This window comes from Eurypyga helias, unplaced genomic scaffold, assembly GCF_000690775.1.
Source record: "Eurypyga helias isolate BGI_N326 unplaced genomic scaffold, ASM69077v1 scaffold11505, whole genome shotgun sequence".
In the NCBI taxonomy this organism is placed as follows: Eukaryota; Metazoa; Chordata; class Aves; order Eurypygiformes; family Eurypygidae; genus Eurypyga; species Eurypyga helias.
In genome coordinates this window covers 11,091-79,237 of record NW_010249545.1, presented here as the reverse complement: position 1 = coordinate 79,237, position 68,147 = coordinate 11,091, and the positions used below count along the sequence as shown (strand labels likewise).

Here is a 68,147-nt window from a genome sequence, read left to right as displayed (position 1 = left end):
GGGGGGGCGGGCAGGGGAGTGTGCAGAAAGGAAGGAAGGAAAAATAGAAAACATTCCTAGACACTGAGCAGAGTTACACGATACACTAGTCTGATGTCCATCAGCACATACCACAACACACATTTTGGTGCAAAAACATGAAGGCCCAAAGCTAGAAGGCCCACGCACACAACTGTCTTGAATTATGTTTATTTAAAAAAAAAAAAAAAAAATCAACTGTTGTGTTCAGTAAAAGCCATGTAGTTAATACAGAATATGTGCATTAAAAACACACCACTGTATGGGGAGATTTTAATTTCTATGGTCTAATATTTATCATGGTATTTTCCAACAATGGAAGTTAATTAACAAATATAATAGTAAAAACTACCAAAGCTTTTTATCCTTCAGAAAATTTCTCCTACTGTTACACAATGCAAAGTAGAACACCATTCTATGGCAGTAGTTCCTACTCAGGCTGCACAACTCAAAATATACTTTGGATCATAGTTTGACACTACCATAGTTGTAGGCTTTAATTTTTTGCCGTCTGATTCCAGAACGTGTATTAAATATTTAGCGACAAACCTAAATGGGCTGCATACTACATCTGGGAGCTTCCTGAAACAAGGCAAAAGGAAATGTACGGCAGAATGGTGCACATGTCAAGGATGCAGAAGACGTACCCTTCTATTCAGAACACTCTTCCACATGTATCTTACTTCTGGTGCTGTTTTAAGAAAGTGCAGGGGGATGCAGGAAGATTAGTAGTTACAATAAAGATACCCTACCTGCCATTACGCAATTATTTCAAGAACTGGCAGGTAGAGGTTCATGGTTTCTTGAGATGACAAAGGAATTGAATTGGAGGTAGCACTTACTCAGTGAATGCTCTAGCTACTAAGGCATTACAAAAAAGATCATTTCAGAGCAACATATACAGAGATTCAGAGTCTGATGCTTTTTGACAAGGCCTATCAGACCGACCACTTAGAAAAAAACCCATTCTTGACTCCAAGTGGCAGCACTTGTTTAAGCAACACCATCAGGTGGTTTCACAGATGGACAACTTCACGACACCTTATAGCTATATTCAGGCTTCCTTCATTGTTCCTTGCCCTACCTGCTTTCACAGCCTCATGGGCTTCAGAAACAAAGGTACCAGAACATGTAACCTCAAGACTCCTTTATATTATAAACCATTAGTATAAAACTAGTTAATCTGCCTTTAAAAATAGTTTCATCATGCTTTGAGACTATATGCAAAGTAGGCCATTTATATTAGCTGACACTAAGAGAGATCTAAAGAGTTTCCTTCATAGGAAATTACTAAAATAATCAGATGTAAGCAACATGAATAAGTGTAATGAAGAGGTAGAATAAAGAGATTAATTCCACAAATAATTTATTGGAAATATAATTAACTCTCACTAAAAAAAACCCACACATCAGGTAAGAGAGGACCAAATATAGGTCACACAGAGGACAAAGACTCCTGTCAGTTCTTTCTTCAATGCAGTTCCAAGCAGAAGAGAGAATATTGTTACTTCAGTGATATATTTACAGTCAATTTGGAAAAAAGAATCTGGTTTTAAACTTTGAAGTCTAACACTTGTTGAATGCAATACTTAAAAGTATGTCTGAAAGATGTGATGGCAGCTTTCTGGAAATCTTTAAAATTTCTGATGGTCCGTAATCAACACTCAAATGTTTAATAATCTTTCAATCAGAATAGCAAGTGACTAAAATTATTGCTGAGTTGCATGTTTATCTTTTCAACGGCAATATAGGAGTGCCTCAGCCAAATATATTAATTGAAACACCTGAGGAAAAAAAATATGAAAGTAAAAGCATAGCAGGAAATGTCTCCAGTATTTTCCTGTTCTTCTTTCATTAATCTTAGCATCATTAATAAATATTACCCATAAAAATATTGCTATAAGTTCTTAATTGTCCTTCTTAGGTCATGTACCCTAATTTTAAATGCTGTTTCATTAAAGACTACACCTAATAGTCATCACAGTTCATATTCAGTCATTACAAGGCCATTACTATGATAGAGAAATTTGAAAAAGAATTAGAACCTGTTAAAATTTTAACAAGTCTGTCTAAACTGGGAATACCATACCCTGGAGTCCATGACCACATGTCATAGGGGACACCACAGGTCCCTGAACTGAAATTTTTCATACCATATTCTGAAAATGAAAAATATTAATTCCTTAAATAGATTCTAATTTTAATACATAATTTACCATCATCTGTAAGTATATTCTTTGACTCATCCCAGCTGACCTTCAGACTGTTGATTATAATGCAAATGTTGCTTCTAATTCCATGTTAATGTTTCCCAACCTATACCCCATGGACTACTATTGGTCTGGGACTGCAGTCCATAGAAGAAATAAATACCCAAAGATGCATTCATTAGCTATTCAGCTCTATGCAGTTACTCATGACAAAAAATACTTACGAAAACACTAAAAAAAAAAATATCAAAAGAAACAGAGGACTTCAACCCAAACTCATGTTTGAAAAACATGAAACAAAGTTTCATGGGCTTTTTTAGTGTATCTATATGTAGCGAGTATATGCCACACTTCAGAACAGCCTGCCTTTGTTTTCACAGTACCTACTCTGTGTATGGCTCTACTTCTCTATGATTACTCAGTTACCCTAAATGATCTGTGTATTTATATAGTCTTAAGGAGTTCTCTACTTTTAATTGTAACAGCTTTTTGAATGTTATTGTATATTTAGCTGCTGGACAGCTCCTAGCTTTCCAAGCTCTTTCATGAACACATTTTTGTAATTATATGTTTAATGAGTTGCAATATAACTGGCTAAGAGGAACAAGGCAAATCCCTTAACAAAACTGAAAATGTTAGAAATACCAGTAGAACTGTTCCTAGCGTGGCTGAAAATAAACAGCATTGAACCTACAATGTTTTTAAAGATACGAAATAGGAAATGAATTCTTTTGTACAACAGAAATCTTTAAGATAGTTTTCTAATCGTAATTTACAACTCTACGTGACTGTTAAAATCACCACCAGGTATTTAGGTAAACTACTCAACCCCACCACCAGTCAAATAATATAAATCCATAAGCCTAATTCTGGTTGCAACTAGTTGTATTAACATGTATTTCATCGTCTACCAATATTACACACTTTCATTACAATTTTATATATTTGGTAAACCTCTCATTGGTATGATAGCTCAGAAATTTACACAGGAACCAGATTTTGTTTGGGATCAATTTCATTGACACTGTTCAAATCAAATATTGACTAAAGTCACTTTGGGAGGAATGTGCGATCCTAATAAACAAAACAAAACTCCTACTGAAATGGAAGAAGCACTTACACCCCTGTTATAATAGCATCTACTGATATCTCACACCTTTGTCAAAAGCTTGAATAGCATCCTGTGCACACACAGATGAAAAACAGTCTACAGAGGATTTCTTACTTAAGACACAAAAGTTTTTGGACTTCGGAATAATCGGAAATCAACTCTGACAGCAGCTATGCTGAGATTGTGGTGGGTTTTTCTTTTTTTCCAACACCATGTATGAAAAATATTCCAAAAAAAGCTGGCAACACCTGTAGAACATTAAGCAACCTCCAGAGGTTTTGCACATTTACCTTCAAGATCCATGACATAAAAATTCAAATATTTTCTTTTAAGCAAAATTTTGGCAATATTTTAATACACAGATAATATGTAGAAATTCCTCCTACTCATCATAAATACACAATATCCTTGTGAAATCTTTATTAGTCATGCTAATAGTACCATTTTAGTTTGTTTTAATCCCATATAAAATAAAGCGGTAAAACAGAACCATAATCTAGTAATTCTCTGCAGGCTACCCATCAATTATTGGTATTGCTATTCTCTAACAATAACTTCACATAGCAAAAGATGGATAAAACCACCTTTAAATAAAACCAGAGAAATTTAATAAGAGACATTCTCTTGGACTAAAATAAGTGAAGATTATTTAGGGTACAGTATACCGAAATATTCACCATACTAAATTTTCCGTCACAGATTTCCCTGACACATCTTTAAGCAAGCTTTTCATTAAATCCAGTAATCTGCAAAAAGACAGGTTATACTGGAATGGCACTTTCTAGTGATAAGAGCTGACACAAAAATATTCAGTGCTGGATATAGGCGAGAGCTTCAGTCATGAAATTGCTAACCAACTAAATGGGAAAACCAATACAACAGGTAATAGCATAAATAGCTCTTACGTAGAATATTGAAATTTTGCTTGATAATATAGTGCATGATAATGCCTTCATTACTATGGGAAAAATAGTAGTGTATGAACTATCCAACAGTCTATGAGAACACAAGAGATTCCAACAGAAAATAATGAGTTGAGTTGAAGAAAAATGTTGTGTATGGCCTCTCAAAACTAACAGTAATATTTTACAGTTATCCAAGAAAACCTTAGAATAATCACTTAGCCACTTAGGAAACTGCATCCCCTATACAAAAGTCACATAAAATATTCAGCATAATGAAAAAAATAAAGACATTACTGATATATGAAGAAAAATAAAACATCAGCTGTATTTACAGAATAAACCAAATAGCTCCCTATTTATTTGCCTGATTCCTAGAGTACCCAGCTACAATCAGAATAAAGATAGCTAGAAAACCTTTTATGAACAGACATGTTTCTCTCTTGCTAGAAGACATTATACCAAAGCCGAAAGATGCAAGCTTTTGCTTTTCCAACAATAACTTTTTTTTCCCCCAATAAGAGTAAATTTCAAAGTGAAGCTGAAAGTGGAAATGTTTTTTTTTCCTAGTAAGGTCTAACAGAAACTGTGTAACAACTTGGAATTAACTCAAAATTTTGCAGGTAATGTGTGCTCCTAAATAGGAGGAAATAATCCTAATAAAATGTTTCAATTTAAAGTAGTAGAAGTTGATTCTTTTCACAATTGATCATAGTTGGTTTTCGGTTTTTTGGGGTTTTTTTTTCCCCATTACAGCAATGAACTTGAAGGGTCTGAGTTTTCCAGCCCGGATTATTAACAAAACAATGCAGCTGCTTGCTTCTATATTAAATATATATGAATCCTCTGCTCCTTCAGTCACACTGTTCCCACACTTCAAATTTACCAGAACAAATGCTCTCGTAATTGAGAGCTAAAAGAAATTTCTAACACATTTACTAAACGGGTACAGTTTTTATGTATGCAATTTGTGAAAAGATAGTTAGTAGTATTTGAAATTCATACACGTTACTAAACTACGTAACATGTCAGCTATTGTTCCTGTTCCTAATGCTTGAAGAGTGAAAAACATCCAGTTGACAACAGGATGTTGAATTACATTATCATTTTTTTAAATCTCTTATGAACACAGATAAGTCTAAGATTGTTGAAAACATGGGTTGAATATTTTTTTCCAACTAAGCAGAGCCCCAGCTCAGGGGCTGAAAAGATCAGTCCCAGAATAAGAGTTTGCTCACATTAATGCCATTGCAAGGCTGGGGTCAAACATACAGCTAGTGGCAAATTTCACATTTACATATTAAATATAAAATTTGCCGTTGGCAAATATGACCTTAACATTTACTTTTCAGGAATAGTCACACTAATCAAGCACCATCATATAAATGCTCATGAAAAATGAATACAGAATGGTCTTAAAGAGTTTGAAATCAAATTTTAATTCTAAATGTGAATAAATATTAATGTACAAGCATACTCCTATTTGTTCAGTTCTAAATGTTACCAACTTCACAATGACATAAAGAATAATTCTTGGACAAATTCATGTCTGAAGTAATGTGGTAGATCAATAAAGGCAGTTAACTTTGCTAAGCTTCTCAGCAGCTCAGGATCTAATCTCTGAAACAAGATATTTTAGTACTTCAGGGAATGTGCTCAGTGGCAAAAGTTTTCAGCTGAAAAAACATCTAAGAACATAACGTTCATACCATTTAATGCAATGGGAGATTTTCTGCTGCAGAATAACTGTACTACAAACAGCTGAATTTGAGAAAATTACTTTGTTCTTCACAAATATTTGTACAGAAAACGTCCACAATTTACTAAAATATTTAATTCAACAGTTATCCTCTAACACGAAGTAAGTACAAATAATATTGACTCAACAATTTTAGCATCAGTTTCATTAGTAACTAAATTTTGGGTCTTGGCAAAACTCAGTTTGGAGATAATCACACTGAATATTAATTAACACAAAGAAATTTACAGATATTTTAGAAAGAAGACACACATTGAATGGTTTGGGTTAGAAGGCACATGAAACATTATCTAGTTCTCATCTCCCTGCCACGGGCAGGGATACCTTCCACTAGACCAGGTTGCTCAACCTACCATCCATCCTGGCCTTGAACACTTCCAGGGATGGGGCATCCTCAGCTTCTCTGGGCAACCTGTTTCAGTACCTCACAAACCTCTCCATGAAGAATTTTTCCTTTGTAACTTGTCTAAACCTCCCCACTTTCAATTTAAACCCATTACCCCTTGTCCTGTCACTACAGGCCCTTGTAAAAAGTCCCCCCCAGCTTCCTTGTAGCCCTTTCAGGTACTGGAAGGTGCTGTAAGGTCTCCCTGGAGCCTTCTCTTCTCCAGGCTGAACAAGCCCAACTCGCTCAACCTGTTCCCATAGCAGAGGTGCTCCAGCCCTCTGAGCATCTTCGTGGCCTCCTCTGGACTCGCTCCAACAGGTCCATGTCCTTCTTATGCGGGGGGCCCCAGAACTGGATGAAGTACTCCAGATGGGATCTCACCAGGGCAGAGTATACAGAGAGAATCTCCTCCCTTGTCTGTTCCTCCCTTATCCATAAATGCTGTAACCGCATTGTACAAGGCTACCAAACTTATCAGGCATGATTTGGCCCTAACGAAGCCACGTTGACCATCACAAATCACCTCATTATTTTCCATGTGCCTTACCATAATTTCCAGGAGGATCTGCTCCATAATCTTGTCAGGCACAGAGGTGAGATTGAGTGGCCTGTAGTTCTACAATTCTTCCTTTCTTCCATCTTTAAAAATGGGTTTATATTTTCCCTTTTTTCAGGGGATCTTCACTGGACTGCCACAACTTCTCAAATATGATGAATAGTGGTTTATCAACTTCATCTGTTGGTTCCCTCAGGACCTGCGTATGCATCTCATCAGGTCCCATGGACTTGTGCACCTTCAGGTTCCTTTGGTGGTCTTGAACCTGGTTTTCTCCTACAGCAGGCAGTTTGTTATTCCCCCAGTCCCTGCCTTTGCCTTTTGCAACTTGGGCAGTGTGGCCTGAACACTTGCAGGTGAAGACTGAGGCAAAAAAGTCGTTGAGTACCACAGCTTTCTGCATATCTTGGGTAGCCAGGTCTTCTGTTTCCTTCTGGATATGGCCTATGCTTTCCCTAGTCTTTCTTTTGTCACTGATGTACCTGTAAGAGCTTTTTCTTGTTGCTCTGGATGCCCCTGGCCAGTGTTAGTTCAATCAGGGTTTTAGCTTTCCTGATCTGATCCCTGGTTGCTCAGACAATTACTCTGTATACCTCCCATGCTACCCGCCCCTGTTTCCACCCACTCTAGGTTTCCTTTTTACATTTGAGTTTGTCGCTCCTTGTTTTGTTCATCCATGCAGGCCTCCTGGTGTTTTTGCCTCACTTTCTTTTCACTGGGATGCATTGCTCCTGAGCTGGAGGAGGTCATCCTCGAATATGAGCCAGCTTTCTTTGATCACTCTTCCCCCCAGGCCTTTGTCCCATGGCACTCTATCAAGCAGACCTCTTAAGATGCCACAGTCTGCTCTCCTGTAGCCCCGTGTAGTGAGCTTGCTGTGTGTTGTCACTGTTGCCCTAAGGATCTTGAACTCCACCATTTCATGGTCACTGCAGCCAAAGCTGCCCTTGACCTCCACATTCCCCACAGGCCCCTCCTTGTTGGTGCAAACAAGGTCCAGCACAGCACCTCTCCTCATTCTGTTCCCTAGCACTTGGAGAAGGTAGCTATCATCAGCACATTCCAGGAACCTCCTGGGTTGCATATGCACTGCTGTGTTCTCTCTCCAATAGATAACAGGGTGGTCGATATCCCCGACGAAGATCAGGGCTTATGAACATGAGGCTGCGCCTACCTGTCTGTAGAGGGCACCATTTACTCAGACTTCCTGGTGGAGTGTCCTGTAGCAGACCCCCACTATAATGTCCCCTTTCCCTGCCCTCCCTTTAAGCTTGACCCATAAGCTCTCGGTCAGCTCCTCATCCATCCCCAGACAGAGCTCTGTGTACTCCAGCTGGTCATTGACCTAGAGAATGACACCCCATCCTTGTCTCCTCTGCCTGTCCCTTCCTAAAGAGCCTGCATCCTTCCATTCCAACACTCCAGTCATAGGAGCCATCCCACCACATCTTCATGATGCCAATAATATCACAGCCCTACAGGTGTGCATACATCTTTAACTCCTTTTGTTTATTCCCCATGCTCTGTGTGTTCGCATAGAGGTATTTAAGTTGGGCCGATGAAGCTGACACTGTCTGGAGTGGGATTCCTTTGTGCTGCTCTTCAGGTGCTCTCCTACTGACCTGTGATCCTTCTCCAGGCTCTGGGTATCTATTGCTGGCACTGGCATCAAAATGGTAGGAGTGGGATGGATTGACGTTCCCTGCCCCTGACAACTTCAATTTAAATCCCTCTTCAACAGCTTGGCATGCCCGTGATTGAAGATGCTCTTCCCAGTCTCTGACAGAAGGACCCCATCAGCCCAGGTTCCTCAAAGTGAGTCCCATGGTTGTAAGTAGCCAAAACCACTGTGGCACCAGTTCCATTGATTCACCATATTCGACTGGCCCTTTCAAACCCCTTCCCTTTGACTGGGAGGATTGGTGAAACAACTACTTGTGCTCCAGAGTCCCTTACCGCCACTCCAAGGGCTCTGCAATCCTTCTTGATGCTCCTCAGGATGCTCCTGGCTGCATCACTGGTGCCCAAGTGAAACAACAGCAGCGGATAATAGTCAGTGGACTGTCCAAGGCTTTGTAGTCTTTTGGTGACACCCCTGATATGAGCCCCCCGTAAGCAGCACACCTCTCTAGAGAGAGCATCAGGTCAAGCGGATGCCTCCATACCTCTCAGAGGAGTTGCCTACTGCCATCACCCATCACCTTTTCTTAGTTGCGTGGGGAGCAGATATGGGGCTGCCTTACTCAGCTCCAGCATTCCTCCTGATGTGACGGGTCTTTGCTTGGAGCACGCGATGCCTTGGCAGAGCTGCTTCACTGTTCTGCAGGCTGAAGAGCAAAGTCCCTTCCTCCTGCCGGTCCTTGCTGTCGCAACTGTCCATTGTCCTGCACTACTGGACCCTCCCTCCTGTGTGTGCCGGTGAGGCAGTTTATGGCTGTTTGGCCGTGGGCTGGGGGCCCAGTGCAGACCGTGCTTGGCACCAGCCGTCTGACTCCCTCTCGGCCTCCCTGACCTTACGCAGCCTTCTCACCCCCTGCTGCAGCTCAGCCCCTGCTGCTGGAGGGCCTCCCCCTGGGCACAGCTTTTGCAGTCAGGGCTGCCTGTCCCTGCCCCAGGAGAAAGGCCTGGGCACGTCCTGCAGCCTGCGGTTGGCACTGCAGCCTCTCCCTTCGGCAGCAGAGGCATCAGCCACGGCTGGGGGAGATGGTGCAGATCCCCTGGCTGCAGCTGCAGCCTTTGCTCTCAGACGAGTTCCCGCCATGCTGCCTCGAGGGTCAGGTAGGATCAGAGCCCTCGGCCTGTGCAGGTGGTCACAGAACGCTGCCCAGTTGCCGCGTTATGTGTACTTCAAGTCTCCCACTCAGCCAGTGGGATGTCCCTCCTTCAAGGAGGTGCCCTCCCTGTGCACCCTCCCACACAAACTGCCACAAGTAAAGAAAGCTTACCTGTATTTCAGCCTAATGACAAAAATGTACTGAAATACAAGTTTAATCAGTTTATAGCATGAGGTCTTCATGGCTTTCACAGGTAAGCATAAATCTGACATGTTAATCCAAAATGATGAGGTTACTTATCCCATTGCAATCCTTCTTCTACCTTTTCTTATTTTCCTAATTAGGCAATAACCCCATGAAAATCCATTCTTGCCAGCAGTTAATTACCATTTGAGTTGCTAAAATCTTATAAAAGCCATAATTTATGGAGTGTTATATAGAGCAGATGTGTTTTCTGAAGCCAAACTTGCAACATCAACAATAAAGAAATCAAAATGCTTTGTAAAGTTGTTACATGGCCGCTAGGTGAATATGTCAGAATATCACAAATGAATGCACAAACTACAGACCCCACTTTTAGAAACTCCAAGCCCCTTCAAACCTTATTAATTCCTGTTTTACAATTTTTTTCTCTGCTGTCAGTTTCTACAAAGATTTGTAAAATAAGCGAAATAATGCTGATGTTACATAGCTCAAAAGGTATCTAAGGAACTTCTATACAGAAAGATGATTCAAAAAAGCAGACTCCCATTTAGATAACACCTTCCTGTTGAGATATAAAGATTTTGGGTAGGATACCTTCTGGGCTATTAAAATCCATAGTTGTAGCAGTAAAAGCAAACATTTAATTTCTTGGTATCGCTGAATTCCAAAGGTCCCAGTGTGTTAATTGCAAAAAAAAAAAAAAAAAAATACTTTCACAGATTTGTTATTGCCATTGTTGCACAGGTGACTCATTCCGCTCTAAAACCTCACTTACTGATTGATGGAAAGATGCTTTATGCAATCTGTAAAGCCTTGCAATCTTTCAGTGTGAAAGATGTTTAAACAAAATATTTTATCTGTTAGCATTCATTACAGTAAATGCTAGCTCTCACTAACACTTCCCTCTGTAATCAGTGATTCAGAAATACTATGTTATGACCTGAAGTACACAGGGGATTTTAAATGTGTTTCCTATTAGATTTTTCATGTAAATATGACTGAATAAAAGATGTTAGAAAAACTCTTAAGACAACTGAGATATGGTGAAGATTTTGTGAAACATGTCTGTCTATTCATTTAATATGTAAATACATTATCCTTAGAATAGTATAAAAAGGGAAGGCATTTCAGTATTTCAGGGAGTCTAGAAATATCCTCAGTACTTTCTACTTGCACACCAACATGTTAAAATATGGGCGTTTTTTGATGTACAGCATTCCCTTGAACTTTCCTTTTAACGGCTCAGCACAATTAGAACCTTTGAAATACTCTGAATCTGTAGTAGCTTGACAAGGGCATGTGAAGTGGAATAGAGCTATGTACATTTGCTAGACCTCATGTAAAGATATATGTCACTATCCTGGTAATGCCCTTTCAGCCTGAGCAGTGACTATTCCCCATTTTGCACAGAACTGTACTAACAGCACAGGGAGGTAACAACTCCTGCAGGTCTCTCCACTAAAATTTAAAGAATGGGTAACCTTTGTTATTTTTAATGAAGAGTTTCTTCCCCCTGTAACTACATCTTCACCTTTGCAAAGGTTTTCTTGTGATCTGTGAACCTTGTACTACTGCCACGGTCTTGCCGAACAGCTAACGGGCAACAAGTAGGACCAAACTGAACTTGTAGAAAGATACCAGTACTACCAGGGTAAAAGAAAGAAAAAAAAAAACCCAAACCCAAAACATCTAGAAATAGGCCCAGTGCTGACAAACAGATACCAAAACACCAGTACCATACTGTACCATACTAGTGGTTGAGAAGTATGGGGTGGGCCATCTGGAAACCTCCATGTATCTGGCTGGAACAGTCCAACACTGGATACTACTGAAAAATATATATTGTCCATTCTCCTTTCCGCTTCCTCCTCCACCGAACAAACTGTCAAAAGACAAAGACCCATTGTAGAGGGAAAAAAGAAAAAAAAAAAGAGGCCTAAAAATATGTACAGGTGTTAGATAATCACTGGGTGAAAAGTTTCTTCCTGCCACCCACCTGATTTTACTATAGCCAGAACCATGACAATTCTGAAGAATTAAATCAGGTAATGTAACTGCTGGAAAAATGTCAGAAGACTCTACGTGTGTGCACATTTGCACTTTCTGAGCACTCCTCTTACTTAAGATGCCTTCTGGCTAGTTAAATCAGTACACATGCTCTAGTCTGTCTAACATGCTCTCTTGGACCCACATCAAGCCATAAGAAATATAGAGGATGCCTTTTAAAGGTGAACATTTGCTTTCAGGCTATACCACATGGTTGTTACCTGTTTAAAAAAACCACAGTTGTTACCAGTGGGACTGTATTTTATAGTCCTTATGGGTAAATGATATTTTTTTAATAGTGACCTGGGAAGATAGTTTTCATGCCTACAGAAGGTTTAATTTTTCCTACATTAAACTGGAGTGTTTTCTGTATGTTTATTTCCTCTGCCTTTTGGAGACTTTGGACGCTCTCTATGCTATTCTTGTCTACTCTCACTAGATTATTATGGAGTAGTTATTCCAAGTGAAACAAAAAAACACCTAGGCAAAGTTGACTATGCCTTTCAAATATAAACCACACAGAAACTGACTTAAAATAATTGTGACTCTGATTCTCTACCACAGAGCCAGCCTCATTTTCTTATTTTTGGATTATTGTACAGTATCACATCTATGCATAGCAAGTCCCTGTTCCAAAGTCAAACCAAGGTATAGCTCCACAACTGGAAGACGTTGTGCAGAATGAAATCTTTCAAAAAGTCTTCTGGAAGGTAAAACACACACATGTACAAACATGAAAATATTTCTATTTGCTTCCTAAGGAAGCAAAGAAGCCCGAGTCTTTACAGTAAAATATCAGCGTAAACAAGGTCACAAGCAAAGTATGTCTGTTGGTACACACTTTAAATCCACTGCTCAACTGTGTCTTTGAAACTCAGGCTTTCAGCATTAATATAGTTGCATGACAAAGGAGGAACCAATGGCAGTTATTTGAAGGACGTTGCACCCTAACTGGTGATGCAATCTTTCACTCTATCCCACTAAACCCTAATGGATTTTTGCTTTGAGGACCATAGCTATGTAATAAATAAATAACACTATTAATCATACAGACTTGGTATTAGTCATGCTGGCATATTCTAATCCCTTCTATTAAAACACTGATGAGTAGTTTTAAAAGATGAAATCTTAATAAAATGACTAATATGTCTACAAGTATCTCAAGAAAAAGAAATGAAAATACAAATTTGGAAGACAAGTAACATAGTAACATATTTTAAAAGTCTTAACATCATAGTGCTTGAATACATTCAAGCCTTCACTGGGTTTGGCATAAAAAATTATTAAACACTAAAAAACCATAGCTAAAACCAGATTAAAAAAGCAGATAAATACATGTTAAGAAGACTGCTCCAAGATATATCCTAATCCAAGGGATTTCCACCACACAGGAAAAAACAGTAGACTATTTACACCTGCTAGACTTTTTCACTTGATGGGTACTTATTTCAAATCAATACTGAAATATTTGACAGCTTATTATTAGCTCCAAATTTCATAAGCAATAAGGACATTGTAAATACATTGTAACAGATGTTTTTATTAATTGCACCAGGGTAGTTAAGGTGACATTAGCACTACTTTTATTACCTAAGTTACAAATAGAAAATAGCAGCTGTATGGAAAGAATAACAACTTGGCCTTTTCTTACAAATGAAATATTGGATTTCCAAAAAGTTTATATTGCATTTTGAATTCAAAAGTTACAAACTGCAAATTGATTATGGTCTTCCCTTCGAAACACTGACTATGTAGCGGCAATGTTTGAAGTCGCCATTCAGTCTAGAGGAGAGTGGATGGGCTATGCTGTCAGTTACACAGTACAGGATCTCTGCCACATAACACGAGAAGGCGGTAATCTGTTTGCAGGTTGCTGTTATCACTTTCACCAAACAGCACAATATTAATGCAAAGATCCTTTTTGTAACATATTCTAAAGTACTTCATAAAATCCAGTGAGCTAAACTGGGTAATTGTCTATGTTTCTGTTTCACAGTTAAGGAAACAAAGATAACATAAAGACATAATTTACTCAAAGATATGTCTGCAAAGTAAATATGGAGTGAGATTCCAGACCATTTGGTTTCCAGTACTGTCTAACAAATACAACATGTTTGTTCTTCTGCCTTAAAACACTTATGAAAAACATTACAGGTTCTAAAAATCAGTTTGAATGAAACCATAGCTTTAAAAGAAAAAGTCAGAGTAAGTTTCATCAGCTGCACACAATTGTGGTTAAGCAAATATAATCCCTATACTATGTATACATACACACACACTATACATTGTCGTGGTTTAACTCTGGCTAGCAATACAGTAGTACAGAGATGCTTGCTCACGTACCCTATCCTCCAGTGGAGGAGGACAATCAAAGAAGATGAGAAAGGTAATGGATTGAGATTAAAGAACTAGTTAATAATTGAATATAAATTAATATTATAGTGATACTAATAATATTAACAATACTACTAAGTAATTAAAATAACAGAAAATGAAACATATGATGCAATTGCTTACCACCTGCTGACCAATACACAGCCAGGTCCCAAGTAGCAAGAGTCAGAGCCAGAGAGCAATCACAGCAGAGTCCAACTGAGCCCCACAAGTGAGAGCACAAGACCAAGAAAGCCAACCATCCCACCAGCTAGCTAACTAATAACGTAATGCACAAGCAAACAAGCTAATGAGCAAGCTAACAAGCTAGCGAGCTATGCACAGATGTCACTTTGACTGGCACATTCAAACTATCATTTTTCATTAGAAACTTTTCCAGAATTTTCCCCAAACACAAGAAATAAGAAATTATTTCATACCCGTATTCATTTAATACTGTTATTTCCTAAGATAAAAACAGATGCTAAGATCCAAAGAAACACCAGTGATACATAACCACAGTTGCTGGTATTACCTGAGATCGTTTATTCACATTAATAACAGAGACATTATCTTAAACATATCCCGTGTTATTTGACTGAAATTCTTCCGTCTCCTTTGGCCCCAGATACTTTGGTGCACTTTAACCCTGGAAAGAGTAACAGCAGTAGATCCAACACAAGATTTTTGGTAGTAGGCAACTGAGTTGACTTGTACTGTCCTACTCTGAGCCAGTCAGTAGTAACTCAAGGAATTAGCTCACAGCAGGGCCTCTCACTCTCTCCCAAAATTTTGTCCCTCATTAGTGATGTAGTGGCTAGACCCAGAACCACAAAAAACATCCACCTGTGCTATAAGAACAGCCTTATGTTGGTGACTGCCTACCTCTCTTTGTTATGTTTGGACAATAAATGGAGGTAAGGGCTACAGATACGTCAGTTTCCAGATCACAAACACATTCGTTTCCAGCCTTATGAATAATCATATCTATTGTGAACCCTTAAAAGACTAGGTGTGTGGATTGATAAATTATCTGTTGTTGGACCAGATAATTAGACGGAAGCCTAAACACATACGTCTGTCTGTGCATAAACCTAATCTTAGCGTTTAAAAAGTCATATTGTAAAATGTAAGGGAGAGTCTACTGGAAAAGGAGTAAGTAATAAATCTAGAGTAGAACGAGGACAAGCTCATGTAAATTAAAAGATAGAATGGACTCTCCTTACCTCTACATTCAAGTTCATACTGCATTTTTGGAGTAAAATTGCCAGTATGATGTTGAGAGATATTAAGAGAATTGCTAGGATGTTTTTTTTTTCCCCCTCAACCTCCTCCTATGCTGATACTTCACCACAGTCACCACATGTTTATTTTACCATACGAGAGCACTAGGACAGAAGCAGTGTCATGTTGTACTCAGATGGGAGTCTTCACAACTCAAGACAAAAAACCAAGCTGACATTCAGCCTGTGATAGAAACTCATAATGTGCTTTCATGATATAAATAATATTGTCACCTTCTACAAGCAGAGAACTAAGCTCAAAATTAAAATTGCTTCACTTAAAGCTAAAAGAAATCAGAAAGGAACTGTGCTGAGGCCTCCAGTAAGGTACACAAAGAACTGACTAGACCTACCTATCCAGTCATTAGAGTCTTTATGTATCTATTAATTATTTATCTGCCTATTTTTCAGATTCAGGCTTCAGATTACAGCATATTTCCCATGTAAAGGGATCTGTGCATCACTGAATAGCGTATCACCAGATCTAACAACTAATGGAAGACAATGAAGACAACAAAGGTGTGCCCACAAGTACCAAACCAACTAAGTTCACTGTACACTGGGGAAAGATTCTCCCCACTATGAAACGTCATGAATTTGATTAAACTACTCAATTTTGAAATTGAACTAATTTTATATGCATAGCATAGTCATCAGTAAGGTATGGTGAAATACCAGGGCCAACTAATCATCAGTGTACAACAATAGGTTGCACTGATAATGCCACAGGTCTTTTCATTGCAGAGATGGGAAGATATGACATACACTTAAAATGCTTCCGCAAGCAGAACGAAGTTTTGGATCTTGTTTATGAGAATAAACACTCATAAGACGCACACCACAGATACAAGACTGAATTTTCTATGGGCATCTTCAGCTTTACACACTAAAAAATATTCCACACTGGGTTACAATTAATATTTTCTGAGACACTAAGACAAGCCAAAACACTAATATATTCTCTCATCACATGTTACCTGCTAAATACTAGTTACGAAAAAAAAAATCATAAAGAAACAAAGCTCTGAGGTCATGTGGCTTGCATAGTCATTTGAAAAGTACCTAAATGCTCTAAGGATTGAAAATTAAGTTTCCATTACTGTTCAGCTCCCTGCTGTGAGCAGCTATTCTCCATACACTTTGTATTTTCTCTATTACCTTGAGATCAGAACTAGAGATCCTGTATTTGATAAAGACCCTGCAAGAGAGAAGTGCTAGAACAAGTCAAACTGCAAAGGGCATGCTGCAGACTAAATCCCACCTGCAACTCCTGCTGGCAGACCAGATGATGTACTTGCCCTTTACTCAGGGCTATGCTTAAACCCAAAGATTACTGCACAATGCATTACCAGATCTACCATTACTATAGTAGGCTTTACAACAACTTTACTCCACAAATAACATAGGATGGTGCAGGCTTCTGCTCCATCCCCCCCAAAAAAAAAAATCAACACTTTGGCTTTTAGACTGATTTCATAGTTATAAATCCTCTGCATATTTTAGTTCATAAAATGTCATATGGACACATTTTCTTTTTAAAATATCACTCAAATATACTATTCTTAAATCTTTATTCTAAGAATAATTCTTATTTTAAAATTTATTTGCTTCTTAAACTCCTTAAACACTTGCACATACAAAAATGCACATTCAAAATGGGTTAAAATACACTCTTTTTTTTGGTATTTCAGAGAGAATTACCTATAAGGAGTTTGAGAAGCAGATTTTATGTTTGACAAACAAGGTATAAAGCAGAATTTAACATGATGACACGTGCTACTCTATGTCAATCTGCACCTTTTGGCTTTTCCAAAAATCTCTTTTTTTTTCCCATGAAAGTGTTCAAACCTGCTCATAAATAACCAACACATCTATATACAACTGTCATGCTTAAGAGATTGTCTCAATAAAAAAAGAAAAAAACCAATTCCTGTGTTCTTACTAGTTTTCAATATGTCTGAGTGTGCAAGTCCAAACTTTTAGTAATATCTCATGTCTTGAAATTCCAACAGATTTAAATCCGATTAAGATATTTGCCATATTAATGCATATTAAACCAAACCACCATGGTAAGATTATAAAAGATTAAAATCTGATCACTGTTGCACAGCTAAAGCTTAAAAGTACTATAAATACGACTATTAGCCCGTGTATGCGGAAGATGGTATGACAAAGGCTCTGAAGGCTGAAGCAAGATTTGCAGCACAGATTTCCAATGCGAAAACAGTGCCAAACAGCACTCTGAGGATCAACGCAGTGATCCAATCTTTCAGCCTGCACTAATCTGATCATCAGAACTTCGTTATTAACTCTTGCTTTCTACACCAGGATGGCATACATTCAACGATCTGTCATATAACAGAATGCTGAGTGAAATAGAAAGCACCTTTGAATTGGCAAAGGAAGTTTTAGAAAAGTAAACTTTCAAATGTAACATTATGAAGTTATTTTAAAAATACAGCTACAAATTCCATGAACCGACACAGACTTTAATATCAATTTATTTGGTAATCATCTCATTCCTGGCATTCTTATCTGAGATACGATGTTTCCTACTTCTGAAAGTACCTAAGGAGAGTCAGAAAGTCAAATTAAACAAAAGGTGCATGAAACTTCTACTAAAGCTGACTGACCAGGGGAACCAGCCTACTATAGTGCTCTCAAATACACACAACTTCTCTAGAAAAAATCGCCTTAATACTCTGTTATTTTACACCTGTACTTATAACAGCTTCACTGAAGGAGGAAAGGACCCTCATAAGTAACAGCTGGAGAATGAAAGGCAGCAACTAGTTTTGTTTCTATTTTTAAAACCAACCAAACAACAAATCTCCAACATGGTGCAAATAACAGCTTTTGAAATTAAAATGACCTCACACAGCCAGAAAGGTATAACACTGCTGAAATTTAATAGCTATAAGTCAGAAGAAGAACCGCTGGAATACACACAGCTAAAATCTGCATAATAAAATAATCACCTTTAATATAGAAAAGCCTATCTGAGAACAGCAATTAGGACAGACTTATGAAGAATAGACTGCACTAAGATCTTAGTTGCTTGCCATGCTAGAAGGTACAGTCATATTTATTTAGGAATAGCAATAACAACAGTGATACCAGTGCATTTACATTGCTGTACGCTATCATCTCAATAACTACAAAAGACAAAATTAGACTAAAAAACAGAAAGCTCACCACTTCTTCATGCCTGCATTTTCTCACATTAATTCCATTAATCTGTTATTAAAAAGATAAAGAGAAGACTTACTCTACATTTCATAAGTATAGATTTCATTTCAGTTTTCTAGAAAAACATGAACAAAAGAACTTGCAATTTTACTCACCTGTAGAATTGCATCTCCTATAAAGAGCAAACCTGAAAGTTCCGCTGAAAACAGAAAGCATATTTTTCACTTATTTTGTACAAAACAGCCTACATTTCAGGAACAGGTATTCATATTTAATTAAATGTTTTTACATAATCTTAAAAAATTTAACTAAACACTAATAAAAAAACCCAAAATATAACTTCCAAATCAATTATTCGTTTTGGTTTTTCTTTTAATCCCCAAATACTAGCATATCAATGTTACAATGAAAAAGTCTACCCAGCCCAACTACAAAGTTATGAAACATCTTCCATCAGTCACTGGCACATTTCAGGACATTATGGCGACGTACGGCATACTTTTCTGAATAGAAAATGACTGCAGGACTAGGTCCTATTTGCCTGTGAGATATCATTTGTTACAAACTCAGAGGAAAGAGCAACATGGTGACTGCAGAGCTACTTATGAATGAGAAATTTAACCTGTAAGTTTTGACCAAAGATACCTCAGTTCCTGCATCTTTGATAAACTCAGGGAAGCATTTATGCTGGATCAAACTTTATATGCTGAAAAACTAGACAATCAATATATTAAAAAAATCACCAGCCAAACTGAATGTGATTTTTAAAACAAAGCTATACCCTACAAATCACAAGAGACCTTAAGAAATCTAATTCTACAGCTGAAATTGTCAAATATTGTGTTGTGTTACAGATCTATCTAATGCAAATATACCTTATGAACAGACAAAAAATATAAGTAAGATTATTTAAGTCTCTATAAAGAAATTAATAACCCCTAACTTGAATACTAAGGAATATTAACATATTATCTGTGATTTTTTACTTACAGTATTCCAAAACATTACAGAAGAGAGTGTCTAGAAGAGACTAGAATTGGACTTGATCTCAAATCTTTACTTATTTATACAGGTTGCAAAACTGAAATCAATATTGACATACATTATGAGACTTAAGTATGTGTTTGAAGGACTGGTCTCATTAGCTATATGTAACAAAGAATGTTTAAATTATTGCAGAATAGATATTCTAATTTATTTTTTGTTATTAAATAAATGCATATCTCAGTATTATTCAGACACTGGGCTTGCATGTATGAACACTTCATATATGACTTAATCTGATAGCCTAAGCACCTTATGTGCATCACTGGATTTAAGAACTGCAGGAAATGTCACAGTCTTGTTTAGAGGTTCAAAGAGCGAGCTGGAGTCAACTGAGAGGAGGGCTGGACCAAGCCTGCAGAGCTTTTAGGTACAGTCTCTGGATCAAACAGCATTTTCTGTATCAAAGATCCCTAGTACAGACACGTGACATGACACTTGCTACACCACAAGACAGTAGATTCCTACACAAGAGACATCCCTCAAAACTAGCTGTCTAAAAATCAGCAGTATTTTTATTGAAAGCAACAATAGAGATTATGTCTCAGCTAGGTACAGAGGACACAAATAACGCACCAGCTACTGCAGCAAAAAAATAACGACAAAAATAAAAGAAAACGGTATGAACTTTTGTGAGCTCAATTAAACTTAAGTCTATGTATTTTTTTAATTTCCCTGCATGGCTTAATAGCATTTTAATAGGTAGCGTAAGTAATATATGCCATATTATTATGTATTACCTACTTAAATGTGTTCTGAAAAGACCAGAGTCACAAGCATAGATTCTTACTGCCTTCTTAGGGGCTCCTTCCATGCTACGCTATAGCCTCCCTACACACACCTTTCACATCTACCTTGCAGGGTTGGCTTTCAGTTCTCAATATGCCGATTCCCCTCTACCTCCCTGTCTGCGTGGGAGAATACGAGGCTTCTTTATACTGGCACATTTTAATTGTGCAGAAGCAGACTCCTAGAATTATTGCATTACAGATGGAGGGAAATGCTTCCAAGTTTACAATTCTGACCTCACACAAATGTACACAAACATAACAGATATTAAATACACCATTCTAGTACTGATTCACAAACTTCATCTCTCATCATTGTTCACATCATGAATTGTTTATTATCCATCCTTCAAGCACATGTTATATCACCCCAATAATTTCAAAACATTGCCAGTTTAAAACAATACAGAGCTTCAGCATCAGCTCTGCTTGTATAAAAATAAGTATGTTTAAGACCTTAACACAGTACCTGTTTTGCTGCATATGAGTTGCTGCAAAGACCTACACATCACAGCATCTAATGCAGAAATAACACAGGGGTATTATCCAGGTTCTGCCATTACCCACCTCTGTTTGAGTACTACCCTATTATGGAGTAGACATGCATTCTCTTCTTGTGTTACCACACTTTAATGACCCAACATTTGATCTGCTACAGCTTCCTGGCAATAAACATTTGGAAATAAAAGCCACAAAATCATAAACTTTTGTTAAATTTGTAAAGGATTTTCATTCTCTAAATACTTTCCTATTTCTCTCCTTAATAATAATGCTATACAGGAACTTTTCTTCTAAAAATCTTGTTGAAGACTGTTTACAAAATATTCCAAATATAAATTCAGTACTTCTTCAGAGAACATTTCTGAGGAAAAAGAGAGATCATAATGACATGGAGAGAGAAATGGTACACCAATAACATTTGTTTAACACTGAAGGATCTCAACATTTATTGCACCTTGCTTTAAGGAGCATTTCAAAACACAGTGTACTAGTCTGACACCCACCTCTTTGTTCTTTGGAAATCTTAGAAATGACCACTGGAATATTATGTTCTGCTCCACCCTGAAAACAGAATAAATGTCAGTCTCATCAGTCACTGGAAATATCTTTTTGTTTACAATTATATTTTACCCTTTCTCTAACTGCAGGTTTCATTGAGACTGAGTAATAACTTTGATTCTGCTTTTTCTCCTTTCTTTTTTTTAAAGAAATATTTGATTTGGATTAATTCCTCAATGCCTCTCCTAAAAAAGTTCTCGGTTGCCATTATCAGCTCAGGAAGTGAACTGAATGTTGTTCAAAGCTCTACAAGACATTAAGAAAAAGGACATCAGTATCTGTGAGTTCTGGAGAGCTTAACGTATGAAATGGTGTCCTGCAAAAGCAAAATGGCCATCACAGTACAATGGCAGCCACGCTGTAACCGCTCAGTTTTCATGCTGGCAAGAAACAGGTAAACAAAAGCCCAAGAAAGCACGTTTGGACTTTTCATCTCAAAAGCAGCTTTTATTTGTTTCTGTCTCTGTCACAGAAGCACAAAGAGTGAGCAACGCAGTGGGATAAGTAACAACAGAAAAAGAAACATTAAGAAATGGAACAGTAGGTGTCCAATAAACAGAGGGAAATAAAGGAAAGCTGGACGGTAATTCAACAGTTCAACAGCAATTCAATACTCTTACTTCATTCAATTTATCCTGTTGGGACTGGAAATGTTCATGGTGCTTAAGAATAAAGTATTAAAAAGAAACATTGAATAAAACAAACTCAAAGGAAGAGGTGTGGAAAGGACTGACACGGGTATTTTGATGGCCCAAGGAACAGTACATATCCCTTTTTCATGCAATAACCAATTGTTTGAAACTGAACAGACTCCTGCACCCAACAGCTATTTGTGTCAAGGAATGCAGATGAATTTCCTGTGAAACTACAGAATTTTAAATAAGATTAAAGTTCCTTCCGCTAGTGGCTACCGATGCAAATGGTCCTAGAAACACTGAGTTAATAGGGTTCTCAGTAATATTATAACTACATGTCTACAAGAAAAGTGCTATGGCATTGCACAAGATGGGTGTTGACAAGGCAGAACATTTGTAGCACGGACTGAGTTTTCACTCTACGAAGACCATGAGACTGTCTTCATTACAGTCAGGCGTAGAGATGTATTCAGACTAACTGTAACTTGCTGAATATCTTTCGATGGTTTTCAGAAGAGGAACATAACTTAAGATTCAAGCCCACTTAAGATAATCAGTTCAAGCTCATCAAATTTGTAAGACCTAACCTACACCCTAGCCACATGCACATTTAATTTCTTCCAATTTTTAAAAAAAAACGGAAAAATGATTGTGCCAGTTTCTTTCCTAGGCCTCCAATGTGACACAGAGATTGCACTATCCAGGACGTTTTTGAAGCTCAGCAAAGGAATGTAGGATTTGAAGCTCAGCATAGCTAGCAGATCTTTTTTTCCTCAGTAAAATCGCTTCTGTCCCTCCTTAGACTGAGCTCTCCAATAAAGAGGGAAATTACTGTTTATCAGCTAGCCTGCAGCGCACACAACATGACTATTCCTCTCTCGCTCCCTATACCTAAATCCATTTCCACTGCAGATTTGAAGAAGCATTCAATAACATTCTACTGAAGCAAATGACCTCCTCTCGCCGCATCCCAATCTGGTCATTATGAAGTATCCTTTTTAAATTAGTCATAGGAGGTGTTGCCTGCTATCCTAAGAAACAACAATTCAAAATGGGAAAGAGAAAGTAGTTGACCACCTATCTATACCCCGTCATCATCAGCAATTTGCACCAAGCTAAAAACACTGTATGTATTCTGCAACTACTTGTTGAATACTACTTCAGAACACTGCAGCCTTACATCCTGCATCCTCCATACCTGATTGTCTGTCTTCTAGAAGAAAAAGTGTACGCATGTCTAAATATACTATACTGAAGAAATGACTGGGAACAGAGGCCAGATTTTTTTTTTTTTTTAATTTTTCCTTCCCTATACAGTGGACATGTAACATCAGACAAGAGGATGGAACAAAATTATGTCCAGTAATGGTGTTGAAGTCTTAATGGCTCAGACCTCTACCAGGCCTTAACACAGCTCTTTCTAACGCAAATCTTCTTTTGTCATTTTTCCTTAAGTAGTCAAGGATGAGCCTGGAATAAAGGCATCTACCATCTGTAGGGGTGGTCCTGTTAGAAGCAGTAGAGGAAGCCCTAACAACTGGCAGCTGTTTGAAGCTCACTGTCATGGATACTGGCCATTACTGGAGGGAGGTCACCCACACCTGCTTTGAAAGTGTCATATGATACAGTTCTAAAGATTCTTTTTGACCCCAGTTTTTATGTATGAGCTTTTTTTTTCCTGAAATTTTAGTCATATAAAAAATAGGGAAACTGACACTAGTAACTTGTATTGACAAAGGCAGTTTTTGAGTTTGGCTCCCAGTACAGTAAGAAAATTACTATTTTGTTTTTCTAAGAAAGACTCTATAAAAAAATTAGACCAATTGTTGAAATTTAAGCATCCTCAGATTTAGACAATGTAAGGAACATTTTTAGCTCATACTAAAAGGCAACATTTATTCCACTAACAAAAACGGGCCTGGTTTTTTTAGCTTTATGTTCTAGTGGCAAAACATGGCTCATGTCTATGAGGATAAACTATTTTCCCAGATGAAAAGGGTGAATATATACATGTTGCCTATAGGAATCATTCTGTGCAAGGCTCTGAACTGTTTATGGATCGTCTTCGAGAATACTAGTTGGTGTAAGCCAAAACTATGCCCTGAATCATGCTGGCAATTAAACAATATGGACAATAACGTTAATTGGTACCTTTAAAATTTTCTTTTAGTGTAGTGTAGCTGGAAACAAATTGCCATCTGCAAAATACATTCAAGTTTTTAAACTAAAAGCTAGATGATTCGTCTATTAACTAAAGCTTTTTAGCCTTTTCTTGTTATTGTTTCAATTTGAAACACAGGTAAAATATTTTGATAAAAAAATATCACAGAATGAATGAAGAGAATCATTTAAGTATGGACATAAGTGTGAGCAGGACAGGTGCATGTACATGTTTTAGAGATTTTTTTTTTTTTTGATTGGGTCAAACTGAAAAGTAAAACTGAATGTCAGCAGATCTGCAATGCTCTTCATCACTTAAACAGAATGATCAAAACAGAGGCATGAAAATGGCACTGTATAGAGTCCTGGTAGACAGGAGTCAGACTATAACTGCAAACCTTAATTTATTTAATGAACTATAAGTTTTATGGCCTATTTCTGCAAGAACACTACACTCTGCAAGAACACTACAGTCATCACTGAGAAACATGATGTTCTTTCAGAAGTCGTACACTTAGCAGCTTCTCCTGTCAAATCTCTGCATCTCAAACTGGTCAGAGATGTATTTTGTGACTGAAATACTACACCATGCTTACCAATTTCTACATTTAACTCCATGGCTATACCCTCACACACAAAGGTTTACTACTGAGGGTTCCAAAGGGGCTTCAGAAATCAGAAAATAATTCCTTCTGAAGAGTGTGAAACAAGTAAGTTTTGCTTCAAATTCAATCACACTTTTACCATTAACACCAATAAAATGAAGTGCAGCAAAATACAAAATGGTTTTATTGTTCTTTCAAACCTTCAGAGAGTGGATTATAAGACATTTTCTAAAGGGCTTAAGTTCAGATCTTGTGTAAAAATCAATCTCACCAGCAGTTTTTCTCAAGCAGCTAGCTGAATGTGATTTTTACAAATATAGATGGAGCATCCAGGTTATAACAAAAAAGAAGAGAATTCCCCTCACAGACAAGTCACCAAAAGATAACTAGACAGTATCATTTTGAAATTCACATTTTGACCCTTTGTTCTTCAGGGAAAAAAAAAAATCCAAGGGGCCATAATACTTAAGGTGGGATAAGACAGTTCTAAAATTTATTCAAGAGAAAGTTAAAAGCTGACTTGATCATGTAGGATTTATGATAGCAAACGTGTGTTTAAGTTAGCAGAAAAAGAAAAAAGGCATGGCAATGATGTAGAGCTGAATGGAAAAACTAGACAAATTCATATCAAAGCTCAAGCAAATATTTCAAAGTGAGGGTCATTAATCACCGTACTGCTGTAACTCACACCTCAGATAAACTGTATCGTCTGATATATACCATGGTCAGACAGTAAGTCCTGAGATAACACCCATCTTTAAGGTATCTGAGAGTAGCAAGGCAACAGGAACTACTGTAATACGTGGGGTTGTGGGAGACAGAGTTATTGAAACAAGGAAGAAAGTCCTCAGTCCTCCTCACTCCAACAGGGTGACTTGTAGTCCCCTACACTTTAAGGCACTATTACAAAATAATTACTTCTCTATTGAAAAATTGTAACACATATGAGTCCTTTATTAAAGTTTAGGAATCTCCCAAAACAAAACAAAATAAAACAAACAAACAGAAAGTAACATTCATCTGCAAGAGGAAGAATACGATAGATGAACAGCACTTTTTAAAACAAAAAAAAAACCTGGCACTTCTCAGAATATTTGGAACTGACACTTCACGGCATACCTAAAAAGTTCACTTCAGTGAGTCTTCATAAAGCTTGCCTATCAAGCTACAAAAACATTATTTTAAGTTTCAGTTCTAACTTCTTTCTTATTACTGGCTTAAAATGATAATAGCAGATTATGTTGATTAATTATTTGGTTTAGATCGTGTTGGCTATTCAACTGCCTATCTATTTTTTTGTGAATGTAAGATTACTAATAAAGGGATCTAGAAAAGACATCCTATGTTCATTGATTTAAAAAAATAAGTAATTTTTAAAAAATCATATTGCTTGATACACACTGACAAAATAACCCAGTCCACAGAAATCTACTGGCCAATTTAATTATCTAATCTTCATTATCTGAGTAAATTTGAGTTTCTTTTGTTTCTATTTGATGATATCTGTTGAAGGGATTCTGTCACCTGATTGTTAGTTATTGCAAAAATTAAAAGGAAATCATCACTTTCTACCTAAATTTATGTAGCTTCATCTTTCCACTACTTTGATTAATTCTGATCAACATATCTATATAGATTTATATCTATATCTATCAATAAAATAAACCCAAAAATATGTTTAAATAAAATAAAGCCTTTTTAAAATAAATTCTATTGCAGTTGCTTCTAATACACTTGATATTGTTATTTTTTTCTATTGAAAGAGGATATTATTAAAAAAAGCCAACACACATAAATTCCCTTTTAGGTTGAATTTACAACCTTTTTTGGCACTTTTAAATACTTTTGCAACTTCTAAGAATTTTCTTCAGAACAATGGATTTCTTGTTCTAAAAATTCAATAAAATCTTGCTCCACTAATTTAAGACAGACCATTGCATGTTCAATATTTAATTTATATTTCTCAACAAGGTGTTATTTTATACAGTGTAGCTGATACTTAAATAATGTGATCTTGAGCTTGTCAGCAATTTTAATTCTAAAATATAACCTTCTAAAAGAACCAGTTTTAGTGACTCGTGATGAGATGTGCTCTCCAAACCTCAGAAGTCCTTATTGTAACCAGTTATTTCTCAGCACCAGCTAAGTAAAACCACATTCATCCGTATACTTCATTATACAGTGACACACTACTTGATAATTATTCAGTGAAGTGTAACATATAATGATACTGGAGAAAAATTACTTGTGTGCTGTTGATTAAACTCATGAGAAACTTCAGCTACAAAACTGCAATTAGTTTTCCTTGAATGGAGATCTTTAGTGGGTCAACAAGATAATAGCAAATGTACCAAGACATATTTTAGAGAACTAGTATTTTTATTCAGCAATATTCTTATCAATGGCAACACAAATACACATTAATCCCTCTCCTGAGTCACTCCTTATAAGGTCAGGACTAGCAGATATTCACAGGGAAGTCTATACTTTCACTTTATATGCATAATTTAGGCCTCTTTGTATTCATATTAAGTACGCTTCACTTTTTCCATTGCTATCTTGAGACTGAGTTTAGAAGGTAAAATTAATGTTGTGTTGTTTACACTAACTTTCAAAGTTTTCAAAATCATAGGTTATGATGACAGAAATTATTAATCTCTCCTTCCTCCTTCTCCTCATCCCTCCCTACCTCATAAAGGATCACCTACACTTACATATGTTCTTAAACCTTACTAAAGAAAGCAAAAATAACATGATAAATTGCTGCCTTTGCTTGATCTACAGAAAAATAAACAATGTAAGAAAGCAATAACACTTTCTCTCTTACTAATGAATTGCAGTGAATTAATGTGATATTCTTTGTAGGAGAATTGATGATGAACTCACTGGCTGTTCCATTTGCCTGCCACTGCAATTTAGCAATCATTAATAACCAATTAAATTAGAGTACTATTCCAAAAAAGTACAGTGTGTCCAGTTGCAAACATGTCTCAATTCTCATATGCAATCTTATTACAGTTGCTCAGCTTGAATCTTAAGGGAATTATTTTTCCATTGCCTTCCCTTCCACAGGGCAGTGTCATTGCTGTTTGCCTACTGTGACAGTATCTAATGTTGTAGAATATGTTTGCTCTCTTGTTTCTAGTACTATCTAAAATATATTTGTCCCCACTAAAAGAAACATTAACTATATACAAAGACACTTCTTCTGTAATGTGGAATAATAGACAAAAAAAATCATCCTACCTTTATACTTAATCCGAATCCTCCTACAGTCTGTCTTCTAATTGTTACTGTTCTTTCCTGGAAAAAAAAAAAAAGGAAAAAATTAAAAATCAAGTTTTGTTATATTTAATGTTTTCTGCCATAACATCTATATTCACACTTCAATAAGTCATTTCTGTGCTTTCATCCTACATTGATTTTTACTGTTTTAATAAACTTGTGAACTTCTGAATTCAAAAATCCAATGAAACTATTCTGCACAGGGAAAAGACGAAGTCCAGAAGTACAGCTGAGGTCCTGTCTCAGACAAAAATTCATTTGGTGAATTCGTACCATACCAGTGAGTTCAGCAATGCAATATGGTCAGAACCATAGAGTTTGCTAGTACGACACATGAACTTCAGAGGTCTTAAACTTGGCTAGTCCTAAATTTGTCCCATATGCAGATTAAGCACTACATGCTGAAGTACATAAACTAAACTTCTGTAGCACATTTTCCGATTTAGTTTCATCCAAAAGGAGTAAGAGCTTGCGTGCTCCAAGACCACTCACTGATGTGAACCAAAGCACAGTAAGTGAACATGATCCAGAAATTAATTTCAAAGCACAGTCCTGATCCAAATAAAAAACCTGATACAAACACAGCCACCACTGACCTCAGAGTTTCAGTTTAAAAACTGTAACTAATGATGTAAAGGGTGTTGTTACAGACTACTTAAGCCCATTTTTTTCCCCCACTTTTATTACTTATCCTAAAAGTTGTTCTATAAAAACTGTAGGCTAATATGTGTCCTTCAAAAATACAAGCCAGAATTACATACGAGTAATAACATAGGAAACTATTTCATATTAAACCATATATAATCCCAAAGTCTGTGACTGAAAACCTCACATAAACAATACAGTGAAACAGCTTTCCCAGAATGATCAGAAGCATCATACATTTCATACACCAGAATTTTGGCTAATTTTACCCAGAAGTTTAGAAGAAATATGATAGGACTCATCTAACCACAGTTCATCCATCTAAATCTGATCCACTGTTCAAGACGAGTTTTCTCGTGTAAGCAGTAAAGAAAAATAAATACATTCAGCCCAGGTGACTCAAAGCAGATGCCCAAGTTCAGTGATCATCATCATCTTCTATGTTCTCCACTGAGTAAAGAGCTGAGATGTCAAGTTGAACTTCAGAATGATGAATCCCTCCCTTCGGAGTTCCCAAGTACCTTGAATTTTGATGGTAGCTACCAGCTTTGAAATCTTTTGCCAGAAAACTCTTTTATCCAAGTAAGTCTGTCTTTATGACTTGCATGATTTGATGCGTCTTGCTGTATATGACTCACAAAAAAACCCCTAACCAAGCTTCATTTTCAGATCAGTAAACTGAAACAAATAATACTGTTCTGATGCCTTTAATTAAAATTTCAAATGAACAATAATAAAATTATTTTCACTGGTCCAACAGCTTTAAAGTTCTTAAAATGCTTTACAGCTATTCATTAATAAAATGTGGCAACAACTCCAGAAAGCAACACTTTGTAGCAGCTCTAGGTATCCTGATTGATCATTTATATTATTGCAGGTTAAAGACAGTGCTGCTCCACTGATTCCAACTATCCGCTTCAAATAAAATCTAGCTAAAAATCTGTGTCAGCTGTAGATTTGTCTATTAATACTTTAGTTATGCTTTCCCCTCTATTTGCACAGGGTAGTAGTACTCCATGTTTGAATTTGCAATGGTTTTGGAAAATCCAAAAGCAACTTCATCGCCACGTTCACAAAAAAAAAAAAAAAAGCCCTATTCTGATGAAAAGCTATTTAGTTCAATATCAAGACTATATAAAATGTCCTGTGAGCCTGTAATTCCATTATCACACTTTTTATCTACATTACAGCAAACACAGGGAAAGTTAGAGCTCCTAGGCCCATAAATGCAAGATTCAGAGCACTGTTTTAGAAGATGCTTCCTGAAACAGAACAAAAGTAGTTATCATTTCATTGAAAAACTCAAAGCTGCTGACAAACTGTCAGCATTTTCCATGCCTCTAACTCAGAAAATTCTTCATCCACACATGTTCATTGACTGGAAATGAGAGCTAAGAGTTTTGCCAAAATAATTTCTTCCTTGGAGCTATGCAGTGAAACAGAAGCAATGTTTAAGCTTTCATAAAAGGGGTATTAAAATTTCTCCTTAAAATCCAAATGATCTTCTTGAGATCATAAATACCATCTTAAATGAGATTAGAAGAGTGACCACCTGAGCACACAGCAACACTAAACAATCCTACATAATCATTAACTATTTACATTTAGTCAGGAGTTAATGTTATTTTTAATGGTTAAATCTTAGGCCACAGTAAAGATTCAAATATTTCATACTGACTAGTATGTGATGTCAAAGAAAGTTTATAATTACTTAACTGACTCTTAACAATAATGATTAAACAGTAATACTTTCAAATTATGAATTCTGTATAATATAAACCAGTAATCTAATGTGAGCCAGTAATATTTCTCTATGAAAGCAATCTAATAACAGTTGAACAATAGGATGAAGAAACTTCAAAATTCTTCATAAAACTGCATTAACAGTGTGTGAAACTTCAGTATTCTATTACTCAACCTTTTCACTAGGATATAAATACTAGATTTTCAGATAGGGAGACTGGTGTGACGGGTTATTCATCTCACAAGAGGAAAGATATAAAGAATTAATTTCTCTAGGTCCAGACAGAAAACAAGACCTCTCTTTTCACAGTGAACAGAGCAGGCACTGAAGAAATCTACACACGGAAGAACAAGTAAGAAAGCTGCAGAACAATACAGTAGGTGGGAAAAGAGGAACAGACATGGAGAGGAATCTACAATAGCACATTGACATGGAAAGATGTAGGAAGAAAAAAGGAGGGGAATTTTGAATACAATTTTTAAAATGTAATAATGAAATATGAAGATATAATCAATACATCGGCAGCAATTTTGTAGATCAACCTGTTAACGTTTAACACCATAATATGTTCAAGGCCATGTTCTCATGTAGTTTATCAGCTATTAGTAATCTCACTACATTTTGAAATAAGAAAATGTCTTTTTTTTTCTTCATTGAATCATTTCATACATTTTCAAGAAGGGAGATTTTTATATCCTCTTTTTGGTAATGTTTTGCTCTTCCTTACTGATTTCTTCGGATTAATTGACATGAGCAGTCAAACTTTACACTCATTCTGAGTTTAAAGGACACAGGGCAGAGGTCAGTCACATTTCCCATTTGAATTAATAGTGTTAACAAGGCTTGCCAGCAGACTTGATCATCTGCTAACAAATTCTTTTCTGTGACATTTGAATCTTGTCTCCATTGTCAGTTCCTCATGCCACTTGAGAAGGTCGACACTAAGGGATGGTGGCAGAAAGCCTAGACAACTGGAAATCTCCCTCCCTTTGAAGCCATGCTGAAGACTGAGGTCAGTAAATGCAGCTGTGTTGTGTAGACTGTTAACACTGACTAGAATAATCAAGAGCATTAGGCCCTCTGCTTGTTCTCACTTCAGAATGCTCCCAGTTCCTACAGCACATGCTAAAATCAGAAACATTCACCTAAATATCTACGTACAATAATTCTACACCTAGGTTTGACTTATTTCAGAAGTACTGTATTTCTTAATATAGAAACCTAAAAAAAAAGAAAGGGGAAAAAAAAAAAAAAGGACAAACCATCCACAAATCCAGAGTCAGCGTGGATCTGAATTCCCACTAGACTTGGTAATAACGAACACTCTCTGTAGTTCGGTAACAGCTGTAGCTTTCAGCTACTGCCTCACATCACACACTGCTGTTGATCAATGCTTTGGGTTCTCTAAGTGTTTTCCACTTTACAAAATTTTTCTTCTTTTCATGGGGGAAAAGAAAAAACAATCTTCCAATGAGAAAAAGCTATTCTGCTCTTTAAAATATGGCTTTACAACTGGCAGTCCTGTGTTTGAACCTCAGTTGATCGCTGTGCATATATTTTTAAGTAGCTGCATAAAAATAAGCTGGGTTGGCTTGTCCCGAAATAATCACATATACATCTGTCAGTTCTAGGTTGCTACTTAGAAGCTGTCCAAATTGGCAAGGAAAAAAAAAGTTACCACCATCTGATAGATATTTGACAACTTCTGTTAAAAAAAAAAAAAAAAAAAAACCAAAAACACCCCAGGATTCACTCCACTGAATAGCTGACAGATGCCAACATGATAAAAAAAAAACCCCAAACAAACCCTCACCATTCTTACTGGTAGCTTTGTGAAAGTAACAGGAATGGAAAGTGCTTGAGAGGTGACCTATCTGTTCAAATATTTGCAATTCTCTCCAGGATAGGGAGTTTCACTTTGGCACCTTTCATACTATTCAGTCACACGTCAGAATCAAAAGAGTAAATAAGTACAGAAATAAATGTAATACAGAAAATAAATCACAGCCACATGTCTACTATTTTAAGCTTTTCACTTCTTTCTTAATTTATTTTTCTTCTCATCAGCATTGGTAATGTTAATTGAGCTTGTTTTAACTACACCAAAATATATGAAAACAAGAATTTTTAACTCGAAAAAAGAATGATCCAATGTAACAGATTTAAAATTCACTCAGGAAGTCTCTCAAACTTTAAAATGTGCAAGCAAGGGAAATGTAATAACTTCACCTGACTGCTGAGGCAAGTCATGGTGAAGTGATATGTTTTGAATTTAAACTTAAAAAAAAAAAATCAGTAATTCCTTTATCATTTAAATAAATAATAATATTTTAAAAAAAACCCAACACAAACCATGCTGTTGTGTGAAGTTGATAAACTATTTCTGACTCAATTTATTTTTTGTAAAAAGCCCATACGGTACTACAAGAGATATAAATATTTCAACATAGTTGATTTCACAATAGCAAAAGGACAGCCATAAAAAGGAGACATGATAGGTTCTTAGTTATACAAGAAAAAGGATGATTGTGTGATTGATGAAGTCAGAAATCAGGTCTAGTTACAGTTCAACAAGTTAAGTCAGGGTTACTGTCTGACTTTGGAAAAGGTGCTTATTAATGAAAGTTTTTTTATCTATCAAAAAACCAATTACATTCCATAGGCTACATTGTGATACATTTTTATCAACCTCAGTTAAGTTCTTAGGCAAATACTGCACTACTCCGAGAGCTGTCGCTCTTATAAATTCACCAAAATGTGCATTCAGTTTTATTAGCATTGAAGTTAGGCATGATTTTCACATCAATCTCCTAAAAAGATCCTTAATTTAAAATAATGCTAAAAAATATTATCAATGTTTAATCAATGCATTACTACACAGCAGTACAGAACTGCATTACTCAAAATAAATGAGAATCATCTGTATGTCCTCTTCAGGTGAATTAGTGGTATTTTGGAAAAATCTATAAATCTAACAGAACCTGTAAAAAAATTAAGAAAAAATGTGAACTGTCCTGATAGCTGAACTTGGCAATTTGCCAGCTGCTCACAGTTAGAAAAAGAGCAATTGATTCAAATCATCCATCCTGTCTGACGGTACACTGTCACATCCTTGGCTTATGACTCTCACAGGTGCCTACACTCTATTAAAAAAAAATTTCTGAGTATGATTAGCAAAGAAATAAATACTATTAAGGAAAACCATAGAAGAAAAAATACCATGGCTCCCTAGGCAGATAAACTACATTTACTGACAAAACACAATAATCCTTTCTCTTCAATTTCAGATGTTTATGAAAGGTGACAGAAATTGTGAGGATTAGCTCTAAAATAAAAATTTTGATTCTGGAATCGCCAAGATTAAAACTTTTCCTAGGAATAAAACTACTGAAGAATCACATTAGAGGATCAGACACGCCATGTCTTAGGCCATCTCCCCTCCCATCATGATTTTTAGCAAGGTCTGTATTACTCTAGCCTTGTTAGTGCAGGCTACTAACCTATATATGTCTAAAGAGACAGAGTTGCCTTATTGCACACTGTCACCTGGAACACTATATAGCAAACTTCTCTAATTTCGTGTAATTCAAGAAATGTGTTTAAAAGGAAATATAAAATCATCTATACTTCTGCCAGCAATACTGATGAAGTTACTAAAGGGTTTAATTCGGTTGCTTTCAGGGCATTTCTTTTTCAGGTGAAAACAATAAAAATCCTAACTGTTCTGTACCATAAGTAACTGTCATGAAGATTTATGATGATTATAAGAAAGCTGTCTGTTGGCAATACCGCAATTATGAAGAAGTATTTTGTGAGGGCCCAGTACTTCGGGGGAGAAAAAAAAGAGTGTATGTGACCTAATATTCACCAGTCTTATCTTCCTGTTTTCCCATACAGACTCATGGATATCTTCAGCACAGATGCTACTCCATCTCAGACATAAGCTTCCCATCCTACAAAGCCTCTCTATATGAAATTATTTAATTTGGATTAGTAAAGATACTGTATTCTAGGCTTTGAGTTCCATAAAATGTTCTCATCCTGCTTTTGGTCATTCCCACTGGAATTCAAATCTACACGAGATATCCACCAGCAGCATAATGGACAACTCACTAGGTTTCTGTCTCTTGGAAGGCAAGTCTATACTTCTGCACACATAAAGAAATTGCTGTAATAATTACCGATGCAACTGATGCTCCGATTGAGATGAAATCTGTGAGCGTTTGAATGACCTTTCATGCTTTATGGAATTGCTACGGGACCCTCACTAACACTAGTATTTTGTTCAGTCTACTAAAGAAACATGTTTCTTTTTTAGTGTTTTACCATTTATATTGCTTATAATATTTTATGCATTTTATTTTCTTGCTCCAAACTGTATACAATGAAATAAGGAACAAGGTTCCTTTGCATGTCTTTAGGTTTTGAAAACCAGAACCATTTTCTACCAAAAGGAAGTGTTCTAAATTAAGAACTCGGTCCTTATCCTATGTACTCACATTAAGCAGCACCTCATTCCTAAGGAGCCATTGATTTCATTTAGATTATTCCACAGGATGCAGATCAGGATACCACTAGAACGTTAAGTGACTGTTTAAAGTCTGTCCTACACAGAGGAGCATGCAAATTGATTCAGACCCAACAAAAGAGATACTGTTCTGAACTAGAAACATAGAAATAGCCTTTTGTTCCTTAACAGTGCAGAAGTGATTAAGTAAAACCATGTAACAAAATTATTTGAAGATTATTTATTAGAACAGATTATAAAGAACTCTTACTGTAGCTACTTGTCTGTAGAATTTAACAATGCTATTAATTCCTCAGTTACAAATTTTATTTTTATTCTTTAGAGATTCTTCTATGAAGCATTCAGTGTCAGCTGCTAATGAAAATGCCTTCTCTGTAGAATGCACGTAAAAGAAAAACAGATGTGGTCAGTCATCTAGAATGACAGAAAGAAGAAACCAAAATCAACCAAGCAAAGTAAAAGATATGAAAAGCAAACAAACAAACAAACAAGAAACCTAATATAATCAGGAATAAAAATGAGGGAAAAAAGCGCAAAAAACAAAGCCTGTGGGACTTGTCTGATCATGCTTCAAACAATCAAAGCACATGATTCCAGATGATTTAAATGACCTGTGACAAAAGGACAGTTAACTGTCTGTGAAATGTCAATCATCCTTAGTTGGAATGAACCTACTGATTCAAGACCTGGTCTTAATCCCAGAAGAAATTAGGGTAAAGTGTTCAAAAGTCACTAGCCTAACAATGACATTAGCAAGAGAAAAGAAACTCCTCATCACCACACTAGTATTAATCAGTTAATGAGTTATGCATCCAATATGCAAATAAGACAAGAGGAGGGTAATTGGTAAAGCAAATTATCCACTATTTTCTACAGTGCCATTGCAAAACTGAAGGGGGCAAAACTGTAAGCGAAAGTCTTCCTGTGAAATGGAAACAAATTCAATCAGCATTTCATGAAGACCTTTAAATAACAAGTTCAGCAGTTGTAACAGATATCATGGCAAATAATGGAAATCATATGTTGAGTGATAAAATCTTTTAATAAATAATGCCAGAATGGGTTTGGTGGAGTAACGGTGCCACAGTGTGTGTTGCCAATTGAACAACTATAGCCTGAGCTTGAACTCATAACTTCTTTGTATCTAGGGTGCTACATGCCCCGTATGTTGAGGAACAAACAGTACAGTCTCATTGGTAAAACAAGCATCTACACTCCATACACAGCATGCAGACCTGCATTAGTAAATTGTATTCGTACAGCATGAAACTGTCAAAAGTTAATTTCAGTTTTCTCACGGAAATAACCACAGACAGACAGTGCAGGCAGTGTGTTCCTCTTGTTTCAGAGAAAAACTCGGAACTATTCACCTTGAGACGTTCATAACAGCGAGATGGATTCTGCTATAAATTTTCATTAATCTTCCACACTGTTAGCACTGCTAACATTCTACCAATTTATTTCTGTTTTCTGCTTTGCGCCTTTTTATTATACTTATATTTAGAGGTACAGGGATGTGGCAACAGCAGCAATTAATTAAGAAAACAGTCAGACATAATAGCAGTCAGATAAAATTTGCATAAACAGGTATTACACTACTATACCGCACAAGATTTAACATTAAATACTACGATAATTTTATTTAGCTCAAAGGGATAGCAGAATGTTTATGATCGTTTCCCATTAAACTTAAAAATATCTCTACAAAATATAATTACAGTATCTATAAAAATGTCTATAGAAATTACTAGTAAATGGTTGCTACTCGGGGTTTTTTTTAGCTATTTTCTAAAATTAAATAAAAACTTAGCATTACAATAGTTCCAAAACCTACAGTATTATTCTATGCAACTATTTACAGATCTTCCAAATAACTGTCTACGAAGCTGAGTTTCTTATCCATAAAATTCACTATTAAAATTTTATGGAAATATATTTCTTATTTATAAGAAATCATGTAAAACCAGTAATAAACAGATCACACTACTACACAGTGCCAGCTGAAGTCCATCTTTATCAACATGATGTGCTGGTAAACTACCGACCCTCACATCATGGACTGGCAACACGCATGAAGACTGGTGGTGTGCTACCATATGAAACAACCAAGGCAAGAGAGGAGAGCAGAAAATTCCTTTACCAGCAAAGCCCTGACTCAACAGTTAACCATCCCCTGTCTTATCAGCTCCACAGGCAATAGCCAGACATGTACTGCAAAAATCACTGTTTGTGTTGTTCCTTTTGCATTCAGTGGCTCCAGTATTCAAGGGTAAGTGCAGAAAAACAACACTGCAGTCAGGCATATAACATTCATTATCATGGGTTCTTCATAGATGAGTATTGCTAAGATTTACTCTCAAAAGAAGGTATATTCAAATGCACTTCATATGAACAGTATAACATGAAATACCAAACTGTGGAAGTAAATGCATGCACACGTGTGCGAGCGCATACACACACACACAGAGTATTTTTGCTTTGTATTAAGTACATCTTGAAGAAAAAATAAAAACTACTTACACCAGAATAGAAAGGCTCACCAGACACACAGATCACATCCTGCTCCTGGATCATCAAAATATCTTTGGCTAAGTGCAGTCGCACTTTGAAAGGCTCCTGGTTACCATCCTGCAGCAAACAAATCCCTGTCTTTGTCTTCAAAGGAAGGAATAAAGAAAAAAAGTTTTCTCGGTTAGCACTTTGCATTGCTAGAAGTGGCATTTTGAAACAGAAGAGCTGACGCGTAGGTACAGTTCCCATAAATACATCAACAAATATCCAAAACTATTACCAGTTGCCACTATTTAGTTACAGTGCGCAGCCTATGAGAGAATGATGGTTACAGTAGCAACTAGCAAAGGCTGATTCTGCAACAATAAGGTGCTAATTCTCCCCATGATGAAATTGTGAAACTCCACTGAAATCGTTTCAGAGAAGTTGTCCTCCTACTTTCCATCTTTCCATTAAAGGATGTCACCTCACGTGGATATGAAATAAAAGCTAATGTTCCACATATTACACCAGTTTTGGCACAGGAATACATACTATAGCACCACCAAATTAGCCAGCTGTAAGCACTAACAGCCTAAATGAACCTGTTGTGGGCTTTTCCTGATCTGTGAGCAAAACACTTAGGCTTTCATGCTCCTTTTCAAATGAGGATGCTAAAGTTAAGAATAAAAGAGATAAAAGAATGCAGCTCCCTCTAGTAAATTACTTCTTGCTTCACTTCTGCATTTTATGCTTATGGTTAGAGATCAGGAATTCTGTAGGATTCTTGTATATACAATAAGTGACTTTCCAAAAATTTAACAGTCTTTATGGCAGTACTTACTTGTGCATTACACATAATAGGTTTGAGCAATGAAAAAGTCTGCATATGTAAGTACCTCTTTTCCCTGAAGGCTGTGTTGAAAATAGCAGTCTTTATAATACTTGATAAATGGACAAGTCATGTTGGTAAAGCCTTTTTGGTTTGAGAAATTTGCTTAAAAACAATCTAAAAACATAGACTTACAACATGTAATTTACTAGTATCAGATACCTATACCTATTTGCACAGATACAGATATATATATGTCTTCATGTATAGATCTCAGAACAAAACTCATATAAAAAACATTTAAAATATTCGAAAGTGTCAGTAATAAAACTTCAATTGTCTTCATTCAGGTCAGATTTCAACCCAATATCTGTAAAAAGTTGCCTTGAGAGGAGATCAAGGAAACAAAAGTCTTGCTGGGAACTTTAACTGCCAAGGTTGACCTGTCTGAATCTGAGGGCTCTTTCTCAAGACAAGAGTTTAAAAGAGGATTTGGAAGATCTCTCCATAATGTGCTCTGATACCTTACATCCATAGCGTGGAGAGAACAAACACAAATATGGAACTGACAGTAGGCAACTAGAAGAAGAAAAGTTTAAATTGCTCTCAAGAGCCTTTAAAAGAGGTGGAAAGGTCGAGGACAACCTTTAAATAGCTCTATATGATGTTCTCCACTGACAAACTGTTCTGTCACTTCTGCTCCGTGCTCAACACTCAAAATTGGGAAATGGCTTTCTCTTGGATGGCAGTAGCAAATCTATATAACTCAGCCATAACTTTGAAAGTGGCTCTGATGTTGGTTTTATTCTTTTTAAACTAAGTAAGAAGAAGAAAAAGTGAAAAGTTCCACACACTGAACTCACACTAAGGTCAGTGGAATCTCTGGTCAGAAGACATCATACAGCTTTGCTCTAGTATTTAGGTGTCTTTTTTTTTAAACCAGGATGAGAGAGAAACTGATTGATGTGGACAGACAAAACAAGTAAATAAATCACAAAAGAAGTTAGGTTTTCAGTACCACTGAAAAATTCCCTCTCATATCATACATAAAATGTTATGACATTCAAGTGAAGAGAATGTAAAATAGTTAAATTCCCCTGGTCCTCTCCTTGTAACTTCTGCTTTACAGACTAAGGCGACCCCTCTTTCCATGGAGTTGCCAAGTAAGCGGCAATTGACAATGGAAGTTGAACCAAGTGGGCTGTAAATAACTATGGCCAAATGAAAGGGGCCAGCCTACAAAAATCTACCACTTATAAAATGCCTTTCTCCTGCAGAAAAATTTGCAGACATGCCTTTCCTGCTGCCTGGATAACTGGCAATGGAGCAAGTTGGGCCTCCAATACACTGATTATATACACTTACTTGACTGCACATTTCTGATTTGGTCAATAACCCTATAAAAATCTCCAAAAAGAGTCAAAAACTGAGGGCTGCCTTTGTGGGAATTAGAAGCACATAATCACAGCAGACACAATGATCCATTAGAATGAAATTAAAATTCAAGTTGGTTTCTAAATGCACGTGGGCTAAGCTTATTCAGTCAAAACAAGGAAACCAAGCTCGGGAACAGCAAAACATTTTGGCCCTTGGTAAGATTGAATGCGCATCCACTCAGGAATATTATTTACATCAGACACTCTAAAATGTAATGAAGCACTTAACTGTTGTTGGGCTTTATGAAAGCTGGTTTTTGATACAGTTCAAAATTAAATCCTCAATTATACTACCTCCTCTCCTATCTGAGAGCACCACTAACAACCATGTAAAGGAGAAGAATGTAGCTCAGTTTCATTAGATAAGCCCAAGAGAAGTCCTTGAGAACAAAGACTGGAATTTAATTATTTAATTATGTTCCTTTTTTTTCTGCTGAAATGTCTTTTTTCTTCTCTCCCCACTCCCTTCAAAACATCTTTAAAAATTGAATCAAATAAAGATATGAACCCCTGAATCCTTATCCAGAGCTGGAACTTCGACAAGGACTCCTGTATTTATGCTTTCCTGTCAATTACTGCACACATCCACGTTTTTCATCCATGTGGTCCCCATAAAATCATTCTGATTGGAGGGAGATCATCTGTCTGGCCCATACCCCTGACAGCTCTTACATTTGAGGACCTAGATGGCGTGCACGTATGTGGATGATGTTAGTATTTGTTCCTATTACCAATTTTTAAGAGATTCCATGGCATGGTGGCCTAAAATTTTCCCTTCAAGCCTTCCACATTTCACTGGCAGAGGGCTCTGCCCTGCCCCTGAATGACAGCAATAAGACAGCACGTTAGCTGAGCTAACGTGTGAGGTCATGCATGAGGTCATGCAAGGCATTCCCTGTGCTCAAATGTATGATAAACTGCATCACCTTACAACAGACACGGATAGAGGAGCAGAGTTCATAGAATCATAGAATGGTTTGGGTTGGAAGGGACCTTAAAGACCATCTAATTCCAACCCTCCTGCCATGGGCAGGGACACCTTGCACTAGACCAGGTTGCTCAAAGCCACATCCAGCCTGGCCTTGAACACTTCCAGGGAGGGGCCATCCACAGCTTCTCTGGGCAACCTGCTCCAGTGCCTCACCGCCCTCTCCGGGAAGAATTTCTTCCCAATCTCTAATCTAAACCTCCCTGTTTTCAATTTGTCCCGGTTACCCCTTGGCCTGTCACTACAGGCCCTTGTAAAAAGTCCCCTCCAGCTTCCTTGTAGCCCCTTCAGGTACTGGAAAGCTGCAATGAGGTCTCCCCGGAGTCTCCTCTTCACCAGGCTGAACAAGCCCAGCTGTTCAGCTGGTAACAGTTTGTTAAGCCAATACACCTTGACCGTACGTTTGAGCCAAAATCGCCAGAAACATTGCCCCGCTTACATTTATACCATCCTACTTTCTTCACCATTTATGGAGTTGGGAACTTGTTGTAAACAGAGCAAAAAACCTGAGCATTTATGAAGTGGGTGAGGTAGGCTAAGGAACGGATATGGAAGCAATATAAGATGATGAAAGAAAGAGTTTCCATATGGGAGTGGAGTCAGTGACTTCTCGCAAAAGCGGTGATGAGGGAAGGTGGCTGTACCGAAGTGACAGATGCAGTGAATGTTGCACCTGCACAGCACTGCCTCCGTCATCTCATTCTACACCCTTTTGGGTTGAGTGAGACAGGAACACTGATGTGGCAAGAGCTGATGTCCTTGGCAGGAGTTTAGAAATTGCTTACTGTTCCTGAACTAACACAAGAGGGGCTGAAAACTATCCCTTTTTTGCTTTACCACACAAGTCTGTGTTGAATTTTCTGCTTCAGATCACTACTTGGGAAAAGTATGGGTTGGCAGAGCTTCAGACCGCTATCAGAACAGTTTAGGTTGGCAGATCCCCTCAATGCAGACTGCTTCTATAAAGAACAGGGTCACATTCAGATCATTATTAGCAACAGGCAGTGAAAAAAGGCTGTTTCATTATTTATTTTTTTATTACATCTTGATTAGAACGTATTGTATATAGGGTCAGGCACTAATATCTTTGATAAAATTAATTTAGAAATGCCTACGTATCATAAATACCTTAGTGAAATACGTATGGCCTTCACAAATATTTAAGAATTACTTTCAGAGGAGATCTACATGAAACCTACAGTATTTACATTTATGTTAGCAGCAGATTCTCCATGAAACATATACCAGAGTTAAAGATGTTTCTCATACTGTATGAATGTTACCTATTGTTTGCAAAAATCTTCCAAAAGAGGTATTTTTAGTTTTTTCTGGCCTAAATAAGACTATTAATTAAATATTCTCCCCCTCCCCCCCCCCCCATTTTTTCCTTATTTATTGTTAAGAAAAACAATCTAAAATTTTTTCTATGTTTGTTCTGAAGGGGACTCATTCAGTATTTCAGACAATTTTAAATAATCTTCAATGGTTTTCAAGAGATTTTTATCTATTACTTTTGCCTCACGTTAATAAAACAATTGTGAAAGCTTTGCTTCTTCTAGTTTCACAACAGTAGGAAAACTTCAACAGATACCCCAGAAGAGTTGAGTCCATAAACAAGAGGAAGAAAGGAAGAGAGAAAAAAAACCAAAACAAAACCAAAAAGTCTCAGCAAATCTTCTATGCAAAGTGGCCTGGATTTTTAGTTTCTGCTTTGACTGGTATGTCCTAAAATAAGTTAAAATCTCTGCAATTTAGTATTAAGCCCTGAAATATAATTTCACCCTCAACAATCCAATACCAGCAAGGAGAATGGGTTGCAAAAACTGCCTTAAATATGTGGGCAGTTCACTTAGCTGAATAGCTACACTTTTGGGTGTTTATTTGACCTGAAGTTGACCTCTGAGTATTTGGAGATATGCCTGTCACTGCTTTATAGTTGAAAGTAAAATAACAAAAAAGGAAATAGAATCAGAAATACAAGGCAGTAATGGCAATGAATACAAGAGGTAGGAATATATGTCAAAACCACAAAACGGATGTTTCTTAAATGGTCCAGCTACTCATTCTGTGGGGGTGTTGGTAGCGTTAAGTGAAAAGCTCTTATATTGTCAAAAACTGGAATGTAGCCCAGATACACAGGGATGTGTTCAGCTTGTTATCTGCAGCCTGTTCTATCAGGTGCCAACATTTTCCAATCCTGCACATGAATTTTACAATCCAACCTGAAAAAAAAGCAGGAAAATAGTGAATTTGGACTTAATCTTATTTCTATTTGATTTGCCAGGTCTGAGTATTATGCTATGTCATTCTTCCTAAGTGATTTTCGAAAGACTAAAGTTTTATAGAGAATTTCCTTGTTTCATACAGTCCAATTAATTCAATATGCAAATTACACATTTGGAAAATTTCTATATATTTACATAACTATATATAGAAATATATATATGAGCTTCTTAGTGAAGTAAGATACTCTTTTTTTTAGAGCAAAAACACTTCCATTTTCTGACACTCTAAGGAAACAAGTTTTGATCTCTGAATTGGCAACAAGCTTACTGGGAATAGATTACAACATTACATTTGAGGCCATATGATAACATAAAATTCAAGGCTATTATGAGAACATACATGTTTCTTCAAATTTAATTCACCTACTACATGACATTCACACAGGTATTGTAAATTGCCAGCCACTTTCCATCTTGTGATTTTGGTTTTAATTTACGATTTGAAGATGTATTTAAGAAAAAACAAACAAACAAAAAAAAACAACAACAAAAACCCAAACCTCAAACCCAAGGTGTTAGGAATCCCAGCACTGCCATTTGATAGAATTTACAAACAAAGAAAATTATAAGCTTAGGCTGAAAAGCATAAATCAGAAAATGGCAAAAAGGCAACTAGAAAAAAAGTCCAAAATAGTAGATAACAAAATTCATCAAATAAAATCACATGGAAGTCAAAATACTACTTAAAAACTAAAACATATTCTGTGACAGGCAAAACTCCCACCAAAAAAGATGGCGGGAAACATCAAAAAGATGTTCAAATAGAGGTCATCAAACAAGTGCATAACAATGTATCAAAGCATATAGTCTCTCAAGTCCACAAGAATACTCATGGGATTCATAAAGAGAGGACAAACAGTTTACCAAACCAAACTAATCCTTCAAAGATACAGTGGACAGTACTGTAAAAACAGATTAATAGATTATAAGCATGAAAGTGACCAGGATATTTAGTAATTTAAATAAAATTGAAGTTTTATTAGGGGAAAAAACACCAGGCTAATAGAAGTAAAGGATGAGATTTCAAAAGTTAGAAAGTTAGAGAAGTTAGAAAGCTGCTCATGGAGCTTGTTCATAAAGCACATTGAAAATAACAATTTAAAAAAAAATATCTAAGGGGAAAATATTCCAATGCATTATAATCATCCCAAGACTTCAATTTCATCAGAAGTGCACTTTCACTGCAGAGGACAGTATTATGTCAGAGACTGAGGTTATCTTCCAAAAGGGTTTTCAGAATATGGAATAAGGTCAAGAGAGTACAGGAGAGCATTTAAAGAACCCAGTGACACTATGATTTATGCTCTTGTAAAGTTCAGAAAGCTCAGGATAAAGCCTAAAAGATGAGCTGGATAGTCTTATGGCTTGGAAATTGTTGAATAAGGACAAGAATGAGTGTAAAGGATACATTTGCTGATCAGTGAGGGAAAATAGCATGGAATCCAGAATAATTAAATATGAAACAACAGAAAATTTCCCACAACTAAGAAGTAGGGAAGCCACAAGAAAAAATTAACTGTAACTTTGTCATCACCAGGCAGTTTCCCTTAGGAAAAAAATGTGAGTACGTGTGTAAGATCTCATCTTTTTGTAGTGCCGTTTGAATTGTCTAGCACAGAAGGTATTTTCCTGCAGAATAAAACCACTCTAAGATGCCTTGAAAGGCAGCACAGTCTACAGATAAGATGCTTAGGGGAAAAAATAATCATTAGGAATATAGGAACCATCTTGAGATTGACATCAAACGGTATCTGTCTACATACAAGTCTCTAAGCTCTCATTATAATCAAGGAAGAACTGCTCATTATAGGCAATAAAGCGTAGCAAGCAATTCGGTTGATCATCAGGTTTTGGGGGAACTGAATTACTCACTGGGCTCCACTGACTGTACTATTCAGATCTGAAGCAGGAACTCAGGCACAAAGTGCACGTGCAGGTACCTACAAGTAGGCAAGACCGCTTCAGTGTCCAAATCTTGTTCCAAATCCCACAAGTACTAGAAAATATAAGGGATGCATGAAAGCATCAGTACTATGAAAGAACTAAGGTTCCCTCAGAGACATCCAATGCACTGGAGCAGCAGTTATATAGCATGAAAAGAACAATTTAAGCAAAAAGAGAAATTAATGACATGAACACTATGAAAAACATGCTTTAGCCGAAGTGCATTTATGTGGAACATTTTGGTTTTACGCTAATTGAAACTCATTTCAAATAATTTATTGCCATTATTAAGGATGGGGCTGGAAGTACCAACAAGACTTTGAGGCCTACTCATCATTTTGGGAGAAGTATCTCAATTCTACAGTGGTGGTGGTTACAGCACTAGAGACTGGAGAAAGAAAGGTGATCAGATCTTCAGAAGAAAGAAGACAAAAAGGGGAAGAACAGGAAGGCCAAATAGCCAATATGCCTCATGGCAGCTTTTATCTCCATTACCAAAAACTGCCTAGTAACTATCTTGGCAAAGACAACCAGAGATCATTTTTCCTAGATAGTTAGTACGATAGAGAATTTGATACAATAGGGGATGAAGGAGAAAGAAGGCTGAAAGTTGTAATTATATTGACTAGATAACAAATTAAAGTAGCTGTAGACTTTGCTCCACATACTTTTGTTTATGTTTCATGTCAATAGTTGAATAAAATACCCAAATTTCTGTGGATTCGCGTGACTAAACTGTTGCCGAAGATGTGCCAATGGAATAGAACCACAAATTGATTAAGGAGATAGTAACCACAATTTCATTTTCTATAGTTGCTATTGTCGTTTTCATAAGAAGCTCAAATACTAGATGAGGTTTTGCTGACAAGTCTGGAAAAATTTAAGGTATTAAGGAAAGTGCATTAAAAGTAATAGGTATATATTTGGAATTGAAATACCTGACAAATTGATGGTTATACCTCATGCTGAACTGAACAATCATATTAAGTAATTACTTAATATTTGTATGGTGAACAGTGTCCACATGAGCGGAGAAACAAAAATGAACCCTTCTGAAAGCCAAGAAGTAAATAAAAGCCACAACTGTTATGTTACATGATAAAATCTTGCCTGCACACACACAAAGGAGTATAAATAGACTATGGCAGATGGGGGGAGTCCAAATAACCCCCTGCCCACTTCCATCAAAGGCGACATCAGCCTATTGAAGGCCCATCACCAAAAGCCAAGAGGAGCACAGTGCTAGGCAGGAACCCAAATTAAAGACTCAGAGGAAGGAACACCCAGTCTGGCCCCCTGCCAGGGCTGTCCCTGGACAGCCTCGGTCAACCCCGATGTCCAGGTGTGAAACACACCACGATAAGGCAATGCCAGAGCACATTTTCGACTGAGTAGGGGTCACTGCCTGGGAGTGTGGGAGACATTATGGGATGCAGTTTTGGATTGCACAGGACATATTATGGGATGCTTAGGGGAGGAACCAAAGGGGGAAGGAAGGGAGATTTCAGTGATTTAGGGAGAAACAAGTAAGCGAAAATAGTAGGGTTAAGGGGATAAAAAGGGGCTGCTCACATACAAATAGCTTTCTGGTCAGTATGCTTGTTTGACCGTGCTCTGACCCTCATCAGTGCAGTCTATCCTATCCTCTTTTTAAATTCCTTTCTAATGCTTTTCTTGGTGGTGGACTCGGACGGGATGGGAGGGAGGGATGGTGAAGGAGGGGTGCGAACTGGAGAGAGACTCATGCCCCAGCTGCCAGAAACCAGGAAGACTGGGATCCAGGAGCAGCTGTTGAGCAGACTGAGTGTCTAAGACCAGCTGCTGGAGGCACCCACACTGTGCATAGATAAACATATATTCTCACTAGTGGACCTCCATCCTGCTCAGACAGAGAGGGGGGAGTTGGATGAGACTGTGGGTGTTGCCTGTGTTTGTGCGAATGCTGTGACTGTCTGTGATCTGCCTCTATGTGATCTGCGTGGCTGGTCGTGTGTGGATATATATGCAGTGTGTACCTGTGCTCTGTGTGTATATGCTTACTGGCGATACATCTTCATCCTCTCTAATGGCATGGAACTGCAACAACCTCCCCTCTCTTGTGCTTTCAGATCCAGCTCAATATATTTTCCCTCAAACAAGAAACAAAGTAGATGATGCCTTACAATGACAGTGCTGAGCTTTTAGTTAAAAATTACACTATGTGTAAGCATAAGGGTACTGATCATTTATTTAGACATAGGCATTTGATGAAAGTAGGCGAAAGTCTATATTTTATTAACTTTGATTGGCTGGGGAAGAAAGATTAGATCATAGTTTTCAGAACTTCTCAGAAATGACACCACTGTGGCACAAAGCTTATCTTACATAAAAGAGAGAAACTGGAGGGGAATCCAGCCCATTTATTTTTATTAATCATAGAATCACAGAATGGTTAGGGTTGGAAGGGACCTTAAAGATCATCTAGTTCCACCCGCCCTGCCATGGGCAAGGACACCTTCCACTCGACCAGGTTGCTCAAAGCCTCATCCAGCCTGGCCTTGAACACTTCCAGGGATGGGGCATCCACAACATCCCTGGGCAACCTATTCCAGTGCCTCACCACCCTCTCCGGGAAGAATTTCTTCCTGATATCTAATCTAAACCTCCCTGTTTTCAATTTGTACCCATTACCCCTTGTCCTATCACTACAGACCCTTGTAAAAAGTCCTCTCCCAGCACCCTTGTAGCCCCTTCAGGTACTGGAAAGCTGCAATGAGGTCTCCTCGGAGCCTCCTCTTCTCCAGGCTGAACAAGCCCAATTCTTGCAGCCTTTCGTCATAGGAGAGGTGCTCCAGCCCTCTGATCATCTTCGTGGCCTCCTCTGGACTCGCTCCAACTGGTCTATATCCTTCTGATGTTGAGGGCTCCACAACTGGACGCAGCATTCCAGGTGGGGTCTCACCAGAGCAGAGTACAGGGGCAGAATCCCCTCCCTCGACCTGCTGGCCACACTTCTGATACAGCCCAGGGTATGGTTGGCTTTCTGGGCTGCCAGCGCACACTGCTGGCTCATGTTCAGTTTTTCGTCTACCAGTACCCCGAAATCTAAAAGCTAAAAGGAGCTTCTTTAGGGTCTTCAGGTCATGGAGCTTTTTGTTAGGGTGGGAGGAGTCTTTCCCTTGTCTATCATAGAAGATCCAAAGCAGCAGCCTATTTTTAAAGAGCTAAATTTGCTATCAGTGCTCCCCACCCCGCATTAGAAGCTAGATACAGAACGAAACAGATCTGTCAATGTATTTGCACCATAAAGGCTAAGATAGGACTTGTATGCCAGGTCATCTTTTTGTGGCTGCTCTTGCTACTGCTGCTGGGCACAGAGTGAAGTCAATTGCCACTAAATGATGTATACTAGTGTACAGCTTAAATAATAACATAAAAATCCTGTAAAAATAGTATGTATCTGCCACCTTTGTTCAATAAGTGCATTCAAAAAAATATTAAAAAAAAACCCCAAATCCAAAACCCAAACCTCAAAACTAACAAGAATGCTTTTTATCCAGGCAAATAATCTGGGATATACTGTATTATAGAATTTAGACTGTGCATGGATCTTCTGAAGTATTAAAGCCCCATCAGCCATCACAGTATAGTTTTCCAAAGGCAAGTTTCACTTTCATATTTGACTCTACTACGCCTTTAGTTCTTGGTTCTACTGCTGCTACCATCCACCCACTTCTATTTTTTCATGGGATTGTGGTCACACTTAAAGAAGAGACTGGGAGCAAGAAAACTGGTTTTAACTTCCTAAACATTGCTTGTGATTCTCAGCGTACAGGTAACTGTCACAACTTTTTAATCATGACAGTGCATTGACGTCACTATGCAATTTGGTGTAAACAGTTGTCGCAGTGTCTCAATCACTACAGTTGTGAAAAAGCATTAAAACAATTTGCCCATAGACAACCACCGTGAAAATATGATGTCCATCTTAACATCTACAAATACATCTCATTTACTTTCTTTAATGAGCACAGAAAGCAAAGCACCACCACCATATCTAGTGGAGGGGGACTGAAGTAATTTGCATTGGCATTATGAAACTACACCTATTTTAATTAAAAATAACTCTCTTACCTCATCAAACCAGAATGGAATTACTTTCCATTTTGGTCATCTTCACAGCTTCTCCTCTATCCCCACCCTTTCCCCTTAGTCCTACATTTCCCCCTTGATTTTGCTGAACAGCAGTAGACAGATTTCTGGCTCCATTGATGCTTTTCTTCATGCACAGTCTTTCAGATATAAACACTTCACTAAGAGCAAAGCTCACACTAAACACAGCTACCTGCACCTACATTATGCCTAAGGAGGTAAATTGGAACGGGCAGAGGTGAGGGCTAGTAATGAATACACCTGGGCAAATTCTTTCATCTTCTACTACAAAGTCTTTCTGCCACCAGAAAATGATCAGCTGAATAACTTGTATCTGATTACATAATTCCTCTCATTTTTGAAAAAAGGGCAAAGAAAAGATTTTGCATATACAAAAGATTAGAAGTTCATTGATTTCGATTCTACTATTGTTTGAACAGAAAAATATCTGATCCTACCTCTTCACAGGCGGTCCTGAAATCCATGTGCTATGACACAGCAAGTGATATTTGTCTAAAATGGAGAGAAATATTTCATTAGAATGAAAAAGATATTGAAGAACATAAGTTATCTGAGCAACTGCACTTATCTTTGTAAAGTCCAGTTATAGTCATTGCTTAAAGAGATAAATGATCAAAGTTGCAACAGGATTAGGAAGTGCAAGGTGTTAGAAATTATTCCTGGTTCTTACGAAGTACGTAATGCAGTTTCATGGAACATAATCAAAGGAATGCTTATGTTCCCACAACCTCGTACCTTCCACGAGGCATTCAAACTTTATTTTCTTCCCAAAGAATATACTGAAAGGTAACACTTCAGATGGAGATAATGAGGTGTTGCTCTTCAGAATGCCCCGCCTCTTCTAAAAGACTGTTTTGTTTTTTCTTTTCTCCCCAAATTAAGAACTACAATGCGTCAATACCTTTTTTCTCACATTTTATTAACATACAGAGTCTCTCCAAGGAAGCCGCTGTCATTTAACAGTGTGCCTACTTTGCAGAAATATTTATGAGTTGGACAAAAACAAATGTTAAAAAAGTCAGGAATATGAGTGAGTGCTGGCAAAATGTCACACCAAATCCTATGATTATTACTTTGCCCGGCCTTTACCTACCTAAAGTGTATTTATCCCAATGCACGCTTATGCATTCATTTATTTATGAGATAAAGCCACAGAAAAAAAAGGCTGTTATCAGAAGATAACAACAGTGTCCTGCTGTTGGTTCTGCAACAGGAATACTCATGCATCAGCCGCTAACATTTCTGGGAAATACTCTGTAGGCAAAACAGTATTTTCATTCAATGGCTGGAGAAATGAAACCTGTAACAAAATCCTCTCCATCCAGCATTTTATTGCTATTCTGAATTATGTGCTTACAATTATTTTTATAAAAATGTAGTACTCAAAGCTCCAACACAACTTAGACTCCTATTAGCCTAAGTTTAAAATAAAATCTAAAAAAAAAAATATACCTCACATAGTACAAAAAATGGAATAATAGTAATGAATGTCTTAATCTCTTAATCCTCTTAATTTGTTTTGCTGCCCTGGATGCAGTTTTATTAAAACCAAGCACATGCACACATGAGGTTATTGCTCTGTATTTACTGAGTTCTGACTGGTTCTAGAGCTTGTGCTCTAGACTAATTGCTAGCAGAGTTACCCTAGGTTGACTAGGCTGCAGTGTAGGAATTTCAAAGGGACCCATTCATCATTCCTTCCTTACCAGCTTTACAAGTGCGCCAAGATCTAATAAAAATCTCTATCTGTAATTCTATTCTCAAAGTGCTCATAAAAACCAAGGTCCCTATTACAATCTTGAAGACTTCTCTCTGGTGGGACAGTCATTGTGCAATGAAGTATGTTTTCCTGTAATTTTTATGAACTCCCAGGTGCTGAGTAAGCTGAAGTAGGAAAGAGGCTTCACTTATCTTAGCAAACTATTCTGAGGACTTTTTAGCCTTCTGGAAACATAAAGTTAGGCATCTTTAAAATATAAACCGAAGTACCGCACAGTGTTCTCCTTCCTTAGGCCCTGATTGTGTCCAGTCAGTAACTCTTACTGCATTCTAAAATACATTCACTTATGTTATGTTCTGCCTTATTAATGAAAGTTCTGCAAAGTTTGGATTTGGGCAACTTTGGTTCCATAGTTTAATTCCTCTGTGGGTCTTTTCTAGCTAATCTTTGGTCTAAATCTTATCTAATACAGGTCATTTCATAACTCAAAATTACTTCATGTTCTTCTCTTTACTGTCCTTACGTATTTTTACTTATTCCAGAAATAATTGTATAAACACATAGAAGAAAAGTCAAGAACAACTAGGCTAAGCAGCATCACAGCTGACTGTACATACATCTCACGACCTTAAAATAACTGCTATTATTGCTCAGATAATGTAGCAATATTAAAAGTATGAAGTGTCACATGTATACCAACTTCTTTATTGAGAGAACCTTTAAACCCTTTTCTAAACTTGTGCTGGGTTTTTTTTTGTTTGTTTGTTTTGAAGATGTTAAAAACCTCAACGTCTTCAACATCACTGCCATTAATTCAAGCATGCTCAATATGTTGGGGGGTATTATTTCTGAAAGACAGGAACCATAGTTTTTTGTCCTGTATCTTGAGGGCTGTCATGGGCAACAGAGACCTTGCCTTTCAGAGAGAGTGCTCAAACTATAAATGTTGCCTCCCACTATCTGTTGATACTTGGTGAATGTGTCTGCCTATCACCTTGGTGATACCTCCTTTTTTCCCCTTCATGCTACATTAGAAATAGGTAAAATAAAATACACAACAGATAACTCTCCTAACATCCATCTCCTACGGAAATAGCTTCTCTGGTTTCCACAGAAAAGCTACACACAGAATTTCCTCTGGGAAATGTGGTTAGAGGCAATTTCTCAAGATCCGTGACAAGAGCTTTTACAATGAAGTTACTGTCTAAAATATAAACCTGGAACTAGAGAATTTTCCACACAAAATCATACTCCTTCCAATGAGCATTTCTCCTTCCAATGACCTGTTTCTCAGGCATTCAATAACTCTGTTAGTTATCTTTACAATATAGCTGCCACTGCTTCTGTATCAGTGTTTCCTACCAATTCTCATTTGCAGCTGCACACAGAAAATTTAAGGCCATTATAAATGTTCTTTTTCTGACTACCAGCAATTTGATAACACAATATTTTAGAAACATCACATACAAGGTGCATTACCTCATAAATCATCTCAGAAACGTCATTGTTTCCTGTATTTACATCCCAAATAAACACTCTAAATGATTATATTGCAGGAAAACATATCATACATCATGTATAAATGTTATGATGTTATGCTGGTAAAATGCCCCCATGATTAGTAATTGTCTCCTCCTGTAATACATGAAAGGGGCAGAAACTATAAACCCAAGTAATTTTAAAGATAAAACATGTGTACAATGATAAACAGTGAAACCCACTGCTGCCAGATATCCCCAATCTGTCTTTGGCTAACCTCGTCAATGCCCTTATCTCCACACCACAGCCACTCTCACCTGAGCACCTTTCCAGCTCTCCTACAAGCTTCTTTCTCATGCAGACAAGCCCACTGGTTACCAGCCCACGGCCACTTCAGCCTCAGTATTTGATTCTTTTCTGCTCCCTCCCAACCCTTCGGTTGCTTTGGGATAAACGGTGTTCCAAAAGGTGAGAAAGGAGCTGCCTGAGGCTTTGAAAAGATGAGGTGCAGAGGAAACGAGAGTGTCAGGATAGAGTAGGGTGTACAAGGAGGCATGAGCAGCGTGCATTACTCAGAAGTGAAAGAATGGCTGCAACAGCAGGAAGGCTTCCTCTGAAAGGGCTGGGAACCACTGCAATCAGAGATATGCAAACAAGCAAGCTTTGAGAAGTTACTTTCCCTCCTTTTGACCCGATTTGCAATCTGCACTTCCTCCAAAACTGAGTTACTAGATTTATTCAGCTCATCTCTGCCAACCGATGTAAAGGAAGTAACACATGACAGACAGGTTGGGAACAGACACTGACATCCCCTTGACAGAACAAGCAGTTATTCGATACAGGAGAAGCATTTACAGAGCAGTATTATTACAACATATATGTTCTAAAGGGAAATCAATGGCTAAAACGTAACGGTAAAGTTGAAGGCTATGGCATCCCTCAGAGACAAAGCTTCATATGGTATAATGCACCAGCTCTTGAGCTATGCTCTGATCTTCTTATGATAAATCAGGTCATGTTCCAGCACCTCCACGACTGAATACTCCAGTATACTTAATAGAATAAGAGAACAAACAAAAAGAAGATTTCATGTGCACACAACAGTAATAAGAGACACATTGTAAAGTGTTGGGAATGACACAACTCAAATAAAATACTATTGAAGCAATAGGAGGAAACACTTCATTCTCAAGATTACTGGTGAAATATAAGAATACAATATTGCATACACAAATAACGAGTTCATGGAGAAATGGTGTATGATCAAACAATTTAATTTAGCATATGATGTCATTTCAGCTTGTGTACTTCTTATTAGGTGGAAGTAAGTCACAAGAAATTCTTATTTTCTGAGAAATGTCTGATTTGCTAATTGGGAAAAAGAATAAAACTCTGTTTCAAAGGCACAGATATCAAATCTGCAATTAATTGTGATAGCAGTCCATTAAAGCGTATGCTTGCCTTTTCAAGTATTTCTCTTGCCTCCATTTTTATCAACATCTTGTGCTCCACATTTGGGAGATGTCTGAAGGAAATCATATCTGTCAGTCTTGTGTGTGTGTTGGGAAATGAAGCATACACATTTGTAACTCTGCAGGGCCTTTTTTAGCAATAGTTAAAAAAGCTCCAAACCATCTCTGCTGTTAATAGGGAAAAAGGCTTAGAAATTATGCTTACATGTAGTATAGCTGGTCCTTTAAGGGAAGAAAAATACTTTGGGGAAAAAACAGAGGCACTACTTTAAATACAAATTCGGAGAAGGTGTCTTCATTCCGTCCAGGTTGTCATAAGGTGTTTAGCACTGGAAGAATGGTCAGAGGCATACAGAGGGCACAGTGAATCAAGAGCAATGTAGTAACCACAGATTAATAAAACCATATCCAGGAACTGTTTTCCAGCGCAACTGAATTATATTTCATTTGAACACTTAGTTACTCAGTTGACATAATGATTTTTAATAATTTATGATAGTAACATATTGGACTCGTATCTTGAAAAATTTCTCAGAGAGTTGGGAACAGATAGTCTCTAGATCCAAACACAGCCTCACACTGCCCTGACAGAGTTCAATACATTAAGGGGAAATCTATATATCCCTAGCACAGAAGTACAGCTTTAATAAACTAATTTAAGGTGAAAGATGGTCATAAAGCTGGAGGCCCCTAAGCTACATGCACCTCAATATACCCAATAGTTCAAGGCCTGAGAGGAACTTGGAATTCAAAGCTGTGCATTGCTTTGGCAGTGAGGAAAATGATCACCTGAAAAGGCATTTTAAGAGAATGTCCAGCTCTCAGCAAAGCTCATGCTTCAAAAGAACTGAAGTTGGCAATTAGTATCTAACAAGGTTTTTAATGTTTAATTCATTTTACCTTGGTTAAAACAAGAATGATATTTACCCGCCGGTCATAATCTTTTAGTTGCAACCATTTGTAATCAGCAAGCTCAATTAAGGATCCACTGTATAAACATAATTGTTTTTCAAGAATCAGTGAGCCACAAGGCAGTATTAACCGAATGAACACACCTTGGGCTCCTGCTTGTTTATCCAGAACTGTTTGCACTATGAATTACCCACTGCCCCCACAGTGTGTTCACCCACAAAATGACTGAATGAGTAACCTAGTCTGTTCTGCCTTGGCAAAAGCAAACTGATGGAAATGGCAAAAACAAACAAACACCAAACAAACAAACAAAAAACAAAACACCAAACCAAAACCAACATTGCAACACAAACTTTCAGAGGGAAAAAGCAGTACTACAGGGGAATCACCTAAAAACAGTGAGGTGAAATGCCACTGACTACTACTGCAGTTATTCGTTGTATGGCAAACTAGAACCAGAAATTTTGGCTTTCGGTTAAAGCCTGGAAGGTTGCTAGGGGGGAAAAAAAAAAAAAAAATTCCTGTGTCTGATCCCCCACTTTTTCAATGTTACCTTTTGGTAGTTCACTAGAAGTTTCTGAATACAATTATGTACTTAATTCCAAGAGAGTTAGTGCAGATGTCAGAGCCCAAGCAGGGACTAAATGTCTCCTTAGTCTTAACTGCTCTGGAGACAGCATGAACTGTTTCATGATTTATACCGTTTCTCAGTTTTGCCTAAGTAACAGCGCTTCGTATCAAAGATGAACAGAAGTTCTTCTCTGACGATCTGGCACTGCAGTCTGTTTATTCTCTGCATTATCTCTCAACCCAGAATTTCCTTATAAAAGGGATACTGGCACTTCCCTGCCAACACAAATGTTTCCCAGTCAAATATAAATTTGATGCTTCTGGCATAATGATTAATGCTGATAGTTTGAAGTGAGACTTTCCACATCATATTGCATGTTTTCATTTCACTTATGTTTAAAAAATAAATAATAATGATGATGATGATAATAATGACAAGCAGTGTACTAATTGCCTAAAGGAGCTAAAGATAGAAATTAATGGTTACAAACATTCAGGAGGTTTTTAATTTGCAAGGTTCTTGGGAATTCCTTGGATGATAAAGTAAGCTAAAGACAATAATGTTTTCCACTTCTTAAACTACTGAGCATGCTTTTTCAAATTAGCAAGCACATAAGACAGTGACAAGGTCACAGTTTTATAAAAGTTTTTTCTTTGCCTTACCCCCAACTTAGGGCATTTATTCAACAGCTAATATACTAAAGCACACATTTAGCCCTATGAGGTCCTGAGAAACTGGACTTCACAATAACTACATTTATATACATTGAAATAACCATTAAAGTTTCTAAAATTTCTTACGCGAGCAAAACAAGTTGGACTGATGCAAACTAAGATGAAGTGATTCACAAACAGGGAAGTGCCACGAAGATGCTCAGAGGGCTGGAGCACCTCTGCTATGGGCACAGGCTGAGAGAGCTGGGCTTGTTCAGCCTGGAGAAGAGAAGGCTCCAGGGAGACCTTATAGCACCTTCCAGTACCTGAAGGGACTACAAGGAAGCTGGGGGGGACTTTTTACAAGGGCCTGTAGTGACAGGACAAGGGGGAATGGGTTTAAATTGAAAGTGGGGAGGTTGAGATTAGATATCAGGAAGAAGTTCTTCCCGGAGAGGGCGGTGAGGCACTGGAACAGGGTGCCCAGAGAAGCTGTGGATGCCCCCTCCCTGGAAGTGTCCAAGGCCAGGCTGGATGAGGCTTTGAGCAACCTGGTCTAGTGGAAGGTGTCCCTGCCCATGGCAGGGGGGGTGGAACTAGATTATCTTTAAGGTCCCTTCCAACCCTAAACATTCTGTGACTCTATGGTCACAAAATGAAATAAGGGCAACAAATACTTTTGAGTTTTATGTACTTACAGACTAAGCAAGTTTATTCAGCCTATATAATAATGGCATGGTAAAATGCACTTTGTGAAATTGTTTGGGCTAAAGAAATATATTTAGGAATTGGATTCTGTTTTCTCAAAATTCAGTCACAGGATTACAATTAATCCTAGCTTTATCATTTCAGAGTCAGGCTAAGGAAACATGAATGCAATACCACATATCATCCTTCCTCAGTGATAACAGGACTATCCCCCTGTTTCTGTAGAAAAGTGTAGCCCTTTTGACATGAAAAAAAATTGTTTAAGATTAACTGCTGTTGATACTCCAGCCTGTTGTGTTCTTTGGACAGTGTTGTCGATGTGTGCACTACAGGCTATATGTATAAAGGCATTCATGATTTAGCAAAAGATAGGGAAAAAACAGTGGAATACATTGACTTCTAAGTATTCTAAGAAAATTTCATCCTTTCAGAAATTCTTTAGATGCCTCTATTCACTTGGCATAAAAACATATTTACATGCTAATGATTGCATGAGTGTGGACAGTGTAATCTATTAAGGATTTTCCCTTTAATTCCCCAAAATAGAACAGTATCATAATGACATTTATAAGACGACAAGTGTTGTGATTCCTAAGTACAACAACATGTCATACCATTTTAAAAAAATACAATTTTATTCTGTGATGCTCTGACTTTCAGTAAATGGAAATAGTGTAATACCACATATTTGAGATTTTCAGATCCTGTATATATATATGTGTGTGTATATATATATAAAAGGTTATTTATATCTGTATATATACATGTTTCAGATACGAAGTTAATTGCAGATGATCTTAATCAAAAAATAATTGTCAGTGGCATTTGAAAAATCTGTACTCCCCTCAGGTGACACACTGTAAAAATCCTGCTTTAAAAAAAAAAAAATCAGAGTAACAACGTACAATGAATAATGAAAATTAAAACCAGACTAAATGAAAGGACATAATACCAGACTTAGTACAGAAGACGTTATTTGAATATGAACATGTTTTATTCCCAGTTCACAAGTGTATGAAGTAGCACGTACTTCCATCTGTTGATTCCCTGAAGTGTTTCTCACACAAGAAGGAAAATGCAAACCAGGACTGCTCAACAGATATGACACCACTTTGCTCATATGCTACAGTTCGAATCACTCTAGCATGTCTTGATAGAGCCTGAACTAACAAGGTAAGAATAACAAAGAATTGACAAAATCTAATCTGAGAGAAATTCAGACTTTTCATTAACTTCAATGAAAACAAAATGACTAGTCATTTTAAATGGCCCCAAGACCAAAAAAAAAAAAATCTCCAGGTTTCATTTGAAACTTTATAACTAAAGACCTATTTGCTTTTGACCCTTCCTATTTTGGTGAGATTGAAATTAGTTGAGTAAGGTCAGCACATTTTTATTCTACCTATTTTTTTAATGTAATGATTCATAGTATTAAAACAATATTCCAATTTTACATTCAGAAAAATCAAACACTGACTGTTCTATTTTAAATTACCATGTTGTGTATCACAGTGTAATAAATTTGTAGTAGGTTTTAAACAGACCACAGGTAATGTTTTAAGATGCTTTCCTGTTATGGACATGGGTGCGCATGTCTTGTAGCAGAAACTCCTAACTGATTCAGATAGAATTGGATACCTTGTTGTCTCAAATGCAGCAGTGAAGGACACCAGACTTTATCAGTTCTTTCCACAGGGACGGTAAAAAAAAAAAATTCAGCCTAATGAAAATATGGTATTATTTTGCCTTCGGTGTTCGTATTCATATTGATATTTGAACTGCAGCTTGCTTTCTACTTAGTAATTACCATCATCACTGTTGATGCAACTGCAAGTCAGTTTTCTTACTGATAACTCAACTCCATTTCCAAGTTATCAGGAGTAAAACAGTGTGGGGAATACACCTGGAAGCTACCCAGGAAGAGAGAGGCAGCTTGAGAAGCTGTGAGATAACACTGAGCCAGTGCAAGCTGGCAGAACAGAAGAAACAGGTATACTTAATTTTGTTAAATCAACACTCTTGGCTGAGACTCTTAAATGACTGAACTCGGGTATCAGAATCACCTAGGTGAAACACCAGACAACAAAACAAATCGGGGATTATAGGAGCATGACCCCAGATTTCTTATTTAAATTGGACTAAGGCATCTCTGTGTTGTACTGCAGCTTAGACAAACTATTTTTTACTGGGTCAGGTCATAGATCCTTGAATGTCACTGATATGTTTCATAGGCTTTTTTTTGTTCCTTTTCTAAAGTATGAATTTACAGATTTTCCATAAATAACCAAATTAATCATAAAAAAAAAAAAACCACCCAAGGAAAAATTTTTAAAATTTATTAAATTGTTATGATTAAGTGACCATTTGACAGCTGTAGACTGAAGTCTGAACTGCAAGTTCACTTCTACTACCAGGTTTTGTAATCAACTGCAACATTCCCATCTAAGAATTCCTGTGACAAGCAGCATGTGCACACTTCCAGTGGTCATCATGAAAAACCCCGCATTTGTTGGTAATCTCTGGGACAGCATAGCTATGGCATAGAGAATTTATTATTATTTAAGGTATATTGCAGTTGCTGCTTCAGTGCTGCCCTTTCTGCAAAGTCACTTATAAAGAGTGCCATAAAACATTTTAATTTTCCTCAGATTAAGGAAAAAGAAAGTAACCTATTTCAAATAGCTTCCAGTGAAGGAATGTGGAATAATACTCTGTGTGAACTAGGAAATTCTAGTCAGAGATATTAGGGTCATGGTTTGCATAGTCTTTACCACATTTCTCCTTCTCAGAGCAGCTACTTCAATACAGAGTAATTCAGTACTTATGGAAAACAAACACCAAAATTCATCAACACAATTACATCTTCCACTTGAATTTTTATCTGATTGCAGCAAAAGCCTCCTTAACTGTTCTGGAATACAGAAAGCTAGAGTTTGTAGCACGACTGCTGTAATATCATCAAGTCAAGTTTATTTATTGTCAAACTGTTCCTGCAGTAGTGCATTGTCAAAATGTATAAAAAGAGAACTTGAGATATGCAAAGTATGCCACAGAGGAAAACACAGCACTTAAAGTACTGTAAAAATTAAAATAAACAAAGTTAAGTAGCCAGTGAGAAACACTTAAAGCTAATCAGAAAATATCCCTCTGAGAGCAGCATCCCTCACTGAAAAAATCTTTCTGTAGAGGACTGGATTGGACTGGGATGGTGAAATGGTCATCCCCGCTGTGCATACAGCCCTCTCCCGCAGGTTGCCAACCCTGCCACAGGCCTACAGCAGTACATCGCAAAGAAACACCACCAACAACCTGCTCCACTTTTAAAAACTGAGGTCGATTCAGACAAACACTGGCTCGTGGTAAAACACACTGGTCCGGGCGCACTAAGCTGCCACACAACGATACCTGTGCAGGGCAGATGCGGGTGGACAGCTATAGGTGACATCCCTATTTAATCAGTCACCTTGAGGGAATTACTCATTGTGGTTACCTCATTTCCTACCTGACTGACTAGTCGTCAGTTTATAATTTATTTAATGTGTCCTTGAGGTAACTGAGAGATAGGATGCCAAGAACTGAAAATAGTAAGAGATTTTTCTTTGTGAAGTCTTCCTGGAGACACGCATGATACTATCCAATTATAACATGGGTGGGACTAGTATCAGTAACTCCTATGATTGTCCAACACTTTATTCAATTTTAGCTCTGAACCTCCATATTACAAACTTCCTAGTATATATGCTTTTTAAAAATACTTTAGCCAAACCTGATTACCTGTTTTGGAAAACAACGTTAAGATCTAATACATCTGTTATAGAGAATGATAAAAATCCACTGGTCTTGGTCTGCAAAGTCTTATAACTCCTGTGTCTGGAACAGATCCTGGAAATCTGACATAAACTGCATTTTGGGGAGGGAGGGGGGAAGAAATAAATCTAACCAAAACTAGTAATAGCAGTTAGGGAAAAGGAAAACTATGAATTGGAACAAGATGCTCAGGGAGGTAAGGACTGGAATAAGGAGTATGGTAAATATGGATCCTTCTATGGATTTAGTCCACACCAACTAGCACTCTCCAGAACAAGAGGCAACATGATACTTGAATTAGTATAAAGATGACAGGTGACTGTGAGAAGACTACCTACTTCAGAGGATAAGGCAGTTAAATACCGAGGATATAGGCTTGTCTTACACAACTAACATCAATTCCAGAAGCCAGTTTCATTAATAAACAAACTAGGAGCTTCATCTTTTGCAAACTCCCAAAAAGTGGCAGAACATTACAGTTGGCACACTAGCTCAAGTGACAGCTCTAAAGCTTCCAAGTGTACCTCAGAGTACCAAGTAATCCTTACAGATTACTTCTCACATTATTTTTTTTTTTAAAGTAAGTTCTAGTGGAAAATTTAGATTTTGATTGTGTAATTGGAACTGAATCATAGTGTATATGGAAAAATATGATGGCTTAAGTTTGCCTAGTTATGCTTAATTCAAGTCCTTTCTACCTTTGAACTTCTTTGAAAGATTTCAAACATAAGTCTTGAAATCAAATGAGACTTAGGTTTAAAAATTCATTTGATGTCTCCAAAACTCACAGGTATAGTAGGTTTACATCTGTACTGGGACACTAAACAGTACCAAAGGACCTCTGCACTTCAGACAGTCACTGAAGCAAAGCAGGAGTTCTGTTCTTCCAGTTTACTTTCTAAGACTCTCAGTCAAGAGAGTAGGGGAGAAGACAGTTCAGGTCACAGTTCCTTTATTCACTTTAAAAGCTATTTCAGGGAATAAAAAGATTATAGTTTAAAGACTCAATCCCCCCACCCTGTGGGCATATGTAACTAGAAGGAGGCATAGGGTTCTTTTTCAGCATACTTCTCCTCCAAGGTAATGGAAGTAGGAAAGAAAATTCTCCAAACTATTCCCAAAGTGTATTTGTTAATAAACATAACAGTGCCAGTCTGAGAAGACTGATGTCTGATGTAATAGGACCAAGCATAGAAAAGGGGAGAGAAAAACGTGAAAGAAGAGGGAAGAGGCTGTTGATATAAGGAAGGAAAAAAAAGTATGTGAAAGAGAGGAAGATGGAAACAAGGGATTTAAATAATTTGAGTTTACCCATTAAATACTATTTTTCAAAATTGTTCTTATATAAAAGTTAACTTGATCAAAGCCGTGTGTACCAAGATTAATTTTGTTATTTTTTCCATCAAAAGTATTCCATATTCTAACTATGGCTAATAAGCTGAAAGGTACATGGAAACACCTAACTTCTTTACATTTTGTTGTGCTTTTTTCCCCGTCTACCCTCAGCAAACCTGAGAAACGAAAGATTAAACTTGGAGAAAGACAAGTGATGTAAATCTTAGGGATAAGCTGACTATAAGTAGTAATGCTGAGAAGAGAGGGTGAGAGATGCGTTAAGAAATACTTGAATTACATCTTCAGTCACATGGTTATGGTAACTGTGCTATATTTTTAAATCTTTTCACAAGATTATGAGAAATATCAAAGTTCATTGCTTGAGACATGCGTACTGAAAACAAATTACTTAGTGGAATTTTGGGTGCCACCTGAATCACTACTGCTTAAAAGCATTTAGCAGTTTAGAAGTATCCAAATGACAGCAAGACAGGGAAAAAGAACAAGCTCTGTACGGAAGTCCAGAGACACTGAATTAAAGCAAATTAAGTCAATGTTAGCACAACACGCTGATGCAGGAAATGAATATGGGTGTCATGGGGCTGTACGGCATGTTTGAGGATCTTGGCTTTAGCAAACCTGTCACAAAGGAATGATTAAGGGAGGAAGCTCAGCTAAATTAAGATCAGGCAGCAGAACAAAATACATTACTATTTTTAGAAACTGTTGACGTCCACATAGCCCAGGGAAAAGACTGGCCTCTTAGTTTCAGTGTCAGTGACAGCAATGCCATCAGGGTAAGCTACAAGGACATACTGAGAGTAAATGGCAGACAAGTTAAATCTGAGACACATGCAGGACAATGTGAAGTGATGTTTTAAGTTCTGCAAACTTAATGTGTAGGAGTCTGCTATTGAGTCCCCAAAATGTAAGTTCTCTTGCCAGGTAATCTAAAAAGAAGTGAAAACTAGAATGCTAAAGAAGATAGTGTTTCATTCTTTGGGAAATGCTTCTCCTTTGAAAACAGAGATTTCTTTTGTGAGATGTTTGCTGATATTACCTGTCCTAGCAGCAGCACAGCTTCCAGGTTCTTATATTTCTTCATGGTTTTAACAGCCATCACCCTCTGTTTAAGAAAATGGTTCACTCAATGAGAAATATTTAAGGTTCTTGCTGTTTAAACCAGTCCAAAATGTTCCTTTCCCCTCCCCACCCAGAGTATTGCATTCCCTCTGCAAAAATAGCAGCAGTTTTAACAATCATTAGCAGTCAACCTATAAAATATTGTGAGAGTTCAGAATTATTGCTATTTGAATTTGTAACCTGTCACTTGAACACGAGCATGATTTGGGAGACACAGTAAGGACTGACAACTAGTAAATATTCACCAAGGTTTCATTCACAGTTCTTTTGAATTCTTACAATCAGGTGGTAGAAGAAACAGAAGAAAGAGGACCATCTGTTAAAAACACCAGAGAAAAAAACTTTTCGCTACTAAATTCTGTATTTTTAGAGAGGACAAGTTAGTAGTTCAAAATATAAAAAAGCAATATCCTTAATGTATGCAGTCACATGGTCTTCTGCTCTCTCCTCTAACTTTAAAAGAATCTGTCTTAGAGAAAAATCAATTGAGTGACAATCTGCTGCCGTAACTGCAGTGTAACGTTTGAGAAGACAGTACGTACTACCTTCTTGATCCTGCGGTACCTGCAATTATATTGAAACTGTGTTTTTCCCACTTTAAAAAAAATAACACCCATTTAGTGCGATGGAGTTGTGAGACTGATTGCGCCAGTCCTTGCAGGGACTGGCATAACTGTCTTCACAAAGCCTGAAACAGTCAAGTACCTGGGTTTTTCCGTTAAGTCCATCATTTTAAGTAAAGCTTAAAAAAATTAAAGGGGAAAGGAAAGTAAACTCCAAACTAGCCTCTCTTCTGCCTGAAGTTTTGAGCAAACTTCGGTTCTGCTCAGCATTCTCTAGTAAAAACACCAGAATAGCCTGTAAATAACTGTCAATCTGACTTTCTTTTTAAAGCGTAAACCTTGCAATCCCACCTTCCATCATCTGGGATCTAAAGCGTATGCTTCTTCTAACTTCCCCTTACACTGAGACAGGCTTCTCCCTCCATTACCGAATGCACCTGACAGGTTATGGTGAGGTCATAAGAACACACAACATCTTCTTCTGTACAGGAGAGTTTGTCAATGGATTTAGGCTACTGCGTGAAAAATCATTGCATTTTACTACTGAACACTTCTATTGAACCAACACACACAGCATTTCGCAACTTTTCTTTAATGAATTATTTATTATATATTGGGAGTTCTTACCCACTTGCGAACAGACTAGTCCTGCTCCAGGTTTGAGAGTACGGTTATGTATGAGATTTTTTAGAGAACCCTAGAGCAGCAGTGAACTCCTCAAAAATGGTTTAGATTTCCCAATCCAAATAACATTTTTGCTCTCCTTCAAAGGAGCAGGGCCTTCAGACCTTCCCGAACTGCTCACTGGAGCGTATGCGCGCTCTCAGGTTCCCAAATTACACCTAGCTAGACAGCTTGTCTTCAAACGAATGAAGACAATGTCTGTGGCCTGGTTTTGTGGCATGTTTCTATATGGGCACAAATAATGTAAAAAATACAACTAAAAAAAAAAATTAGCATCAGCATACACACCACAGTACCACGTTTGCTCAAAGGACTCAGTTGCCTATCCTACCATTACAAAGTCTAAATAACAAGCTAAAAAGAAGTCTTTTCCCAGACAGAGTTCCAGCATCATGGGAGTTTTCAGTCTCTCAGTACATATGACAACACTCAGTTGCCTTAGGAATTCTTGTTAACCCTCAAGACACCAAACTTGCAATAGCCAAGGCAAAAAGTGCGTTATGCTGTTCAGCTTAACAGATCACCTTCACTGCCTCTGCATGTTTCCCACCACCCCATCTACAAGCCTGTTCTGCTACGTCTTCTGATCAACTTTCTGCATTTCCTGGGGAAGCAGCTGCGGTGTCCATTAGGTTTGTTCAACCAACACCATTTCCACACAGCAGTAGTCCAGGTGGGTCATGGTCAGGCAAAAACAGTAGTAAACAACTATTCCGAGAAAAATGAATCTGCTCTTTTAAATGAAGGCGTAGGATTCAGGTTGCAGAGAATAAGAACATGGAGTAGTTATTCACAGACTACTTGGCCTCTCAAAGGTTTACATGGTAAAAGCATTTTCTTTTACCTTTTCATCCAAACTTCTAACAAGCTGTTCTATTTGCCCCACAATCAAGTCTCTTGTTTAGGAACTTTGAGCCTGAAATAACCAAAAATATAATCTAGGTGCTTATATAGATACTTTCACAGAAACTCTATGGTGTAGGCCCATTCATAGTTTTGTACTCTGGAGTACATCCCAGACTTGGAAGAACTCACCAGGCCATGCCTGTAGCTTTCATTCCCATTTTCTGACGTTCAACATTGGAGAACTGTAACTCTTAAAGGAAATCTGTGTAACAGTTTGTGTAATGCCGATTGTGAAACAAGCAGCAGTGAGCTGGACATATGGATTTTCCTCACATGTCTTTCCAGAGCTACAATCTCCCCATTTGAAATCATCTTTCCACTGTGACTGACAACACAGGATTCATAACTCTGACCCTTGTGGTGTTTAGCATATAGGTTCATATTCTAAAACGGCCTAATAAACTATTATGGCTTCTAAAAGAGTGATCCATACTTTCCGAGCCATCGATAATTGATAGAAGCACACTAGGATAAAGCTGCGATGAGATCAAAGTAAGGTCTCAAAGTCAATACTGTATTTAAGTAAAACTTAACTTCCAATAGAAAAGTTCAGGGCTTCAGAGCTAAGCTAAGGAAGTAGATAATGGGACAACATTTCATCATATTCCGTTCACTTTTTAAGTCAAGGATTTAGCAAAGGGGTTTCTTCCTTCCTTTATTTTGTTCTTTACAAGAAACAGCCTTGTGAATCTAGCACTCAGAAATACTCATGTTTAAAGTTAGAAACAGATTTAAGTGTCTTGCTGAACGAAGCCTTCACATCTACCAACACTGAAGTTGAATTTTCTTCCTCCTATGTAAAAAAAGTATGAAGCTAAAATTATTAGCTAACTTCCAGAAGTAAAAATTCAGTAAGACTTCTTAACTTGGTGGTAATATTTTTTATGACATGATCAAAATTGTGATTCAAGTGAGTCTTACCAGCATACGATATAAAGACATCAGATGACATCTTTGTAGAATAACACCAAATCCTTGGAATTTAAGGAATCTGAAATAGTCCACATGAACAATATGAAGTAAAACCCCTGACATACACTATTACAGCAACTACTGGAAAGTGTCAGGGAGGGAACTTTTCATACTTGCAAGGCTGCATAGAACAACACAGGCGGGCCACAAAATTATAGGGATGGAACACCTCTCTTATGAGTACAGGCTGAGAGTGTTGCAGACATTCTGCCTGGAGAAGAAAAAGCTCTGGGGACACCTAATTGCAGCCGTTCAGTACTTAAAGGGGATTATAAGAAAGATGGGGAAAAAACTTTTAACAGGGGCTGTCGTGACAGGACAAGGGGTAATGTTTTAAAACTAAAAGGGGGTATATTTGGGCTAGATATAAGGAAGAAGTTTTTGTTTTGTTTTGTTTTTACACTGAAGGTGTTGAAATACTGGGACAGTTTGCCCAAAGAGGTAGTAGATGCCCCATCCCTGGAAATGTTCAGGGTCAGGTTGGACAGGGCTCTGAGCAACCTGATCTAGTTGAAGATGTCCCTGCTCACTGCAGGAGGGTGGAAACCAGATGACCCAAATGCACCCAAATCCTGGGGTGCATCAAAAAGAGCATAGTCAGCAGGTCAGGGGAGGTTATTTTCCCCCTCTACTCTGTCCTAGTGAGGTCACAGCTGGAGTACTGTGTCCATTTCTGGGCTCCCCAGTTCAAGAAAGACAGGGAACTACTGGAGACAGCTCAGAGAGGGGCTACAAAGATGATCAAGGGAATGGACCACCTCTCTGATGAGGAAAGGCTGAGACACCTCGGAGATTTAGACTGGAGAAGACTAAGAGAGGATCTTATCAATGCTTATAAGTATCTAAAGGGTGCATGTCAAGAGGACGAGGGCAGACTATTTTAATGAGAAGACAAGGGGCAATGAGCACAAAGTGGAATGCAAGGAAACTCCTCCTCAACATGAGGAAAAACTTGTTTACTTTGAGGGTGGCAGAGCGCTGGAACAGGCTGCCCAGAGAGGCTGCAGACTCTCCTCTGGAGATATTCAAATCCTGCCTGTTGGATTAGGTGATCTCTGAAGGTCCCTTACAATCCCTGGCATACTTTGATTTTGTGATTCTGTCCCTTCCAACCCAAATTACTCGATGATTCTGTGACAACACATAGTCCATAAACATGGCACAAAGTACTTCAAAAGCAATATAAACTAGTCTAGCTGCTTTAGCGGTCACTCAGTTAGTCCTGAACCCCACTGATACATGACAAATTATATTGCAAAACTCAAACATTTAAGAGCTTTAAAAACAGTTATCTAGAAACCACTTTTTACGCTTTCATTTGTTTGTTTGTTTTGTTTTATTCTTTTATCCTTTGCCGGAAGGGAATTGAATAGCTTAAAAACCCCACATGAATTCCAGATTGTGAGATACTTTGCTAGACTCTGCTGCTGCAGGTAAGATCGCTTGCAGTGATTGCATTAATCTTCAGGTTTTGTAAAACACCACATGCTTCAAAACTGTAACTCCTTTGGGCTTCAATGAAGTTAATCATGTGGCATGTATTTTATGATCTCCTTTCCTTGACTTCCATTTCAGCAGAGGCCATTTGAAAAAATAAGAATAATCAAAAAATCAAATGTACAACTTTAACTGATTATTTTTTACTTCAAATATTTGGACCATGATGAAGTTGAGACTCTAATTTGAATATAAAAAACAGTTCAGTCACACGTAATATAAAGTTTGATCTGAAGTTCTTTTGGAAATCAGTCATGAATTGCACTGATGTGCAAAGATCTAGGAACACTAG

General features: G+C 37.4%; 1 protein-coding gene across 1 annotated transcript; it reads right to left on the bottom strand.

The window, feature by feature from the left end:
- Nucleotides 1-18,135: 18,135 nt before the first annotated feature.
- LOC104509458 (gamma-1-syntrophin-like) lies at nt 18,136-49,925 on the bottom strand. The gene is made up of 7 exons (XM_010151402.1): nt 49,871-49,925; nt 37,827-37,961; nt 28,351-28,407; nt 21,650-21,707; nt 18,969-19,012; nt 18,820-18,861; nt 18,136-18,192 (listed from the first exon to the last, which is right to left on the bottom strand). The coding sequence occupies exons 1-7, from the start codon at nt 49,895-49,897 to the stop codon at nt 18,136-18,138; spliced, it is 420 nt and encodes a 139-aa protein (XP_010149704.1). The 5' UTR covers nt 49,898-49,925.
- Between the last annotated feature and the right edge of the window lie 18,222 nt (nt 49,926-68,147).

What these genes read in the sequence shown, in the direction of transcription:
- LOC104509458 (XM_010151402.1), bottom strand. Translation starts at nt 49,897, where the DNA reads ATGGATTTCAGGACCGCCTGTGAAGAG. An exon ending in GATTTCCAAAGAACAAAGAG is followed by an intron (nt 19,013 to 21,649) that starts GTGGGTGTCAGA and finishes TTCTGTTTTCAG; the next exon opens with CGGAACTTTCAGGTTTGCTC. An exon ending in TAGGAGATGCAATTCTACAG is followed by an intron (nt 18,862 to 18,968) that starts GTGAGTAAAATT and finishes TTTTAATAACAG; the next exon opens with ATTAATGGAATTAATGTGAG.